Source organism: Lactuca virosa, chromosome 8 (assembly GCF_052849685.1).
Source record: "Lactuca virosa cultivar CGN04683 chromosome 8, Lactuca_virosa_CGN04683_v6, whole genome shotgun sequence".
NCBI classification, from domain to species: Eukaryota; Viridiplantae; Streptophyta; class Magnoliopsida; order Asterales; family Asteraceae; genus Lactuca; species Lactuca virosa.
Window position 1 is genome coordinate 238,615,035 of NC_136433.1, and position 72,089 is coordinate 238,687,123.

Here is a 72,089-nt window from a genome sequence, read left to right on the forward strand (position 1 = left end):
AGAACATACTAGACACTAGAACAGAGAGAACATACTAGACACTAGAACAGAGAGAACATACTATAAAGAGAAACAAAGAGAACATACTATAAAGAGAAACAGGGAGGAACATACTATAAAGAGAAACAGGGAGGAACATACTATACACTATAACAGAGAGAACAGACTATACACTATAACAGAAGAACAAATCTTGATTAACAAAATTATACCAATGATCACTAACTCATTGTTCTAAACAAAAGGTGATAATAAAAGTGGTATACAAGAACAAGATAACATTTAATGTGAGACTATTTCACGGCTTAGCAATTTGTTTGTTGAAGTCGCGTTTTGTAACCAGAGTCTCCTGGAGGGAGAACGTTATTAGTGTGGTTACAACCACATCACATTATAACCTTAATAAATTGGTTTTAAGGTAGTCAGTACTTCAGTAAGTCAATATAAAAGACTACTGTATACTGTCATTTTTCCCATTACTTTCATATTGTGAAATTCTCACTTGAAAGGCAATGCAAGCTATTTTCAAGTAAAGATAGTTATAAACTAAGGAAAACTTACATCATTACAAGCGACAAACAGAATAGTCTAATCAAAGTACAATCAGTAGAAAGGGGCCTATAATGCTAACTTTATGATTCCTTAGTTTATACATCAGGGATACATATTAATCGGATCCGACAAGTAGTAGGATGTGTGCTTTCCGCTTCATTTCTTGTTCCTTGTTTGGTTGTGGGCTTAGAGCAGATTCACCCAGCCTACTATCTATTCGATCTTAGCTATATATATATTTCGTATACACCAAGTAATCATAAGGAGTACCAGGTATGGGTCAGGTCATAGTACACTAATTTAATACACCGGTTTCTAGTACAAAACATACTTTTCAAATAGAACATTTGGTAGACAGAACTAGAAACTTACCAGTAAAAGGTTTAATCCATTTTATTAAACCAGTATAACTTAAAGAACCTTTAGTGGTTAATTCTATAATACCTTAGTTTATACATCAGGATTATACATAATTAATATCTGATAGGTAGTTGGATGTGTGCTTTCCGCCTCATTTCCTGTTCCTTGTTTGGTTGTGGGCTTAGGGCAGATTCACACAATTAACTATCTGTTCGATATTAGATTATATATAGCTAGTATAAACTAAGTCATTATAGAAGGAACTATTGTGGTTACCATTTTTACTAAAAGAAATAAGGGTTTTCATAAAGAAGGTTTTCATCAATTATAAAGGAACTATTACAGTTAACTCCGTGAGTACCAAGTGAATACGCCAGGGTCATATACAACGATGATCTAACAAACAATGGGATGTGTGCCTTCCGCCTCATTTCCTGTTCCTTGTTCGGTTATGGGCTTAGGGCAGATACACACAATCGATTGTTTGTTTACTCTGGGTTTTATATAACTTGTATCCATTTAGTACTCATAGAAAGGATTGTAGAGTCATTTTTACTCATCTTTCTTCAAAGCAGGAAATACAGGATTTTCTGGAGGAACAGGAGAACTTTTCTAAAAGAACATACAACTTACATTACATCACTAAATACTTATGAACTCACCAGCTTAAATGCTGATCTACTCTTTCAAAATAACTTGTATTCTCAGGAAACCAATAGACAGGTACGCGCTCTGGGATTCAGAAGATGGAGCATAATAGCTTCATGTCTTGTTTTGTTATTTACTTTTGTAGTCTATCTTATGTGAACCACATTGATATGTGCATATTTAGCCATGTGTTTAGTGTAGATTTTATTAATTATTAGCTAATTATTTGCATAATATGGACAAAAGGTACTTAATAATGTCTAAATTATATTTTCATTCCAGAAGACATGCTTGGAAGCGAAAAGGAAGAAGGAGAAGCAATCAGAAGCTGGAGAATGAAGAAAGAAGAACAAACCTGGAGCTACTCGGCGAGTCCAGAATCTACTCGGCGAGTTCCAATGAATGTTCGCGAAGTAATGTTCAGAATCCTTGCCGTACACGTATTTTTCAAAGGAACTCGGCGAGTTGGATACCTACTCGCCGAGTTCACCCTGTTTTGAGAGAATTATAAATAGGAGATCTAATTCCGAATTGGGGACTTTCTGGCTTCTCTGGAGAATAACTTGCGACTGAGGAAAACCTTGGAGACCTGAAGAACCCTAATCTTTGATCTTTAGAAGACTCAAGGCGAATTAGGTTAAATTTTCCACTTATTCTTAGAAGTGAATCATGTTTAGATCAACTAAATTCGTTTTTAGCTTCTCTTATACTGTAATCATGAGCTGAATTTTCGTAGTTTCTGTTTAGGAAAGACCAAATTACTCCTATGGTTTGATTCATACTTTGATTGATTGATTATTGGTGATTTTATTAAATTAAGTTTGTTAAAGACCCTTATGCATTAACCATAACTATTTTCTGTTAATTGGAAGACAATTAGGTTGCATGAACATCTCTTAATTGTTAACCTCATATGATTTATGTGAACACGTTACTATATGCCTAGGACTAGTGAATATGAAACTAGGATTAATTAGAGAATGGGTAAATTAATGTGTGATCTTGTTTGAGAAACCAACAAACAAGAGGTTAGTTGAATTACGAATTTGATTAACCAATTACAAATCTTATTTAATCCAAATAATTGAACTAGGGAGTCAATTAGTTTAAACACTTGATCACTGCTTGAATTGATTAATTTCTTAAGGGTTGGTAATAGCGAATGCGAATCTAATCACTATAGTTGGTAACCAATAACAATTAATTTATCACTTTATCAATAAATTAACCATAGGAGTGAATTGGTTAGACCTAAACAGAAACCCTTTTATTAAATTTGGTGAATTTTTATTTGCTTTAGTTGATTAGTTAATTACGTGTTAGGTGGTGTGTTTAAGTTTCTAGTCTTGTAAAACTAGAGAAAACCCTTTACTTTTATTACTTGTTTAGTTAAAATTAGTTATTAGTTTAATTTCCGTTCCCTGAGTTCGACACCCTACTTATTCAACTATACCACTAAAAGACAGGTTCACTGCCTTTATGTGCTAAATCTATAATTTTTAGAGTAGGAATAAAACCAGTGCATTTCACACACATCACACATACTTTGTAAGCACTTTCTTTCTAATGAAATGGTTGTTTGTTACTTTGATTACTATGATGCATATCTTGTGATACTAAACATGACGTCCTCCGCCTCCGAACGTTTCCGCCGTTCCGGTTTGGGGGTGTGACAGATTGGTATCAGAGCATTGTTTATAGTGAACTAAGTATATCAACCGATAAAAGATATACAACTATAAATGCAATGGGGATGAAGTGCTCTGGATAATATTATATTTTAAAAATATAACAATACCTTATAAAAGTATACGTACGTGCTTATACATATATACATACTAGAACAAGTATCACAAGAAGAACAGAATAGAAGTATTTAAAGGTTGAACACTGCGGTCAAACCTGGACAGTTATGTAATCATATATAGGATCAATATATTCATTCGAGATGTGACCGACATGTGTTTGGGAGTGATGTGGTGTTGCAATAGTCTTAAAACTTACCTAACTCTATTCAAGGGATTTCTAGATCAAAACCTAAAGTTAAGATACTATAGGAGTATTTTAGGCACTATAAATAACTTATGTGATAACTTAAAAGACCCTTACGGATAGGTCTATAATTTTGGAATGTATACTTCCAAGGTTTTATATAATTGAGATTTTATAGACTTAGAATTTGTGACCTATGCTTCACTACCTGTTCCTTGTTTGGTTGTGGTTTTGGAGTAGGATCACTTATTCGAAGGTCTATTTAATCTTAAATTATATACAACTTGTATACATTGTGCAATTATAGGAGGACTCTGTAAGGATCACCCCATATTGTTTCACTTAAATCTCATAGATTCTTTAGACACTTCCATTCTCGCACGACAAACCTAGATAGATGTAACCACTTCCTCATAGCAGTTAACAAGAAGAGTCAAGGAGGAACAAGAGCAGGTTCATGAGAAGTTTTCAAGAAAGGATCAGCCGAAGTAACCAAAACGTCCTATGCGTCACTCTAATAAATAATAATCTTGTTTGACTTAATGAGCTAGTGGAGACACTGCTCACATTATGTCTTAGGATTATTTTCTTTTCGTGCAACTGGTAACAGTTAATCAATTCACAGATATTCATTCGAGGATAGCCATTTCTAATTCATAAAGTTTACTTTTGTATAGACTCCTTTTATGAATTGTTTCCAGAACCCTATCAAAGTCAGAACCAGATACAGTCATAACTAGGATAACTTAGTCTTTCAGCTTTTGGCTTATAAACCACTGCTATAGACTTATTTCCATCTCATCTTTGTATTCTTTTTAGCAAGATGCCTCCACGTCGATCAACAAGACGCACTACTCCGATAACTCCAACTCAAACACTACTACCTCCTCCACAATTCGATCCAACAGCTCTTCAAGTTGCAGTGGTTGCGGCTGTTACGGAAGCCCTAGCTCCATTCAACACGACCGGTAATAGCGGGAGTGGATCGGGTGTTAACTACACCCAAGATGGTAGTCACGGACACCCTAGGGAGTGTTCGTATAAGGACTTCATGAACTGCAAACCCAAATCCTTTAATGGAAATGGGTGAGTCATTGCTCTGATGCGATGGTTCGAGAAAACAGATTCGGTCTTTGCAATCTGTTCGTGCCCAGAAGGGAGAAAAGTAAAGTTTGCTGCATGCACCTTCTCCGACAGAGCCCTAACATGGTGGAATAGCCATGTTAAGTCACTGACCCTATCAGTGGCTAACTTAATAGGTTGGGAGAACCTAAACAAGATGATGTTGGAAGAATACTGCCCGAGAGGCGAAGTACAAAAGCTGGAACAAGAACTATCGGAGCGCACTATGGTCGGCTCAGACATAGTGGCCTACACTGACAGGTTTAGCGACCTGGCAGCACTATGCCCCGGGATGGTTACCCTGGAGAGCAAGAAGATAGAAAGGTACATCTAGGGTTTATCTACCCCAATTCAAGGAGATGTACTGTCTTCTAACCCAAACACATTCGATAGTGCCAAACGCCTGGCCCAGCGACTCATTGACCATGGAGTTCGCCATGGCGTGGTGGTCCCCATTTCCGAGCCATCAAGGGGAGAGGGCTATAAACGGAAGTCGGGGAACAATAGGAAGAAGAAGCAAACAACATAGGAAACCCCGCAGGAGCAACAACGGGTACTATATACGCCGCCACAACACCTGCTACTCCAGCATCTGCCAGTCGATATGCTGGAACTCTCCCGAAGTGTGGAAAGTGCAACTATCACCACACCGGAGTATGTCGGGAAATGCAGTGTCTGAACTGCCACAGAAAGGGACACACAGTCCGTTTCTGTAGGGCACCGGCTCAACCAATCTCCCAAGTCCCCAGAGTTGAAGAAAACCAAGCCTGCTATGGCTGTGGTGAGAGTGGACACTATAGGAGGGACTGTCCGATAATAAAGAACTCAGGAGCGGATGGACGAATTCTGATGATCATCGCAGGAGAATCTACCCCGGAGTCGCCAGCGAGCAGCGGTACGCCTTCGAAATAATAATTACTTTAAAAATTAATTTATATTTATATAAGATTAAAACTTGGGAAAAACATTTAAAAGTAATTATAATAACTCACTTATTGGAACAAGTCACAGTATTCAAGAGAACTAAAAGATCCGTTCAGAGAAATTATGATGGCTTAGTATGTACATCAGGGTTGTGCATAGCTAAGATTTTGCAGACTTAGAGTGAGTGATTCCGCCTTAATTCATGTTCCTTGTTTGGTTGTGGATTTGGGGCGGAGTTACTCAGTCGACTGTCTTGTTCATCTTAATCATTCATAACTTGTATATTCCAGGCGATCATAGTGGTACCGAGGAGGATCGTAGTATAAAGTATCGACACTAGTTATCAAAGCACTTTCACTGTATGTACTCGCTCATCGCGGTACGATACGTAGAAGTGTTAACATCAAGAAGAAAACAGAAAGCACTAGAAAGTATACACAGAGTACATTGTCAAGCACACTAGGGGTACATCATCATGTAACAAACGTTTCTTTCAAATCGGCCAAACTTTTGTTCATTAAAGAGTTCGTTGCTATCATTCGTCATGAATTGGCGTGGTCCTCACCATACTAAGTTCATATGTTTCCATCGCCTTGACCGTCAAATTCACGAAACCTTCGTCATTCGTAACGACAGTCCGACCCAAACCTCGGAATCGTCTACCTCATATTCTAAACCCCGAAGTACTCATGCGAAGAGTACTTTGCCCTCTGAAACCTTGCCGCCGTACGTTTAGCATACCTTCCCGAAATACCACTCGTTCAGCAGACCAAGTTCAAGCACAGAGGCTAAGGACGAATACAGCCCACCTATCATGAATAAGTGTATACGTGAGGGTGGTATATGATTATGATTACGCAGATTTAGTATGTGTGTTTCCACCCTATCTCCTGTTCCTTGTTTGGTTGTGGACCTGGGGCGGAGTCGCACATCCGACCATCTTACTAATCTTAATTATATACGACTTGTATACACTAGGTAATGATAGATGGGCCAAGTATGAATTCTATCATGGACAGTAGGGCAAAGTTGCCCAGGTCTACGAGTGAGTATTCTGCCAATCCAAGGAGCACAACCCCAGTAGTACTGCTAAGAAAGCTAATTTCGGGACGAAATTCCATCTAACGAGGGGATGATGTGACAACCCGAAATTTTTTTTGCCTTGTAAGTCCAGCCATTCAATTCAACCGTGTGTCAGACTCGTTTCGGCTATCAATTAGCATTGTTAAGGATCGTTTTAAGGGTTCTAAGCTCAATACATTCAAGGATTGGGTATAGGATTGAGTTGCTTAGGTTCTTCGCGTTGCAATCAAGCCGAACACTCCATCAAAGGGAGTGTACGGCCGTACACCCATGATGGTCGTGAACCCATGCCCATATGTAGGGTATCCCTTCATTTTCTTCATTTCTTACAACTTCCAAGTCTATAAAATCGATTCTCTCTCAAGTATCATCGAGTTCTTCATCCTTGATCTTCAAAAACGTAAGTGATTCTTCCATCTTTGAGTTGTTATCCTTCTTAATCTAGTATCACCCTTTGATTTCATCCATGAAAACATCTTTTTATGTTAGATCTTCAAACATTCATCCATTTCACCAAGAAGGCCAAGAACACACACTTGTTCTTGGTGGCCGTGAACCCTCTTCAAGCTTCCAAATCGTAAGTATCCTTTCCATATGCTTAGTATACGTCAGGAACTCTTGTTTAACACCCTAGAAATGACCATTTTACAAGAACAAAAGGAGTGTCCGGCCGTACACCCTTGCATGATTTACCATGAGTGTATGGCCGTACACTCCATGGCCGTACACCCATTGGTCGTACACTCCATGGTATGGTCGTATACTCCATTTAGTGAATCACATGTGATTCTAACACTTAGTTCAAGTGTTTCCTAGTCCCTAAAGTAGTTTCCTTGCATGTTAGTTGCTTTTAAACACTAATTACATGCCAATATATGCCATTATCTGTCATTTAGGACTCGTTTGTGTCTCGGGACTTCATTCGTGGAACTTTTCATCCTTACACGAATCTGCAATTGAATCACCCACATAAGGTGAGTTCATACCCCTATAATCAATCTTTTAGTTGTTTTAAATGCTTTTAGGGGGGATACAAGTTGAAAACAATGATAATTGTGTAAATGTTTTGTGATAAACATCATTTTAACGGATTGCTTATGTGTTTATAAGTGATCAAAACATTTCAAAAACTCTTTTAAAGTTATGTTACTTTATAGTTTATAAAACTCCGTTTTTAAAGTACAATCATAACTTAGTAGATAAATGAGTCTTTTATTCAAGTCAGTAACAGTTCAAGTAAACATACTAGTAAACTATAATAGGTATAGTTTAGGGGTTCTGTTTACACTAGAACAGATAGAACATACGAGACACTAGAACAGAGAGAACATACTAGACACTAGAACAGAGAGAACATACTAGACACTAGAACAGAGAGAACATACTATAAAGAGAAACAGAGAGAACATACTATAAAGAGAAATAGGGAGGAACATACTATAAAGAGAAACAGGGAGGAACATACTATACACTAGAACAGCGAGAACACACTATACACTATAACAGAAGAACCAATCTTGATTAACAAAATTATACCAATGATCACTAACTCATTGTTCTAAAGAAAAGGTGATAATAAAAGTGGTATACAAGAACAAGATAACATTAATGTGAGACTATTTCACGGCTTAGCAATTTTTTTGTTGAAGTCGCGTTTTGTAACCAGAGTCTCCTGGAGGGAGAACGTTATTAGTATGGTTACAACCACATCACATTATAACCTTAATAAAACGAATTGGTTTTAAGGTAGTCAGTACTTCAGTAAGTCGATCTAAAAGACTACTGTATACTGTCATTTTTCCCATTACTTTCATATTGTGAAATTCTCACTTGAAAGGTAATGCAAGCTATTTTCAAGTAAAGATAGTTATAAACTAGGGAAAACTTACATCATTACAAGCGACAAACAGAATAGTCTAATCAAAGTACAATCAGTAGAAAGGGGCCTATAGTGCTAACTTTATGATTCCTTAGTTTATACATCAGTGATACATATTAATCGGATCCGACAGGTAGTAGGATGTGTGCTTTCCGCTTCATTTCTTGTTCCTTGTTTGGTTGTGGGCTTAGAGCAGATTCACCCAGCCTACTATCTATTCGATCTTAGCTATATATATATTTTGTATACACCAAGTAATCATAAGGAGTACCAGGTATGGGTCAGGTCATATTACACTAATTCAATACACCGTTTTCTAGTACAAAACATACTTTTCAAATAGAACATTTGGTAGACAGAACTAGAAACTTACCGGTAAAAGGTTTAATCCATTTTATTAAACCAGTATAACTTAAAGAACCTTTAGTGGTTAATTCTATAATACCTTAGTTTATACATCTGGATTATACATAATTAATATCTGATAGGTAGTTGGATGTGTGCTTTCCACCTCATTTCCTGTTCCTTATTTGGTTGTGGGCTTAGGGCAAATTCACACAATTAACTATCTGTTCGATATTAGATTATATATAGCTAGTATAAACTAAGTGATTATAGAAGGAACTATTGTGGTTACCATTTTTACTAAAAGAAATAAAGGTCTTCATAAAGAAGGTTTTCATCAATTATAAAGGAACTATTACAGTTAACTCTGTGAGTACCAAGTGAATACGCTACGGTCATATACAACGATGATCTAACAAACAATGGGATGTGTTCCTTCCGCCTCATTTCATGTTCCTTGTTCGGTTGTGGGCTTAGGGCAGATACACACAATCGATTGTTTGTTTACTCGGGGTTTTATATAACTTGTATCCATTTAATACTCATAGAAAGGATTGTAGAGTCATTTTTACTCATCTTTCTTCAAAGCAGGAAATATAGGATTTTCTGGAGGAACAGGCGAACTTTTCTAAAAGAACATACAACTTACATTACATCACTAAATACTTATGAACTCACCAGCTTAAATGTTGATCTACTCTTTCAAAATAACTTGTATTCTCAGAAAACCAGTAGACAGGTACGCTCTCTGGGGTTCAGAAGATGGAGCATAATAGCCTTATGTCTTGTTTTGTTATTTACTTTTGTAGTCTATCTTATGTGAACCACATACTCTGTAAACACTTTCTTTCTAATGAAATGGTTGTTTTTTACTTTGATTACTATGATGCATGTCTTGTGATACTAAACATGATGTCCTCCGCCCCCAAACGTTTCCGCCGTTTCAGTTTGGGGGTGTGACAAATGCCATTGTCAATGAGAAACTTTTCAATGGAGGGTTTGTGAACTTGGGTCCACTGTCACTTTGAATTCTTCTAACAGGAAGTTTAGTCATGACTTCAATTCCTTTATGAAGTTGATGAGCTCGGAATCAATTTCTGACTTTAGTCTTAAGAAGAAAACCCATGTGAACCTTGTGTAGTCATCAACAATCACAATAATGTACTTTTTGTGATGTAAGCTTCCTACGACAGATGGTCCATAGAGATCGATGTGAAGAAGTTCAAGTGGTTCCAAAATATATTTTTCAATCAGAATAGGATTTCCTTTCTTTGATTGTTTCCCACATTCACACACAACGCACAGATGATCGTTTTCAAATTTGAGGAGTGGCAGACCTCGAACCATTTTACCAGACAACCAGATCATTCATGTATCAGAAGTTGAGATGAGCGAGCCTCACATGCCATAGCCAACTTACATTAGGAACGGAATTTGAGAGAAGAAAAAGTTGAGGCTTTCCGATGATCATGTTGATATCTACAGGATACATATTCTGGATGTGATGTGATTTGATAAGACATTCTTTTCGGTCTTCTATCATAACGTAGTTGTGCTTCTTGCAAAACCCAACTCTCCGATTTGCATCAGTAAGTTGAGCCACACTGATCAGATTATGCTTGAGATCGGATACATAAGCCACATTTGAGACAGAAAAATTGTCGTTGGTCAGGATGCCATAACCTCGGATTTGAGAATTTGAATTATTTCCATAAAGCTTCAGATCACGCATAAAATCCTTCTGCCCAGTCATCTGCATGGAACAAGCACTATCAATATACCATATTGTATCTTGTTCCAAAGCATAAAAAGCCTGAAAAATCAGTGAGTTTTAGAGTTTTTAGGCTCCGAGTTAGATTTAAGGACTTTAGCATGGGCTTTGGACTTGGTTTGCGATTTCTGAACAGCTGGTATCTCGGAAGGCTTTTTCCAAGATTCTTTTGGAAAGATATAGAATGTCAGGGTCTTTTCATTTATCCAAAAATCATACTCAACCATTGATTGTTTGGGCACTGCCTTCCTCGAGGAACAGTTTTCCGAGATGTTGCTGGAAGAACTGTGTTCACAGGTGTTTCGGTTGACTTTTCAGAATTTTTCACTTTCCATTCAAACGTTTGTTTTGAACATTTAACAAGTTTCTGAACACCAATATTCTTAGCATCTTTTCCTTTGTTTACTGCATTCGTAGACGCATTTGGTTTCGGAAATTGTTTTGGTTTAAAAATAGTTCCATCCCAGGTAGCAATAAAGACAGAAGAAGATGTTTTCCGAGGAGAGTCGATTTTCTTAGATGAGGTCTCAACAGTAACATTTTTCATACAACTATTGATAAATGTGTTCTGAACATCCAAACTAATAGGAATAGACGACCTCTTAAGAGTCTAAACATGCAAAAAGGTGTTGTGATTCCTAGTAGTTGGATTGACTATTTGAGGCACTTTCTTTTCGGATCTATCAAGGAACCTAGAGCATTGCTTAGACCTAGTTTCTTTTTCAAGTGCTTTCTTGGATTCGGTCTTGGATGAACAATGTATTTCTTATTCAACTATGGTTTCTTCTGAGAGTCAGATGATGACTTGAAAGTTTGTCCAACAGATGGATTATTGAAACGAGGCTTAATTGGCACTAGAGTCGATTTTGAGACTACCTTAGAGTTGGAGACACAGGAATCAGACGAGATGCCATCATCACTCTTAAGTTCTATATCACTATCAAGAGACGCCTAAAACAAATTGGATTGGTCTAAGTCATGTTCATTTGTCTCAGGAATGATTTCCTCAATAACACAATACTTCAGAGGACCGGAGTTCGGAACATAAACTCCATTATGACATGTGTTATGTAAGGACTTCGAAGACTGATTCAGGTCCAGGTATATCAGAGGTGGAAGAGGCGTGGAATCAGGACATTTAACAGTGATAGGCTTGAACTCAGGAATCAATGATTGATATTTTTTCGAATTCTTGTGAAGGTATGACAACGGTGAGACAGGGGTATCTAAATAAGTATGGTTTGGAATGTCTTCCATGAACGCTAGATTTTGAAGTTCCTTCAGAGGACGAGCAATAGGTTTCGGAAACTCACTTCTGAGACCTGGTGCTTTGGACCAAGGGTGACGAAAATTATGCGTCATTATTTCATTGGCTTCAAGAACATCAATTGAATTATGCAAAGCATCAATTTTTGCATTAAGACGGTTATTATCAGTAACCTAGATGTTTCGTTCACTAAGATTAATTTCACATTTTTCATTCAAAATGATACATTCATCCTTAGCCATTACAAGTTATCTCTGTAATGATACAATCTTAAGTTTGCGGTCTTCAAAACATAGTCTAAGTCTAGTCAATTCACTATCCAACTTCTCACTAACTTCTATGGCAGATTCATAAGCTTTAGAGACAACTATCATATCTGAATGGATTTGAGTTAGATAAGGTTTAGAAATATATAAATCAAAATTATTATCAGTAATCATAGATTTTACCTGTTGGATGATGCTTCGGTGTCACACCCCCAAACCGACACGGCAAAAACGTTTGGGGGCGGAGGACGTCAGGTACAGTATCACAACAATTGCATCATAGTAATCAAAGTAACACAACCATTACATTGAATAAGTAAAGTATTTACATTTGTTCGATACATAGTTTGTATAACAAGAAAAATGTATAACCAAAAGTAATAAAGACGTGACTCTAGAAGCTCCGTCTTCTCAAAAACCTGCGGGTATACCTGTTTACCGGTTCCGTGAGAATACAAGTGGTTTTGAAAGTGTATCAACATTTAAGTTGGTGAGTTCATAAGTATGTTTTTGTAATGAAACCCCGTCTTTGAATCTGTGAAAATGTTTGTATGCTTCTCAAGAAAATACAATATTTTCTTTAATGATGTAAAGTAGTCTTAAACCCTAAGACCAAAGTGTGTGTTCGTTACTGTGTTCTGTAGTTGTATACGAAGTGTCAGTTTGTATACCTGGTTACCACCAGTTGTATTGTATAGTATTGTTTTGTAAGAAAACTCTTATATGAAATCCCTGGATACCAGCAGTAATGTAAGGTACTGTATTGTATGAAAACCCTGGCTAACACCAGTATGTATAGTATGTTCTTGTATGAAAACCCTGGTTACCACCAGTATGTATAGTATGTTCTTGTATGAAAACCCTAGTTACCACCAGTATGTATAGTATGCTCTTGTATGAAAACCCTGGTTACCACCAGTATGTATAGTAGTTTTATTGCTTAAAATAAAACCATGTGTTTGCATCCCGGGAATCCCCCAGTGTAGTGTATAGTAGTTCTATTAATTAAAATAAAACTATTTGAAGAATGGAAATCCCGTAAACAAATGGTTAGTTTATACTCTTGTGAGTCTGGTATAATCATCCTTGATGTGACCTAGTGACCTCTATGACGTTCTTCAGGCGTCGGATGTTATGACATTTGTCACCCCAGGCATGCCTGCCTAACTGTAGCTAGCAGTTCAGGTGTGGGATTGTCAGTCCCGTATAGATCTATACACAAATCTCACTCTCTCCCTCCAGGAGACTCTGGTTATACTGTAATAGGATTTAGTTTCGTACCCCCGGAGGGTACAATTAAAGTAGTGCCTCACAACCCTGTATTAACTAGTTTACGTATAGTGTTGTAGTGTTCTCTTGTACATGAAACCGTATGTATGACTTGTAGAGTAAAAATAATTATACTTAAATAATTATTTAGTATCGTACTCTTGTATTCAGAAAATAGTATTGTATACCATACACTATATCTTCCATAGTTTATATGTTCGTTAATGTATAAGGCTCTTGAGTTAGTAAAACTGTGTATTGAATCCAAAACTATACTTATTATAGTTTCGTATGTATGTTCTCGTTGCATGTATTGAATTCTGTAAAAGTTCTATAATGTTCCCAAACTAAATCGACCATAGTTTGACTTCTATGTAAAGTATTGTACTGAAAACTTTGCAATTATGGTTGTATGTTGGAAACTGCCCTTATGCTCAACATGTTACAAAAGGGGATAAAAATATCTTAATATTTTTATAAAATGTAGTGGTTTCTCGGTTTGAATCAATTGCAAAAGTTTTAAATCTATTTGAAAGCGTTTGTATAAAAACACAAAAATCCTTGTGTTTTACTTGTATTCCCCCTCTTGAAAACATTAAAAACATTAAAAATGTAGGGTTATGAACTCATAGTTGTTTGTGCACGTGTTGGACCACGAGACTGGAAAGATGACCCTCGAGTTGTTGTACGCGGAATTAACGGAATCCTAATGATAATTAAACACATAATTGTATTTAAAATTAGCGATACCATTGATTTAACGTGTTAGAAACCACATGTATTTGTGTTAGGCATAGTTACCAAGGGTGTTGGAAATGAAATGAGGGTTTTCGGTTCCAAAGTGTTCTCGGTCGAAAATGGGTTTTCGGCCGAACACGGGTTTGCGGCCAAAAACGGGTTCCCGGTTTTGCTGGTGTTTTCGGTCCTTGAATATATGAAGGCTGTTCTTGGTGTTCTTGGTGTTCTTGGGGAAAATATGAAGATTTGAAGGTTCCCACTGGAATGTATGAGTGTTCTTGGGAGATTATTGGGAGCGTTTTGAGAGAGTTTTCGGGTGACACGAGTGAGAAATGATCAAGTTTCCGGGGAAAAACCTTTATATCGGTTGGGTTTTTGGCCGAAGATGGGTTCACAGCCGAAAACTGGTTTTCGGCCGAAAACGCATGGCTGGACGAGTTTGCTGATTTTCGAGGGAAAAACTTGATTTTTCGAGTGTTTTTGGTTCCGAAAACTTATATAAACTTTATTTATATATTTTAGATTATTTTCTAACCCTCACGAGCGTAACGGAATAAACAAAATTAGAAATTTTATTTAACGGAATTGACTTTTATTGACTAGAAAGTATCGGGTTGTCACATCATCCCCCCGTTAGAGGGAATTTCGTCCTGAAATTCTTTCTATAGAATACAATCGTGGACTAGGAAAAAGATGCAGGTACTTCTGTTGCATCTGGTCTTCTTGCTCCCAAGTGAATTCAGGTCCCCACTGGGCATACCAGTGAACCTTCACTATCAGGATGCGACTTTGCTTCGTTCGTTTGACTTCCCTATCCATGATTTCGACTGGTTCTTCCACGAAGTTAAGACTCTCGTTGATCTCGATTTCATCGAGTGGAATCACAAGAGTCTCATCGGATAGACACTTTTTAAGGTTTGACACGTGGAAGACTGGATGAATGTTGCTAAGCTCTTGGGGTAACCGGAGTTTGTAAGCTACAAGGCCGATCCTTGCGAGGATCTCGAATGGACCTATGTATCTTGGATTCAGCTTTCCATGCTTTTCGAAGCGTTTCATGCCCTTCCAGGGTGAGACCTTCAATAGAACACGGTCACCAACCTGGAATTCCAAGGGTTTTCGTCTTTTGTCTGCGTAGCTCTTTTGTCTATCCCTTGAGGCTTTTAGTCGTTCTCGGATTTGTATGATCTTTTCGGTGGTTTCTCGAATGATTTCTAGGCCAGTGAGAGTGCTATCTGGGACTTGACCTCCAGCTATCTGCGTGTCACCCACCTCAGCCCAGAACAGAGGGGATTTGCGGCCATAGAGGGCTTCGAATGGAGCAGCCTTAATGCTAGTGTGATAGCTGTTGTTGTATGAAAACTCAACTAGTGGTAAATGGGTATCCCATGACTTGCCAAAGTCGATAACGCACGCTCTCAGCATGTCTTCAAGGGTTTGAATGGTTCTCTCACTCTACCCGTCAGTTTGAGGATGATAAGTTGTACTCATGTCCAGCTTAGTTCCAAGAGACTTCTGTAGCGACTACCAGAACCGCGAGGTGAACCTACTATCTCTGTCCGAGATAATAGATATGGGTACACCATGCAGTCGTCCTATCTCTCGGATGTAAGTTCGGGTCAGCTTCTCCATCTTGCTGGTTTCCTTGATTGGCAGAAAGTGGGCAGATTTGGTTAATCTATCGACGATTACCCAAATGGTGTCATGACCACCCGATGTCTTGGGAAACTTGGTTATGAAGTCCATCGTAATCCGTCCCCACTTCCACTCAGGTATTTCTGGTTGTTGAAGTAAACCTGAGGGCTTTTGGTATTCTACCTTGACCTTGGCACAAGTTAGGCACTTGCCCACGTAGGTAGCAATCTCTGCCTTCATGTTTGGCCATCAATAGAGCTTTTTGAGATCCAGATACATTTTATCTGAACCTGGGTGAACACAGTATCGAGTCTTATGCGCTTCATTCATGACTATGTCTCTGTAGCCACCGAACTTTGGGGTCCAGATCCGGTTCATGAAATAACGAACTCCGTCTCCCTTGATCTCGAAGTTCTTCTCCATTCCTCTCAAGGCTTCTCCTGCCACATGTTCTGGTTTTAAAGCTTCTAGTTGAGCCTCTTTAATTTGTGTGGACAGGTGGGAATGGATTGTCATGGTTAGTGCCTTCACCCGACGAACTGAGTACTCCTTTCGGCTAAAGGCATCAGCTACTACATTGGCTTTACCCAGATGATAGCGAATTTTGCACTCGTAATCATTGAGTAGCTCTACCCATCGCTGTTGTCTCATGTTGAGCTCTTTCTGATCAAAGATGTGTTGAAGGCTTTTGTGGTCGGTGAAGATAGTGCACTTGGTGCCATACAGGTAATGTCTCTAGATTTTTAGGGCAAAGACCACTGCTCCCAGTTCAAGATCGTGAGTAGTGTAGTTGACCTCGTGTGCCTTAAGCTGTCTCGAGGCATAAGCAATAACTTTTCCTCGTTGCATAAGCACGCAACCTAGTCCCTGGTTAGATGCATCGCAGTATACAACGAAGTCTTCTGTCCCTTCTGGAAGAGACAGTATGGGTGCGCTGCACAGGGCCTGTTTCAGTGTCTGGAACGCAGTGTCTTGTTTCTCTCCCCAACTAAAAGTCACACCCTTCTGAGTCAGGGTGGTAAGCGGTTTAGCAATTCTGGAGAAATTTTGTATAAACCTATGATAGTATCCAGCAAGACCCAAGAATTGACGAATTTCTGTGGGCGTTCTCGGTGCTGACCAATTCTCTATTGCCTTTATTTTGGAAGGGTCCACATGTATGCCTTCTTCGCTAACCACGTGGCCCAAGAAAGTTACCTTCCTAATCCAAAACTCTCACTTAGAGAATTTCGCGTAAAACTTTTCTGCCCTCAGCGTCTCTAGAACTTGTCTTAAGTGTCGGTTGTGTTCTTCCTTTCTTCGGGAATAGATAAGTATATCGTCTATGAATACTATCACGAACTTGTCTAGGAATGGGCGATACACCCTATTCATCAGGTCCATGAATACGGCAGGTGCGTTGGTTAGACCAAAGGGCATCACTACAAACTCGTAGTGACCATATCGAGTTTGGAAAACTGTATTAGGAACATCACTCTCATGGACTCGTAGCTGATGGTACCTCGATCGCAGAATTATCTTTGAAAAATAGCTCGCTCCCTGAAGTTGATCGAAGAGGTCGTCTATTCTGGGTAGTGGGTAGCGATTTTTGATAGTGAGTTTATTGAGTTCACGGTAGTCTATGCACATCCGGAAAGATCCATCCTTCTTCTTAACGAACAAGACTGGTGCTCCCCAGGGTGAGAAGCTTGGTCTAATGAATCCCTTGTTGAGCAGTTCGTTAAGTTGGTTGGATAATTCCTGCATCTCCGCTGGAACTAGACGATACGGGGATTTAGCTACGGGGGTAGCTCCGGAAATTAAGTCGATTCGGAACTCAACTTGGTATTTGGGAGGAACTCCTGGAAGATCCTCGGGGAAGATATCGGGAAAGTTGCAGACTTCGGGGATGCTCTCGAGGTCTTTAACTTCTTGCTTTTCATTGACTACATGCGCCAGGAATGCGTGACACTCCTTTCGCAAGTATTTTTGGGCTTTGATGCACGAAATGATATGAAGGTTCGTGCTGAGTTTGTCGCCATAGATAACGAGGGCTTCACCAGATGGCAGATTGAGACGAATGGCTTTTTCGTAACAAAGAATATCATCACGATTGGGGCTCAACCAATCCATGCGGATGATGACATCGAAGCTTTTTATGGAGATCGACATAAGGTCGATTGGAAAGGAATAATTGTTTAGGGTGAGGGTGCATCCTATGAATACGTCGTTAGTACTCTCTTTCTTTCCGTTAGCCATCTCGACGGTGAATGTTTCGGTTAAAGGTTGGAATTTGTGTTTGAGTAAGTGTTTAAATGCATGACTGACAAAACTCCTCTCCGCACCACTATCAAAGAGAATGCATGCATAAGAGTTGTCAAGGAGGAACGTACCCGTAACTACGGTGGGATCAGCAACTGCCTCCTCCTGACCCATTGCTAGCACTTTCCCCGTGTTTCCAGCAGTCGTTGCTTTCGGGAAATTCCTCTTGTAATGCCCGGTTTCTCCACACCCATAGCAGGCTTGGCATATTCCATCCCCAGGAGCCTGATTGGTTGGTTGGACTTATGCTTTGCAAAAACAAGTTGTGTGCCCCTTTTTGCCACAGTTGGTGCATTGCATGTTACGGCAAGGTCCGTGATGATGGAAGCTACATTTGTTGCACCTTGGAAGGGTTCCAGCATATCTACTGGCAGGTTCTTGAGCAGTGGGAACAGCAACAGGGATGGTAGCAGCGTGAACTGCCATTGTCTGTTGCTTCTTGGAGGGCTCTTGCGATGACTGGCCCTTCCTCTTGTTCCAAAACTTCTTTTTCCCACTACCTTCTTTCTGTGGTTCGGGAGTAGCTGTTGTGGGGTTGTGGCTATCCCCGTGATCCACTAAGGCCTATGCCAGACGCTTGACACTGTCAAATGTGAGGGGCTTAGCAGCTAAGACATTCCCCTGAGTTGGGGGTGTCAATCCCCATATGTATCTTTCAACTTTCTTGCTCTCCAGGGTGACCAACCCGGGACACAGAAGAGCCAGGTCACTGAACCTAGCAGTATAAGCAGCAACGTCTGAACCCTTCATCTTCAGATTCTAGAGCTCTTGTTCTAGTTTCTGCATCTCACCACGCGGGTAGTATTTAACAAGCATTAACTCCTTCAAATCCTCCCAAATCATAGCATTGGCTACCGGAAGAGTCAGGGATTTGACTTGGCTGTTCCACCAAGTGAGGGCTCTGTCTGTGAAAGTGCATGTTGCAAACTTCACCTTGCTTGTCTCGGCGCATGCACAGATTTCAAAGATTGATTCAATCTTTTCGAACCAGTGAGTTAGTGCAATGACACCTCCGGTGTCGTCGAAGGACTTGGGTTTTGAGTTAGTGAAGTCTTTGTAGGAGCACTCCCTCGAGTGACCCTGGCTACCACCGAGGTTAAGGGGATTGGTACCACTACCTGATCCGCTAGTGCCACTAGAATTGATTGCAACATGGCGGCAGCCATAGCGGCTGTAACTGCTGCTTGGAACACAGCAGGATCGCACTGAGGGGGTGGCGGCGGTGGATTTTGTTGGAGGATTGTTGTTCTTTCGGTTGGACTTCTTCTTTGGAGGCATCTTTCTCTAGAATAATTCAAGAGAAAAAGAAGATAAGTCCTCTATAGTGGTCAGGAGTCAGGTGATATTGAACAGTGTATATCTTATCCTGACAGTTATAGTGTTCTATCAAGCGATTTACAGTGGAAGTCTACTTAATGCAAGTAAACAATCGCCATGAAATTATAGAAACACTTGGAATGAAATCTATTCATTGTGTCTGGCTCTAGTATCGTAGTACTACCAAATACTCCTATAGTATTTTAGTTTGTATGCTTTGTTCTATTGTTCCCTGTAGTATGGGGTTGGGTAAGTTTTAGACTTGCTACAACACTACTGTCACTCCCAAACACATGTTGGTCGTATCTTAAATAAATATAGTTGATCAGGCTATATTTATCCAAGATATGATTACATAACTGCCCAAGTTTGACCGCAGTGTCCAACATCTAAATACTTTTGTTTTGTTCTTCTTGTGATATTGTTTCTGGTATGTATGTATACTTGTATACTTCTTATAAAATACTTATATTTTAAATATATACTTTTAGTCCAGAGCGCTTCGGCCCCATACTGTTTATAGTTGTATATCTTGTAAGGTTTGATATACTTAGTTCACTATAAACAATGCTCTGATACCAATCTGTCACACCCCCAAACCGAGACGACGGAAACATTCAGGGGCGGAGGACGTCATGTACAGTATCACAACAATTGCATCATAGTAATCAAAGTAAACACAACCATTACATTGAATAAGTAAAGTATTTACATCTGTTCGATACATAGTTTGTATAACAACAAAAATGTATAACCAAAAGTAATAAAGACGTGACTCTAGAAGCTCCGTCTTCTCAAAAACCTGCGGGTGTACCTGTCTACCGGTTCCCTGAGAATACAAGTGGTTTTGAAAGTATATCAACATTTAAGTTGGTGAGTTCATACCCCTACATTTTTAATGTTTTTAATGTTTTCCAGGGGGAGAATACAAGTAAAACACAAGGATTTTTGTGTTTTTATACAAAACGCTTTCAAATAGATTTAAAACTTTTGCAATTGATTCTAACCGAGAAACCACTACATTTTATAAAAAATATTCATATATTTTTATCCCCTTTTTTAACATGCTGAGCATAAGGGCAGTTTCCAACATACAACCATAATTGCAAAGTTTTCAGTACAATATTTTACATACAAATTAAACTATGGTCGATTTAGTTTGGGAACATTGCAGAACTTTTACAGAATTCAATACATGCAACGAGAACATACATACAAAACTATAATAGGTATAGTTTGGGATTCAATACGCAGTTTTACTAACTCAAGAGCCTTATACATTAACGAACATATAAACTATGGAAGATATAGTGTATGGTATACAATACTATTTTTCGAATACAAGAGTACGATACTAAATAATTATTTAAGTATAATTATTTTTAATCTACAAGTCATACATACGGTTTCATGTACAAGAGAACACTACAACACTACACGTAAACTAGTTAATACAAGGTTGTGAGGCACTACTTCAATTGTACCCTCCGGGGGTACGGAACTAAATCCTATTACAGTATAACCAGAGTCTCCTGGAGGGAGAGAGTGAGATTTGTGTATAGATCTATACGGGACTGACAATCCCACACCTGAACTGCTAGCTACATTTAGGCAGGCATGCCTGGGGTGACAAATGTTATAACATCCGACGCCTGAAGAACGTCGTAGAGGTCACTAGGTCACATCAAGCATGGTTATACCAAACTCACAACAGTATAAACTAACCATTTGTTTATGGGATTTCCATTCTTCAAATAGTTTTATATTAATTAATACAACTACTATACACTACACTGGGGGATTCCCGGGATGCAAACACATGGTTTTATTTTAAGTAATAAAACTACTATACATACTGGTAGTAACCAGGGTTTTCATACAAGAGCATACTATACATACTGGTGATAACCAGGGTTTTCATACAAGAACATACTATACATACTGGTGGTAACCAGGGTTTTCATACAAGAACACACTATATATACGGGTGTTAGCCAGGGTTTTCATACAATACAGTACCTTACATTACTGCTGGTATCCAGGGATTTCATATAAGAGTTTTCTTACAAAACAATACTATACAATACAGCTGGTGGTAACCAGGTATACAAACTGACACTTCGTATACAACTACAGAACACAGTAACAAACACACACTTTGGTCTTAGGGTTTAAGACTACTTTACATCATTAAAGAAAATATTGGATTTTCTTGAGAAGCATACAAACGTTTTCACAGATTCAAAGACAGGTTTTCATTACAAAAACATACTTATGAACTCACCAACTTAAATGTTGATACACTTTCAAAACCACTTGTATTCTCAGGGAACCGGTAGACAGGTACACCCACAGGTTTTTGAGAAGACGAAGCTTCTAGAGTCACGTCTTTATTACTTTTGGTTATACATTTTTGTTGTTATACAAACTATGTATCGGACAGATGTAAATACTTTACTTATTCAATGTAATGGTTGTGTTTACTTTGATTACTATGATGCAATTGTTGTGATACTGTACATGACGTCCTCCGCCCCCGAACGTTTCCGCTGTCTCGATTTGGGGGTGTGACATTCGGCCAGGTGGATCATTTGTAGCCATGGCAAAAGTTTGGCTCAGCATCATCATCATCAGCTTCCGAACCAGATGACCAATAACCCTCTTCACACTCAATTGATTGTCTAGCCATAAGACACAAGTTCCCTGTCAACTTTTCATCACCTTCATCCCCAGATGAGCAATACCCATCAACATTTCTTGAAGCCGTAGTGACAAATGCCTTTTCACTTTCTACAAGTTCTTATGTTGGACGAGCATAATAGGCAGAATCTTTCACTTTTGGTTTTTGAGGAATTTCAGCCAAACAGTCCTTAGCATAGTGGTTTCTGAGACCACATTTATCACATGTAACCTTATGTTTCCTGTGGTTCCAAGGAGCGATTCGGAATATTGGGTCGGTATGCAGGTGAATTTTCGGTGGGTTTAGGGTAGGGTCAAGAATTGCTTTGATGAGTATCTTGAAATCGGTTTTGAGAAGGTTTTTGATTGGGATTCCAAGTACATATGTACTTCATAGATAGAAGTGAAAACTCTTGCTAGAAACGAAGTTTAGAATTAGCAGAATCTAGATCAAAGTTTTCTTCAAATAGATAGTTCATAACTGGAGAGGTTGGTGCAACATGAGGTGTAGGTTGAATGGATGGAATAGGTGGGGTGACTCCAGAAAAATCCAAAATAGATGGGTTTAGAATCAGTGGATTGATTGAATTGACTAAAGCGAGAGGACCTCCCGAAAGTTCTCTCAATGTTTGAGCAACGTTAGATTCATGACCTTGCAGTTCGTCAAACAACTGATAAATCTTCAGTTTCTTCAGAGACCCATTACTCTGAAGACATGACTTGACATTTCTCCATCCTTTTCCTAGGTTGTTGATGAACTTGAGATTCTACTCGAGTGGATTTCAGACTACTCCATGTGTCCTCATGTTGTTCACCATAATTCTATACTGATTTGATGCAGAGGCTACAGATTCACCAGGAGTTGTAGTGAAGATGTTGAATTCGTTTACAATGGATGTCAAACGCTTATCCTTCATGTTCTTTGAACCTTCAAAAAAAAATCTTGTAGTGTATCCCAGATCTCTTTAGCATATTTGCACAACTTAATGTGCTTAAAGAGAGATGGGGGTACACCGAAAACCATTTCAAAGAAGGCGATTTGATCTGCATGAAGCTTTTCGATATCTGATGCGGTCAGTGGTTCTTTTCGAGTCTCCTCTTGACCCATGAGGGTGGAACAGAATCTCTGACCACTTGTCTTACTGGAACATGAGGACCTTCTTTCACTAATCTCCATATCTCTTCACCTTTTTCTTTACCAAGTAAAAATCTCTCCATTCTAACTTTCTAGTGATCATACTCTTCAACAACTAGCAATGGGGCCCGCATTGGAATACCCATGTTATTTGCTAGTTGCATTGAATACATTTGTTGAGATTGATTAGAAGTAGCCATTGAAGTTAAGATATTAGAGTTGAAGTAGTATATAGAAGAACTTTTATCCTGAACATAGAAATGATTGAGATACCAAGGTAATCTACAACCAACTATAATTTGTTCTTATGGATTCAAAAGAAAACCACTTAGGCTCTGATACCAATTGTGAAAGAAAAGATCTGCGCAGACAAGGTTTGAAAACTCAAACCTTGGATTAACTTACTGTTAATGTCTGTTAATAATAAGGATCCATTCAAGTCTGGTAAACCGGTCTTGTCACCGAATAAGAAGTTTAACAAAGTGTTCAAAATGGAGAAATAATAAGTATGAAGAGTGTAAAGAGATTCAAGAACAATAAGAATGTTAGAGAGAATGATTGACTGGGTGATTCTTGATATTCATGATAAAGGTGAATGTTGCACTCATGCATGCATAACACAAGGTTACAACTCCTTAAATAGACAAGGAGTGACTACAAGAAAATATGAAAAAGTGCATGGACTAAAAGACATCTAAAGATCAACAGACTGACAGAACAATATATGTTGATCTTGTCCCATGTACTATACCATCAAACAATAAGAATAGAACAAAATAGTACTTAGAACAATAAATGCATATTATAGACTTGGAAACATTCTATCTCTAAGATGCATCTCGGACATGTCTTCTGCTTCGGACTGGTCTTCATTTCGGAACTCATCATCTCAGATTTCCTTCACTTCGAATGGCATGAAGTCACTTTTCATGTTCTAACAGAAAGCAGCGACTTCAAATTCAAATAAACATGAAAATAAGAAACATGCAATAGTACACATATCAAGTGCAAGTAACAACACCACCAGCCTCGATCATATGTGTCTCCCATTTGAGCCATCAAAATAGAGACAATTCATACTAAGGACAAAATGGACTCTTCAAAGCCTCCAGTCGACCAGCCATCAAAGCTTAATTCCACCTCTAGCTCCATGGAACTCCAAACTCGAAAGTCCACTTGGTTTTCGATATTCACATCATTATAAATTTCAATTATAATTTACAAAATCCTAATTAAATTTGACATTTAAAAGAAAGACTTACAAATTACAAATCGAAAAATAATGAAAGCTCACAAAAAACAAAAGTACAACAACACATGCATACATAGGTCAAGTCGAGGCGTGATGTGTCGGATCCATACAACTAAAATAAACAATTATTCGAACTTGGATTGCAATTTTTAGATTAAATTGATAATCATAAAACTGAAAGCAAGTAGACTAACTATTATTTCAATGATTTCACATGCAAGAAATCATTAAAACATTAAATTCCAATTCATTGACTTTTAATTATTAAACGATTCAAGCAACAAAGGGCGATAACCATTTTTGTAAGATTATATAATTTGCATGGATTAATAGATCTGAATCAAATGCTTAATAGAATTAAAAACATTCAGATTTGTTAAATGAAAACGGTTCTACTGAAAGAGGGATGACCAGAAGAGGACACGTCACAACCAACATCGAATAAGTTTTCTGAATCACGTCAGACCACGCCGCAACCAGAAGAGAACGCGTGTTGATCAACGTCGAAAAAGTTTCCACAACGCGATGGGTCGCACCATGACAACAGAAGGTCGCGCTGTGACTAGACGACTAGATTTGAAATAAAACCCTAATCGTATTTTCATTGGAAAACAGATTTTAAAACAATTTAAACTTTTCAAAAAACTCATTTAATCAGTGTATAACCATGCAAACATAATAATACAAATTGGAAAGTGCAATTAACGTTAATTAGTGGCTCTGATATTACTATTGGGTTATGAGGATCACAAAAAAGCCACATAGGCGCAAACAACAGAAGCAATATAACTTAAAACAATAACTCATAACACAATAGAAGGTCCTTGTTCAAACCAATTAAAGCAACGTTAATAACTAAATAGAAAGTATAAAAACTTACTTCCGCAGACTTTGTTTTCTTATTTGTTCTCCCCAGCCGATATGATGGATGAGAACCTAATGTAGGATTTTTCTTCTATGATCACACCCAAGAAGTAGTATACCGATCTAATCACCTCTATAATCAAACTGATCTAAGCACCTCCATGTATAAAAGACAAGCCAATATATCTTTACACATACGTACACATACACTCAGTTACTCTCTAGCTCTCAGTCATACTTCATAACGATCAGCTTTCATTCGTAATTTTCTTATTGATTACTACTAAAGTTTCTAAAGGAGTGTGACATTGGTCAACTCCTAGGGATGTCAACGAGGGCAAACAGGACGGGGGTTGCATCCCCCATCCCCATCCCTAAAATTTCTCTGTTCTCCTGCCCCCAAAATCTTGGATTACCCCCACCCCGCCCCCGTTCCCCCGCCCCCGATTGATTTTGGCCTATATTTTTATTGGGCTAAAAAGTTGTTTTTCGGGATTAAAGAAGCTATTTTTGGGTCAAAAATAGTTATTTGTAACATAATTTTACACGTTAAACAAAAATGTTATAACATCTCTAAAACGTTATACTAACAACTTAAAAACATGATTTTTGTTGACATTTGGAAGGTCAAAATCATTGTTATTATTTATTATTTTTATATAATATATATATATATATATATATATATATATATATATATATATATACATACATAATATATATTAACGGGAACCCCATGGGGGTTCGGGACGGGACCGCCCACCCCCGTCCCAGCCCCCGAAATTAAAACGGGGGTTAACCTTGGCCCCGTCCCCGCGCCCGCCACCGATATTTTTTTAAAAAAATATCCTCCATACGGGATGGGGGCCCCATGGGTTCGGGGTCCCACGAGACTTTTTGACATCCTCATCAACTCCTGAGGTTTTATGTTGGAGATTCTAAATGATTAAAGGTTTTCCTCATATATCTAGTGTTCTAGCATAGTTGGTTACATTATTATTTATTTATTTTCTACATTAATATATACCATCAAATGTTTTTACATTTATACACATCTTTAGTTCATTGTATTCATATTTAACGTTTTTTCAGTATCCTCACATGCTTTTACGTATTGAACATATTAAGAATATTGATATGGCCTTATTTAACTATATAATTTAAGCATATATTCTAATATACTTGAATAAAATGTTATATTTTCTGATATATGATACTTAATATGCGTTGAAATGTTAAATTGTAGGTAAAATCATAGTTTGGATGCAAAAGGAAGAGAATGGAGCTGAAACGAACGAAAAACAACAAGAATTGGGAAGCTGACTGAAAAGCGCTCAGCTCCCTTCCCATAGGAACGCCACACCTGGTAAAAATTTCCGAACAATACACGTGTCGATTTACGAGTTCGTGTCTAAAACGGAAACCTAATACCACTTCGTGGAAAAGTCATTACCACGGCGTGGTACGCTGAAAACTATAAATAGATCTGAAAGTTAATCCTAAATATAGATCTTACAACCTACTTCGATTTCTGCGACAATACAACTCAGAGTTGTCGTTTTGATGGTCTAGAAGGTGGTTGGAGGGTCGTTAAACTGATATGGAGCGAAGATATGAAGGATTCGAGTGTTGATTCATGATGGAAATCATTTGTTTTGTTGTTCTGTCATGATTAGTAACCCAATTATTTTCCTAATATTTTCACTTTCTGATTTAGGGTTCTAAACCCTTTTGCTTTGTGTTTAAATTATATGAATCATTGAGATTATGGATTAATTTTCTATTTGGATTATTTATTCTTGTTTAATTTTTTTATCAAGTTTGATTGAAGATCCATACGTATTAAAGATCGCTACTTTATTGCCTATTGTTGAATTAATAGAGTTTAGATGGCCAGTTTAACTGTGTTAATTTGAATCATAGTTGTCTATCATCATTGGTAATTATGACTAGTGTTTGATCATAACCTAGGGTTAGGTTAATAAAGTTATGAACTTTAATGTGTGTGCATGTGTTAGATTATTATTATATGCATGGTTTAATTCTGATGACAATTAGGATTAATAAATATCAAATCTTTCTTAATATGAACTGAACACTTATTTTTTAGAATATTGGTTCACTTGATCACTGAAATTAATAATTTGTTAAAATCAAAGGGTTAGTAGTCTGATCATTATGCTAGTCATATTAGGAATCGGTAAACAATGAATAAACAACCATTACACTTAGTAATTAACCATGATTTTGAGATGTAATCCAATCTAAATCAAACTACCTGAAGTGAATCATTTCCAATTAGTTTATCTAGTAGTTAGTTGTTGATTGCTTGAGATTATATAATCAAAATCCCATTTTTATTGTTTTTTATTTAATGTAACCTATAATAAAAAATATAATGTTAATGCACTACCGTTACCCTTGAGTTCAACACCTTTGCTTATCAAACTATATTATACTCGATCAAGTTCACTACTTGTAAGGTGTTGGTTTAGATGTGATAGACTAGGAATTATAAGTGTAAAACTAGTGCATTAAAATACAAATCAAATATCTTTGACAAATTCAAAATATTTACAACATTAACATTATTTTTGTCCCTTCTTTTAAACGTACATATCTCTGCATCTTAGATTTATTCAATATTTTGAACATTCTTTTCACCTAAGACCTTTATAACAAGTATCGGCATTTTACTTTTACTCTCAAGATCTTGATCGCATTCAAGATCTTTGGCACCTTTTAACATCATTGTAGGTTTACAATCGATTTCCTTACGATATTTATTCAAACATCACACCACACTTACTAATTTGGTTGCAAAGTTATTAACTTGATTTTTGACCAAAAGAGAAAGATTTGAAAGCCACAAATATACAAACTATAAACTTGTTAGATATTAGACTTATATGAGACCACAAGTTTGACTAAACTAACCATTTTTATAATTTTATTAAATTATATGCAATTATAATTACATTCAATTTATTATAATTATTTGAATATATATATATATATATATATATATATATATATATATATATATATATATATATATATATATATATATGGTTCTTTTGGTTTACCAAATATCACAACTTTAATCCATGCTAATTTTTCTTAGATGAAAATGATCCATGTGATTTCTAAAACTTGCATAGTTGGTCCCTAAGCCATATGAAATGACTTGTTTTTGCTTTTTAATTTCTTTTATCTTTTTTTAAACTAAATTTAATTAAAAATAAAATAAAATAAATACACGCCTACTCCTATCTCTCCTCCTCATGGTACTTACTTTCCTTTTTCTTTTCTCTCATACTCCCTTTTCCTTTACCGATAACCATCACTTCCTTCAGCCTTGTTGAGTCAAGAAACAAAATAACAAACTGTAATGCTGAATTTGACATTCAGACAAAATACAAGTGAGCTTTTCATTGAATTGAGAAAATGATTATAGGGCTTGATTTTGATTCTCACAAGAACATTTCAAAAAGTAACTATACTTCTCATGGTACCAACTATACCAGATGATATTAATTCTCTCTTAAACACTTAAATGTCAAACAAACACTTGTGGGATCAACTTTCAAGAAATGAATATTAGTAGATGGAATCACACCAAAAATCGATTACCCGATGAAATAAAACACAAACATGTCAAAATCAATTACCAAAAAGAGAACATAAGTTTAAACTAAAAGAGAACAAAATTCAATTGGTAGATAAATTCAAACACAAACCCACAAAAGCATTTACCAAAAATCGATTATTATATGATTATGTGTTGAATAACATTTGTATAAACTACAAAAATATATTACTAGATGAAATCAAACTAAAACCCAAAAAAATCAATTACCAGAAACCGATTATCAAATGATTGTGTGTTGAAGAAGATCCGTTTAAACTAAAGCACACCAAAATCGATTACCAAAATTCAGCATTGAGGAGTTGATGGTTTGACGCCAATCAACATCGAGGTGGTTAGCTTTTGCTGAAATATGCTTAAAGATAGCTAGTGGGTCAAAACCAAAATAATCAGCATCGAGGATGTCATCTTTTGGTGGAAACTATCATTGCAATCTCTCTTTCTCACTCCGTAGTTGTCACCATCGCCACCCAATCAAAATATCGCTACTTGTTACTAGGATTACATTTCAACAGATTGAACAATATGGTCTAGATTGAAGAAGCGGTGAGATTGATCACATAAGATATGTAAGTCAGTTAGGGCATGGATTTTGCGCCCTATGGATACCATTTCAACAAAGTCGTCGATGTAAATCAACGGGATATATATATATATATATATATATATATATATATATATATATATATATATATATAAGAAAGAAAAAGAGATGTTTGATGTGTTCTACCGATAAAGAAGGTAAATGAGAGGGGGGTATAAAAGATATTTTGTTTGACTTTATTTTTTATAAAATAAGCTAAAAGTAATATATATATATATATATATATATATATATATATATATATATATATATATATATATATATAAAGGGTAAAAAGGGGACCAACAATGTAATTTTTAGAAACAAAAGAGACCATATTTGTAAAAAAAAGTTAACATAGAGTGAAATTATAACATTTAATAAACTATATGGATTATTTATGTAACTTTATCAAATTAATTTGAAGTGAACTGACACCTCAAACAAACCTTTCAAAATCGCATCAGCTTTAAATATACCTATAAATATCTTTATTTCTTTCCTTTCTTTAAAGGAATTATTAGACAATAACATCATTCATTGAATTTTAGACAACAATGACAAATAAACCAAAAACGGCACATATTCTATTTACAGTTCACCAACCAATTGAGTATTTAATATAATATTTAATAAAATAAATGATAATGGAATTTATGTGCCGATCAAATCTCAAGTCGTCAAATAAGCATAATAATTTAGCACTTGCTACATATAATAAGAAACTTAGATATGAATCTTTTCATATTAGTCTATTACTACCTATTTTTGTGGGATACATCATTAAGCTTTAATAATTAATATCATTAATTTGAAAATAAAAGTAATATGGTAATAGGTATTGTTATTTTGACATCGTTTATTTGTATTAAATTTGCTTCAAAGCTATTAATCTTTGTCACACACAAATGGCAATCACATTCCTAGCAGGACCATCCATCTAACTACAAACATCTTTAACGCTAAAGACCCCATACACCCTACCACCTTTCACCAATTGGTTAACACTAGCACCGGTGACCACCGCTAGCTATGTATCACTATAACCATCACAGTTAATTAAAATGTTGTTGAGCATCGTGACGATGACAACACTGTCAACCAACAAGTGCAATTGAAGGCAAAATGAATGGACCAATAGAGTCGGGTCAAGAACCGTACCACTCTAGTCAAACCAGCGTACTGGTCCGGCCAAGAGTGTCGACCAGGTGAGACGTGCAATATGTTGCAAAACTGGTTTTAATGAATTTTCAAAAATGGTTTTTTCCCATTTTGAGCACGAATTTCAAACCTTAAACATTATTAAAATGGAAAAATGATTATGTGTTTGTGTTCTTCTCCATGATATATTTGTTTCAATATATCACACGTCACACTCCTTTAGAAACTTTTGTGCGTGAATACGAATGCACCACTCTTCGACCGGAAAAGTTCAATGACATTTTGCAATTACTTTTTCTTTTTGTAACCGAATATGTATTAATTATAAACTTGTATTAAAGGCCATTAATCATATATTTTGATTTTGATTAATTGATTAATCATAAACTTGCAAGGCTTTTTCGCCTTGTAAGTCTTATAACATAAAGACTCTCTCTTCTGCGCAGAAAGAGAAGGGAGAGGGGGTGTGAACCAGATTGGCTTGAGTTCACTGAACTTGTGTATGCGGATATGAATGCAACTTCGGTCGACCAAAAAAGTTTAATGACCTTTTACAATTATTTTTTCTTTTTGCAACTATAGTTATAAACTTGTATTAAAGGTCGTTAATCATAGATTTGGGTTTTGATTTCTTGATTAATCATAGACTAACAAGGTTTCTTAGTCTTGTAAGTCTTATGACACAAAGACTCTATCTTGTGAGCGCACATGGATGCAAATGTGAACCTACCTTGAGTTCATGGAACATGTGTGCGCGGGTATGAATGCACCATTGGTTGACCATAAAAATTTAAGGACCTTTTGCAATTTTTTTATAATTAAATATGTATCAGTTATAAAGTCATATTAAAGGCTATTAATCATATATTTCAGTTTTGATTTCTTGATTAATTATGCTCTTTAATTTTAACAGTTACGTTTTACTGCTTAACATATAGTTACATTTTGTGGTATATATACAACACTTGTGTGACTGATTGGGAAACAACAAATGAACCAATATTTTCTTCCTCTCATCCGATTTTATTTCTGCTTCGTCCTCTTGCTACAACTAAGGTATATTCCCGCCTAGCATCAATTCAGACGATCTTGAAGAATCGTTTTGCATTGTTGTATCGTGGAAGTTTTAAGGAAACTGTGTTGAAGACATACCTCATATTCATAATCATAGACCGCAAATTTGTAATCAAACTTCAACGATAAATCCTGTGATGTTCATCTGGGATGATATTACTAATAGCAATGTTAATGTAATCGAACATATTAGATATAATGGCAACATTCTTAACGTCCCTAAAACATCCCTTTATACTCATTAAAATAAGGATCACGACTCAACACTTTGTTTCATGCCCTAACCGCAGGCTAGGAGCATGGCTTGTTGGTTTCCATCGATGTCAAATGTTATGGACATTGTGTGTAATTAGTTCCCTTCCAAAGGGGTGTTTTCTTTGAAGATCATCAATCTTAACGATATGTATGAAATTGTAACTTCAAGTAAACAAGTGTTGTATTAAAAATGTATCTCACCATAAATCTCAAAACACCAAACAAAACCTACAAAATGGTGTTTGACATCTTTCTTAATATGTTAGTAGTTTTGTGATTGGGTTCTTTCACGATCATAATAGTAAAGAGGGAGGGTGATAAAACTTTTCTTCGTGGATTCGATTGGATGAACTTATTTTTAGTTGTAGATCTCTATTAGTGGTGTAAAAATCTAATCCATAAGCAATACGTGTGTAGGAAGAAAATGCTACTACAAAAACCAATGTGTAATATATGTTCGGAATATGTGTCTAGCTAATGTTAAGACAATTTTAAATATAATCTATGTCGAAAATAGTAAGTTCAAAATGCACATTCTGAAAAGTAGACTCATAATAAGAGATTTCATACAATTTTATGTCATATCTTGCCGGTCACCAAAAAAAAAATAAGTGGACTCTATGGTTATCTGGGCAAAAGAGGAAAGAATTAACCACATCCTTTAATACTATATACTAAGACTAAGATTTGGTCGATACGATCATCTTTGTAAATATCCAAAAGTTATATAACTAAAAAAACGACTACTACATAAATAAGAAACAAATGTGTGTTCGTTAGATCATTGGCAAAATCATTATAATTTCAAGTCGATTTGCCAAAATATTTTCTATTCTTACACCTTTCCATCATTCAAATTCTCTACGAGATGTGCACAAAAAATGGTTTGAAAAAAACGAAATTCTCATCCGACGGATTTATGAAAAAAATAATTTTATAAAAACTAATGCAATTTAAAATTGAACTGCCAGTTTACCGGTTTGAGATTTGAGATTTTTCTCTAGAACAGTAGAACAATATAAATTTTATTAAAACTAGCAAGATGCTAGTAAAATAAACACACTACAAGAGGAAATATCCTCTATTAAACAAACAAAATAAATATTGAAACAATCTTGTTAAATTAGACAACTTTCCTTGGTTTTTCCGCTGCAAAAGTTTATAAGTTCCAAAAGATCCAAAATAAAACCCAAGTAGTTGTATGTACAACGTAGGGATGAACATTTGATGTGCAAAGGGATCGGAAAAAATCGAAACCGAAACCATGGTATACAATCCGGTTCTCGGTTCTCCATTTCCCTCTAAATCGGTTCCCAATTCTTCGGTTCTTAGTTCGGTTCGGGCCAGGTTTGAAACCGAACACATCTTTAAAGAACACACTTACTTGTATAACCAAACTGGAACCGGTTGGAATTGGAACTGGGGTATTGTGTCCGGTTCTTGGTTCTTCATTTCCTGATTCTTTAGTTCTCGCTCTGGTTCCTAACCTATGTTCATCCCTAGTACAACTACATCCAAACACTTCCTTTCCTGATCCTGCTTTCAACCGATTTTGCAGCGGTCCTATATGCTTGAACTTTTTTGCCCCTAAACTGGTTTTGCCTCAACTTGGTTTTACTCTGCATTACTTTTGCATCAAACTAGTTTTCTTACCGTAGGAAAAACCCTAACCGGTTTTAAAACCAATCCGGTTCGATTTGAAAAAAGGGTATGTCCACCTCTCATGCTAACCAATGCCAAAGTACAAGAAGGACCATTAATATAAAAGTAGTTGTCAAATGACAAAATGTGTAAATGATCGACTAACCCATGTAGATGATTGAATATCCCAGGGACTATTTTTGTCACATTGCCATTTTGTGTACCATCAAGATTGCTGACGCCAACACTTTAAGTGTCGTTCAGCCAGCGGAGCAAAAAGAACTGTACTTAAGTTAAGTCACTCAAATTTTCAGAAAGCTCCCTCAACTTATAACCATTTGACCATTCTAGTCCCTGAATAGTGAATTCATCTTCTAGTCGACTGATCGAGACGTTTTTCAACATGAAGTAGACAAGTCTTGGACTCTCACCCAAACAACGGTATCTCTCCTCTCTCTCTCTCTCTTTCTCTCTCTCGAAGTTTTCTTTCTACATTCAAATGAAGCAAGTATTTGTTTGATTAGTAATTAGGGGTATTCTTTCTTCTTTCCTACTATTTCCCCACTATACATATAATTGATAACAATTCAATCATTAATTTTTGATTCCCTTTTCTTGTTTCCTTTTAATCTGAATCAAATGCACACAACCCAGTGAGCTCAACTTCACTCATATCACTTCTCAAGTGAGATAAAACGATTCATCTAATCACCATAGATTTGCACCGTTTGTTATTCATATCATAAATCGCCGGTAATTGAAACAAATCTCAGATTCATCGTCTTCAAACAGACATGAATCTTGGATTTACGTTTTTGCGAATCCTTTCAATTCTCATATCTATCCCCTAAATTATCTCTTTTTTCTTATTTAAACGTGAGTAGACATCACATATAGCGTTATCTCAAGATGGGTTTATCGCAATTTGATCGCTTGATCTGTTATTTTGTGTCTATCTACTTGTGTGTCTCTGTTTGTGTTTTCTTTTGTCGATTTACTGAATTGGGGTTTTGATACTTTCATCGTACAGCGTAGTAGAGAAGAAGTTGGGAAGATGAGCGGAGCTGTGCTAGTGGCTGTTGCCGCCGCCGTTGGTAACTTGCTTCAGGGATGGGATAACGCCACTATCGCCGGTAAGTTACTAAAAAAACCAGATCTTCATCGATCCATTGCTCCAAATCTCAAAATTCTTCTTAAAAAAAGTATAATTTAACAAACAATCGGTGTTGTTTTGCGATTTAGGGGCTGTGTTGTACATAAAGAAAGAGTTCAAATTGGAAAGCGAACCAACAATCGAAGGTCTAATCGTGGCCACATCCTTGATCGGAGCCACCTTGGTGACAACTTTCTCCGGTTCAGTAGCAGATTCATATGGCCGACGACCGATGCTCATCATCTCTTCTATCCTATACTTCGTTAGCGGTTTAGTCATGCTTTGGTCACCCAACGTTTACATCCTTCTATTAGCTAGACTACTAGATGGTTTGGGGATCGGATTGGCTGTCACTCTTGTCCCTGTTTATATCTCCGAAACAGCTCCGCCGGAAATCAGAGGCTCACTCAATACTCTGCCGCAGTTTACAGGTTCCGGCGGGATGTTCCTTTCTTACTGTATGGTGTTCGGAATGTCATTAATGGAATCACCCAACTGGCGATTGATGCTCGGCGTTCTTTCAATCCCTTCTCTAGTTTACTTCGTCCTCACCATCTTTTTCTTGCCGGAATCTCCCCGGTGGCTCGTGAGCAAAGGTCGAATGCAGGAAGCGAAGCAGGTTTTACAGAGGCTACGTGGCAAAGAAGACGTCTCAGGTTAAACAATTTCAACAATTCTCTCTCTTTCGTAATGAAACATCACATCTGTAAACTTTCTGATTTTTATTTTTTTTCCGATTTGACAGGTGAGATGGCGTTACTAGTGGAAGGTCTTGGAGTCGGCGGTGAAACCTCCATCGAAGAATACATAATCGGACCTGCAAATGATCTTGAACACGAACAAGACGAAGCTGCTAAAATCAAATTATATGGTCACGACGCTGGGGTTTCATGGATCGCTCGACCTGTTACAGGTCAAAGTATGCTCGGAATTGCATCTCGTCAAGGAAGCACTATAAACCCTAGTGGTGTCCCACTTATGGACCCACTTGTCACCCTCTTTGGAAGTGTCCATGAAAAGCTTCCAGATGCGCATGGTAGCAAAGGGAGCATGTTGTTCCCACATTTCGGGAGCATGTTTAGTGTCACTGGAAACCAACCTAAACATGAAGATTGGGATGAAGAAAGTGTCGGTAGAGATGGTGGTGATGATTCCGGTTCCGATGTCGGAGGCGGGAATAACGATTCCGATGATAATCTCCACTCCCCGTTGATTTCCCGACAAACTACAAGTTTAGAAAAGGACATGATTCAACCGGCTTCACATGGAAGCATTCTAAGTGTTAGAAACAGTAGTGTCATCGGAAACACCACCGGAGAATTGAGCAGTACCGGAATTGGCGGCGGGTGGCAGCTGGCGTGGCAGTGGACGGAAAGAGAAGGGCAAGATGGTAAAAAGGAAGGCGGGTTTAAGAGGATTTATTTGCATCAAGAAGGCGGGACCGGGATCGGAGGGTCGCAACGTGGGTCGTTGATTTCGGTTGCTGGCGGTGATATGGCGGCGGATGCTGGTGATGTTTTTCAGGCGGCGGCTTTGGTTAGTCAACCCGCTCTTTATTCTAAGGATCTTGTGGACCAGCACCAGGTGGGACCCGCTATGGTGCACCCATCTGAAGCGGCTATGAAAGGAACGAGTTGGAAGGATCTTTTTGAGCCCGGGGTTAAACATGCTTTGTTTGTTGGTGTTGGGCTTCAGATACTTCAACAGGTAAATATAAATTGGAATTTGGAAACTTTTGTGTTTGATTTTTGTTTATTGAATTTTTAAATTTTAATTTTTTTGTTATTTGCAGTTTTCGGGCATCAATGGAGTTCTTTACTACACGCCTCAGATTCTTGAGGAAGCCGGTGTTGGTGTTCTTTTATCAAATTTGGGAATTAGTTCGACTTCATCGTCTCTTCTTATTAGTTGCATTACAACTTTGTTGATGCTTCCTTGTATTGCTGTGGCAATGAGGCTCATGGATATTTCTGGAAGAAGGTAATTAATTACTTTCTTGAAATTTGTATTAAAAGGCATTCACGCCTTTTACACAAACAAAAGTTCCAAACAAAAGTTGTGAAGCAAGTCTCTGTCCCACCTTTTTGGGTTTGACAAAAAGTTGAAAATTTTGTCCCGTTCACATCAATCTAATCTAACATCAAACACAGTACACAATAGTCTTATTCTATTCTGTCCGGTTTTGTCATCAATCTAATCTAACATCAATCACAGTACACAATAGTCTTTTTCTATTCTGTCTAGTCTTGTCCTGTGTAACAAACACAATAGTCTTTTTCTATTCTGTCTAGTCTTGTCCTGTGTAACAAACAAACAGGATCTCAAGGGACAATGTCATTTTTTTTATTTTACGATGGGTTGAATGCAAGAAATAGCAACATACATTCATTAATACGTTTATTATAACATCCTCCTTTGATTTTTTTTTTTGATTACAACATAGTACTTTGAAAAATCACAATTATAGCAATGTCATCCCAATACAAAGCAATTGTCTTAATAAGAATTATTTCAAAGTACAATGCTCTAATAAAAGAAAGTGAAAGTAAAGATGCTATGAATTATGATACCTAAATAAATGAAACAATGTTGGTATTTCTTGCATTTATCCCTTTTACATATAATCAAGTAGAGCTAGTTTATGTTTATCAACAAGTTGTTCCATGTTCTAATATCTTTCAAACTATGTTATTGCAATTTGCAGGACTCTTTTATTGACTACAATCCCGGTGTTAATCTTAACCCTCGTAATCTTGGTGGTGGGAAGTGTAATCGACTTTGGAAGTGTAGTAAACGCCGCCATTTCAACCGCTAGTGTGGTGGTGTACTTTTGTACTTTCGTGATGGGCTTTGGCCCAATTCCCAACATCTTATGTGCGGAAATATTCCCAACAAGAGTCCGTGGACTTTGCATTGCCATTTGTGCCCTTACATTTTGGATATGTGACATCATCGTGACATACTCACTCCCGGTTCTTCTCACTTCCATTGGTCTCTCGGGTGTTTTTGGATTGTACGCGATTGTGTGTGTGATCGCGTGGGTGTTTGTGTTCTTGAAGGTTCCGGAAACAAAAGGAATGCCACTTGAAGTTATTACCGAGTTCTTTGCGGTTGGTGCAAAACAGGTTGCGGCTGCAAAGGGTAACTGATTTCGGTGACGGTTTTGGTGCGCGCGCGTGTGTTTTGGTTTGGTTTAAATTTTGTTGTGATTGAAATGGAAAAATTCAAATTTTTAGTTGTTTGTTGTAATAGCTTTGTATCAATTGTCTTTTAACATTTGTATTTTTTTCCTTTTTAAATTAATGCACGAAGTTTAGGCCGGAAAATCTTTTTGTTTCATCAACCTTTACCCCTTTATATAAATCTTTAAATCTTTTTGTTTCATCAACCTTTACCCCTTTATATAAATCTTAAAGTAGAATTGTGGTTTATGGTTATAGGCGAAAGATTATATAGGTAATGTATGGGCAATGACATAAAAGTAAGTTCAGCAGAAATGTCTTTTTACGTATTTTAAGTTCATTAAAGTTGGAGGTTTGCAACTTTTTTTTTTCAATTTTACCTTTTTGCATATTTATGGTTCATTAAAGCCATTACGTTTGGTAGAATTGTTTGGTTTTACCGGGTAAACCTGCAAAAAGCGTAAAATTGAAAAAAAAATTGCAAACTCCATCTTTAATGAAACAAAAATACGCAAAAAGTTAAATCCACACATTTACGCCAAACTTAAGGACTTTTATATCATTTGGCATTTGCCGATAATGTATTTTATTTTTTATCCATAATAACAATTCATTTACGTCTTTTTACCCATTATAACAATGCACATCATTTTTTTAGTGAAGATAGCAACATACTTACATTTTGCTACTCATATTGGCAATGTACTTTATTTGTTACATATTGGTATTAAAAAGATATGTAAATATGTTGTTATTATGTGTAAAAGATGAAAGTATGTTGCTATTATAGTTTAATGTATTTGCTATTATCAGTTAAAAAAATATAAGTATGTTGTTATTATGGGTAAAAAATAAATGTACATTGCAATCTATGTGCTTTAATTTATATGTGTGGTATAGGATATTGCTTTCATTTTTTTTTTTAAATTATAGTTTTTTTCCATTTTTTTTTGTTTCTCTTAAGCATTGTACTTTAAAACTTTTTCTTATTAAGACACTATACTTTCAAAAAGTATATCAAATTATAGCATTGCAATTTTAACCTTTTCCTTGTTAAGACAATATAAATTGAAAAGTACCCAAATATTAACACAAAAAATGTTTTGTATTTGGATGACATTGATATAATTGTATTTATGGTGATAACTAAAAACTATACGATTCACTAAAAGTGTTTTTTATATCAGAAATCAAGACATGGATTGTTTAGATGTATAGTGCCAAGAAATGCAAGATGATGCTTTTATTTATGGGCTACACGTAAGAAATAGTGATGTATTTTTCATTTATTTGTGTATTATAACATTTTTTTTTCACTTCGTTCTACGATAGTAATGTACTTTCATTTTTCTTTTCTTTTAAAGCATTATACTTTAAGAAATAAATCCGATTATAATATTGTACTTTTTTCTTGTTAGGAAATTATACTTTGTGCTATTGAATTTTAGCAATGAAGATGCTATACATTTGGAATTTTGTATGACATTGCTATAACTGGATTTATTGTTAGTGCTCACGAAATTGAAAGATGATTTTATTTGAGGGCTAAACACCAAAAGATGATTATGTACTTTCATATATTTGTGCATTATATCATCTTCCATTTAATTCTTTCTATTATCATGTAATATTTTCAATTTTTTCTTACCAAAACATTGTTGTTTGAAAAACACAACTAATTATAGCATATACATTATAAAAGGAAAATGTTGCAATAGTGAAAATTCTTTGCTAATTTCGTAGGCAAACTTATCCAATCGTCACACAATCATCCAAGAAATCAAAAAAAATACAAACTTTTCAACATTCAAGATTAGCTTCTGAGCCATAGACCAAAGTTCATAAAAATAGCCAATTTTTATTTCATCAACAAACTCAGAAAGCTTACCCATTATCATCATTCATTGATTTCATCTTCATAATTATCTGGAAATGCTACTAACAAGTCTAGCACCAACTCTGTCCAATTGCTTCACCATAGCCACAGCTTTCAAATTCCCTTCCGCCATGAAAGCTTCCACCATCTTCTCCCCAATCTCCCTCCCTTTTTCCTCGTTATCTGTAACAGCCACCGCAGTTGGCCCTGCTCCACTGATCGTACACCCATAAGCCCCTGCCTCAAGTGCAGCCTTCTTCACAGCATCCATTCCCGGAATCAATGGCGCCCTCCTCGGTTCCACTATCTTATCAGAAGACAACGCCTTTCCAAAACCCTTCAAATCCCCCTGCAACACCGCCGCCACCAAGGCACCTGCTTGACTACTGTTCCATACATGGTGCGACATTGTTATCTCTTTTGGTAACGCCGCCCTCATCTTCTTCGTCGGCGCTTCGAATTCCGGATTCACCAAGACGAAGTAGAGGTTTTTGTCGACCGGAAACTGCAACGGAATCAGCTCTAAAGGATCGTAGCTCCGAACGAGAACGAAACCACCCATGATTGCCGGCGCAATGTTATCAGCGTGGTATCCGGATACTTTAGCTTCCGATTCAAGCCCTGCGAGGACTAAATCCAATGCAGGCAACTTTCCACCAAAAATCTCATTAACGGCGATTGCCGCGGCGGCGGCACTAGCGGCGCTGGAACCGAGACCGCTTCCGAGGGGGAGACCCTTTTCTAGAGATAGAGAGAGGCCGACGGATCGGATGTTGAGCATCTTCATGACAGAAATGGCAGCAATACCAGCGCAATTCCAGATAGGGTTTTTGCTGAGCTTATTGGCGGAGTTGCCGGTTCCGGTGATTTCGGTGATTGAGACCTCGCCAGGGTGAACTTGGGGGTCGATTTTGAGGGTGACATAGTCTCCGATCCCATCGACTGCGCAACCGAGAAAGTCAAACCCAGGGCCGAGGTTGGCTACGGTGGCGGGGGCGAAGGACTTGACGGCGGTGTAAACGGGTTCGGGTTCGAGATTTGTAGTGACGGATAGATTGCAGCGGAAAGACGATGGGAGATGAAGTTGGGATTTGTTTGAAAGATTAGTAGTGAATGGGAAAGAAGAAGGGATGGTGAATGAAGGTTGATGGTGATGACAAATCGCCATTTTTAGTTGCAGAGAGCGTGGTGGTTGGTGAGGAGGAGCCGCCGATGTGTATTGACCTTTGGGGGTTAACAGTGGTTTCGTTGGGTGCTGAAATGCACCCTATTTGTTGTTTATTTGTTGTTGTAATTTGACAAATTGAAACGCATTGTGTTTGGGATTGTTTTTAAAAATAATTTAGTTTTTTTTTGTGACCAAAATTAATAAATTAATAAATAAATGAGTTATTTTTTAAAAAGTATTTTGTTTAGTTTTTACTTAATGACTAAAAATAAGTTGGAGAATTTTCGTCAAATACCATGAAAATCTTGATTTTGTATAATGACCACAAGATCTATAGAGGGTGCTCTACAGATCCGTTAAATCTTCTGAAGATCTACGCACACCTCTACGAAAATGAGGTGGCAGCAATAAGGCAAAAATTTCAGGGTTTTAAGGATCCACATAGGCGTCTCTGCGGATCCTCTATTTGTTCTACGGATCGCTTAAAGGTTATGAGGAATTGGTAGTTGTAGTCGTTTATGAGGAATTGGTAGCCGTCTCTGTGGAATTGGTGTACACCTCTGCGGATATAGTTATTTCTCTGCGGAAATGGTAGTTGTAGACGTTTTTAAGCAATAATTGACCATTATATATGTTTTTTTCCAGTTTTTATGACTTTTAGTGAGCAGAAACGAAAGTTTTTCATTTTTATGAAGACTTTAATCATTATAAGTCATTTTTTTGTTGTCTTTGTGGAGAGTGTTTTATATAAAATGAGTTTTATTATTCTGTGTACGGGAGGGTTGTGGCAGTTAGTTAATGGAAATGAGGTTTAAGTTAGAAATAATGTGAAAAACTATGGTTTAAATATTCCTCCTAACTTTGACTATCATATGTTATTACAAATGGTTAGAAATAAGGTCGGTGTGTTTAATAGTCATGTATCTTTGTCTTTTAAACACCCGGAGTGTGGGTATGTCATGGAGCTTGCAGATGAATCAGATGTAGATCACTTGAAACATGTAATGTTTGAAACAAACCAAAAAGTGCATTTGTATTTATCGATGGTAGGTGAAGAAGTTGAAGAACAGCCAATGGTGAAAAGCCAGTTTATTGGAGCAATAAGTAGTAGATGTCGTGGAGATAGACAATCTGGTGGAAACCGGTCCAGGGGACGAGGAAATGACGCGGGAATGGGTTATGAAAAGAAAGCTTCAGTTGGTGATAAGTTTGTATCAGATAACGATAACTTTTTATCACATAATGATAATGAACCAAATTTGCGCATGACATAATTAGAACAGCAAAATTTATTTGAGTTTGGAGAAGTACCTGATTTTGATGATCAGTTATCTGATGAAAAATCAAATGAAGGTTGGTCGGGAGATTGCTTTTAATCCCTGGTATTGTATTCCTCCTATTCCTGATTGTCCAGAACCTATTCTTGAACCTGGACCATTTCACAGTTTAGGTCCGAATGATAAAATATTTGTGAATCAAACCTATAACACCAAAAAAGACCTAACAACTTCTGTTAAATTTAAAGCGGTTAAAGAAAAGTTTCAAATTAAGGTTCAAAAATCAAGCAAATCTCGATACGAGGTTGTTTGTTTGCAAGAAAACTGTCATTGGCGTTTATATGCAGCTGTCATTAAAGGAACTAAAATGTTTGAAATTAAGACTTTTAATGGGGAGCACACATGTTCTTCATTACTTATACACCCAAATCATAAGCAAGCAACTAGTGAAGTTGTGGGAAGCATAATACATGACATTATGGGTCAAGGTAGTTTGAGAGTTTGGAAACCTAAATATATTATTAGAGATATGAATGCGTTGCTGGATATTAATTTGAATTATTCACAAGCGTGGCATGCTAGAGAATTTGCTATGGGATTGATGACGGGGACCCCCGAAGAAAGTTTCTCCAAACTTCCAGTTTATTTTCACAACTTGAAGAAACATAATCCTGGGACTGTGGCGTACAAACAAACTGATTTGGAGGATCGCTTCGAGTATTGTTTTTTTGCTATTGGATGCGCGGTAAATACATAAATTAAATTTTAAACTTTGTAAATATATAGTGTTTATAAACAAAATAAATTTTTTAATATATTCATGCTTTTTACATAATTGTTGCAGATACGTGCTTTCAGAGGGTTTTGTAGAAAATTTATTATTATGGATGGTGCCCATTTAAAGGGAAAGTACAAAGGCACCATATTGCATGCAGTTGACATGGATGGCAACAATCAGATATTGCGTAGTTATGGAATTTGCCCAAAAGAGACAACAGATTCTTGGACATGGTTCCTTGAAAAACTACATGAATGCATTGGTGATTTGGAAGGTCTAACATTGGTAACGGATATGGCTACATCAATTGCTATAAGTATTCAAAATGTTTTTTCAAATGCTCAACATGGCTTGTGTGGTTTTCATATAATAGGAAACATAGTGCACACCTTTGGAAAAAATAAAAAAACAGCAATTTTGTTTTGGAAGCTTGTAAGAGCTTACAAGACCATTGAGTTTGAACAATATTGGGGGAGACTTTGTACTCTTAAACCATATGTAGCGGCGTACCTTAGTCAAATTCCACGTGATAAATGAACTAGATCCCATTGCCCTACCATGAGGTACGATTATTTGACCTCAAACAGTGCAGAGTCCATAAATGTTGTATCAAAACATGCAAGGAAGTTGCCTATATTACCACTTCATGAGTTCTTATGCGCGCTTATGCAGAAAGGGTTTTACCAACATCGGGTGGCTGCAGGTATGACTAAAATTTTGTCAAATTGAACGATAAATGTCATATATAATGATATATCATTTTTTTTAACATAAAAAGTACAACAATACTTACGAAGTGGGCCGAAGCTATGATTTAAAAAAATAAAGACGGGATAACAGGATGGTCGGTATCTAGTGTTGACAATACAACATATCAAGTTCATGACTTCAAAAGTGGTGGCATAGTTTACTTGAGGCAAAAGACTTGTTCTTGCAATTATTGGAAACTAACCAGTTTGCCTTGTGGTCATGTGATTATGGTTTTAACGCACTAGAAAAATGAAAATTGTGGGCATGTGGCTATAGATTCTTATAAAATTGAAACCTATCGAAGAACGTACGAGGAGGCCGTCTACCCCCTACCAGAACATGGTGATTGGGAGGTTCCTAATGACCTTAGGGTTGTTATCCCTCCAGTAATGTAAATACGTCAAGCGGGTAGACTGAAAAACACCAACCATATCCCCTCACAAGGTGAGGAACTGAAAATAAGAAGATGTAGTAGATGCCATAGTACAACACATAATACAAAGACGTGTAAGGAAATTGTCCGAACGAAGCAAAATAAAAGTAGAAAACGTAGTGGGGCTTCAGGAAGTGGGACAAAAGCGAGAGAAGACGAAGGGACGCAAGTGACAGAAAACCAGTGGAAGCAGGAGGCAAAAATCCAAGGGACGCACGAGACAGAAAACCTAGGGACGCAAGCAACAGAAAACCAAGGGATGCAAGACTCACAAAACCAATGGATGAAATACGAAGACGGAACATACTTTCCGTGGTTCGATTTGAATGAATGAAGTTTATTTTAAAATCTGTTTATTATGAAGTTTGTATAAAAAAAATTAGTATTCCAATAAACTTTTGCATTACTATTTCATCAACTCCGCAGCAAAGTATTGTTAATTCCGCAGTACTGTTTCATCTACTCTGTATCAAATAGTGTTCGTTCCACGGTAGTAATATTTTATTATATTAAAATTACGGTTTCATCAGTAAGGATTTTACTATAGAATGACTTTAGAATGCGTATAATTTCATCTGCTTTGTACCCTTTCTTTGATTCATTTTTCTGAAAAATTACCCCTCATAATTTCACTCACAATGGGTTCCAGACCATGGAGAGCTAAGGAGAACATACGTCTAACTCGTGCATATATTACTGTGTACGAGAGCATCAGTGTGAATGATCCAAGTTTTTGGACCCGTTTAACTTATACCTTCAACGTTGATCCTCAAACCGTTGCAGGAAACTATCGTAACACCGTTGATATCACAGCAAAATGGTATGAAGTAAAAACATAAATTTTGTTATTCAACGATCTTTATAACAAAATTGATGACGCACGGATGAATGAAGATGAGGAAGTGATCTTGGAGGCGGCGAAAGAGGAATACAAATCCGCTAGCGATGGGTCGGAATTCGAGTATAAAGCCCCTTGGAATCTTATAAAAGATCTCCCGTATTTTTAATTTGTATTGCGTTTGTAGTAAGTTATTTGTATGTACTTGGTTTTTATTTGGATATTTAGATGTATTTGGTTATTTTAAGGTTATTTATATGTACTGCTTTGTATTAGGTTATTTTTATGTATTGTTAATTTGTATTACATTGTTTTCATCGTCTGCGTAATAAACTACAAACACTACAAATACAAATACGTTGAGTTGTTTTCTACTTTATTCCAGCGAACAAAAACTACAAACACTACAAATACATGGAAACAAAAAACACAAACCTTACAAATAATAAGATAAAGCAGTAGCAAACATTACGCATAAAACATTACCGGCTACATGAAATACTGGTTTTTTTAAGCACATTCCAAACGTCCTCATATTCGAACTCACTTCCATCACGCTCCATTATGTAATGCTCTTTAACAACTTGTAAAAATTCTTCATCGTCTGCGTAATAATATGGCCTATTTTTAACATAATTATACCATCGATTTAACCATGTGATTTTTTTTCTTTAATTCCATCCAATTACTAACAATATCTTCTTTAAGCCGGTGTTGTCCTTCTCCCATCTCATGGTTGAACAAACCTATTATGCGGGTCCATTCATCACCCACAAGGCAATGAGGGGGAGCTATTGGTGTTACACACTCGTAAATGTTCATCCAACATCGTGTTAGGACCATCACCTCTATTGTCGTCCATGGACGTGGAGCATCGGACGATGTCGCTGCATTTGAAGAAGTTGGTATATTGAAGGTCATTTCAGAATAAAGGTGTAAGTTTATTGAAGAATAAATGATTACTTAAATAAGAAAAACGATTGTTAGTTGGCTCTGCGGAATGAGAAACAGCTTTGAGGACTGACAACATCTCTGCGGAATGAGAAATAGCTCTGCGGACTGACAACAAGCTCTGCAGACTGACAAACAGCTCTGCGGACTGACAAACAGCCAAGCGGAATCACAAACAGCTTTGCGAATTGACAAACAACTCTGCGGATTCCCAAATAGTTATGTAGACTGACAAACAGCTTTGTGGATTCCCAAACAGCTCTGCGGATTCGTAAATAGTTTTGCAGAATAATTAATACGGATTCCGTTTAAATTGGACAACCATTTTAATTTTTAGAAGTTGTGGAAAGTTGTGAAAATGAGTTCATTCAATGAGGTGTTAAAAAAAAGTTTCTCCAACATACCTATTTTCTTTCATAATCTGCAAAGAACCAATCCTAACACCTTCACATGCATTAAGAAAGATTCGTACGATCGTTTCCAATTTTGTTTTGTGGCATTGGGATGCGTGGTATGTAATCCTTTACACTAAATTTTTTGTTATTTGAAGTTGTTAAATGGCTAATATTCTTATCTTTTCTTGCAGATTCGTACGTTTCTCAAGTCTATGATACCAATCATATTCGTTGGTCACGTACCTCTAATTAAAACTTACATAACATCCATGTACATTGTGGTTGCGTTAGATGGAAAGCATGAACCCCTTCTCATAGCATTTGCTTTAGGAACCATAAACTGTGACGAGTCATGGGTATTGTTCATAAGGAAGCTGAAAGAATGTTTAGGTTACAATACGGAAGTTGGTTTCAAAAGCCATATGTCTGACTCCATAGACTTTGTAGTTCGTAGAGTCTACCCTGATTCATATCATGGCTATTGTTGTAAAAATATAGCTGAGAAAATACGGGCTTCCACCGGAAACAATACAGTTGTGGAGCAGTTGTTCTGGAAGACATGCAAAACATATAATGTGTCTAATTTTTATGCAAGTTTGAATAGCTTACAAAATGAGGTGAATGGGAATGATCTTCACTGGCTTGACAATACTACCATTGCAAAATGGGTACGGGCTTCTTCCCCTAAAGTACGTTTCAATGTGAAATTCATTGACATTCCCGATGTCGTCAGTTGGATAAAAACAAACAGACATGAGTTACCAATAACAACAATCATTCAAAAGGTCCATGACTCCATGCAATGAGTGTATGTTCAACGTGTTGCATTCGGAGGTAATAATGAAATGTTATTATACATTATCTCATCATAATTTTTGTTTGATGATTCAGTTAATTTCACAGGGGAATTTCATGGTTTTCTGACCCCTTATGCACTTAAGGTGCTTCAAAAAAGATTTATCCACTCCGATGGTTGTAGGTGTAACGCCCCGATTCTCAGGTATTGTTTAAATAAGAATTTAATCGGTTTCAAGGCCTACTCGACGAGTTGGTTGCCCTACTCGTCGAGTAGCAGCGGGTTGGTTCGCGTATTTAGTGACCTACTCGCCGAGTCCATGAAGGGACTCGACGAGTAGGAGCTGGCAGAGGAAACCCTAAATCCCAGGGTTTTGCACCCTATTTAAGGAAGCATAAGCCTCCTTTGGCCTCTTTGTAGTCCTTTGAGAACTCAGAAAACCCTAATTCGTGTGGTGTTTCATTCTTATGTGTGTAAAGCTTTGGAGAGGAGATCTTTTGAGAAGAAGAGCTTAGGGAACAAAAGGCTAGGAGCAAGGAAGTGTGGGAAATCAGAAATCTACCTTAGATAGCATCAATTGGAGGTATCAAGTCGTCACCTTTTCTCCTTTTTCTTTCTAGACCTCTTTTGGTTGAGATCTAGGGTTTTTATGGGTTGGTTGAGATGGTAATGTGGGATATGAGCTAGATCTGAAGTTGTAACTTCAGATCTGTACCCTTCTTGAGTTCTAGAGTCATAAAGCTCCGAATTTGGTCATGTATGAAGTCTCTTTGAGTATGAAACCCCCCATTGTGAGCTTGGATTTGACATTAAGAGCCCTTGTAGCTATGCATGCACGTAAAGTTTGCAACTTTACGTGAAAAGCATGCCTTAGAAGCTTGGATCTGTAGTTTGGAGCCGCTGCATGGCTCAAATGGGTTTGTATGGCAAAAAGGACTGAAGGGACTCGGCGAGTCGCATGGTCGGCTCGACGAGTCGCATGAAGATAGGCATGAACTCGACGAGTTGGAAGAACAACTCGGCGAGTCCGATGAAGATTGTCATAGACTCGACGTGTGTATGAACAACTCGGCGAGTCGGATGAGGTTGCCCCAAATTATGTATGCGCAGGAAACTGTCGAGTTGCAAGAAGGAAGCTCGACGAGTGGCCTTAAGGTCTCGATCGTAAACCAAAGGAACTCGACGAGTCACTCAGGTGACTCGGCGAGTGGGTTAGTACTTCAAGGAACTCGGCGAGTAGCCGGGGGTACTCGGCGAGTCAAGGTCAACATGGACTGTTGACCTTGACTGATGACTTTGACTTTGACCAGGGTTTGATTAGTTGGCTTATGGGGTACCTTGAAGGGTTAGGAACTTATGAGTATGATTATACTATGGTAATAGGTGGTGGAGTTTGTGGCAGTGATCCGAGGGTTGAAGTTTATCTACCGAGTCGACATCTGCAAGGTGAGTTATCCTCACTATATCGATAGGGTCTAAGGCACCAAGGCCGACCCTTTAGTTGTTATCGTTATGGTATGCTACATGTGGATATGATCTGTTATATCAGAATCAGGATAGACAGTATGTTATGCTCTTATGATCCGTAGGGATTGATATGTTAGTGACCTGCTAGGTCAGTGCTCTAGTTATGAGAGATTGCTATGTTTGGTAATCAGTGAGATATATATGTTCGATGTTTGTATATGCCAGTAAATGTTAGTTATGCGCACATGGTTATTTGCTTGTTGCTTGGGTTGAGGCGGTCCTGATTTGTGCTGAAGGCCAACATACCCTATGAGCGGTCCGAGAAGACTGTAGGCCCACGTGGCGGTCCAGTCATGCCGAAGGCTTGGTATAGATTCAGTTGGACTGTAGGCCCTGTAGGGCGGTCCAGTCAGGCCGATGACCCAGTATGCATGTTGATTGATTGATTATTACAGATATGGTATTATCAGTGTGGTATTGGTATTTTGGGGGTAGCTCACTAAGCCCTCGGGCTTACAGTTTTCAGTTTATTGTTTCAGGTACTTCAAGAGTTCATGGCAAGGCGAAGGCGTGACCGTACCGCTCCTCATCCTTATGATCTGGCTTTTGGGACACTCTGATTGAATAATGAGTTGAAAACATTTTTGTAAACAATACTATTGGGTTTTATTTATGCTTGAAAAGTTTAAATTTGGTGTAAAATTTTTGGATGTTACAAGTTGGTATCAGAGCCTTGGTTTGAGTGAATTGGGGGAAACACACGTGTGAACCCAGTCTCAAATCAAGGAAATTTTCGGAATAAATTCTAAAATGGTTTTCAAAATAAAGGATGGAGGATGCAGAGGGTACGATCAGCCGGAGTCTGTAAGTAAACCCCAAAATACCATACAGTTATTATGATATGTTAGAACAACATGCTAGTGCTAGGCTAGGGATCTTCAGGAATCGCATGATAGACTTGTCTGATTATATGATGCCTACTAGCCTAGGGTCTCTTGTATATGGAATTGACATCATTACTGTAGTCGTTAGTGTAGGCGTCACGGCTGTGCGTAATCAAGATCTTATAGCCTGAGAATGTTTGATTCAGTCTACGGATAGGATTGGATATTCGAAAGTCTATTGGGTCCAGTGTTATGTGCGACTAGCCTGCACTAGGGTAGTGTTTGTTTTTTGTCTGCAGATCTACGTGGCCTCTTCTGTCTGCGCCGCGCAAACCACGCGCAGACATTAGCCTTCGTAGACTGTTTGTTTTTTTGAAGACTGCAGACCTAAAAATGTCTGCGCGCCCTCTTCTTGGCGCAGATGTGGACCAGAGTCTTCTAACATCTTCAGACATCTTCTAGCCTAAAAAAACATATATATCTTTATTTTTTTTAAGTTTTTTTTAATTTATATTTTTTCCAACTTTATTAATGATAAACAATTTGAAACAAAATTACAAAACTTAAAAAAAACGTTCGACGATACCAAACATGATATTTTTGACAAATTTATAAATAAAGATTTATTACAATAATAGTCGTTGAAGTTGTTTATATAAATATGAAAAAAAATCATAATATATTCTTATATTTTTTTGCCAAATTTTATAAAACATTATTTAATACAGTATCGTCGATTTTTCGAGAAAATATTTATGGTTTGTTTTTAATGGATTTAATTGAAAAAATCGAAGTTTATTTCCATCTATTTATGTATCAAATTCTTTGATCACTAATTATAATGTTTAGTTATAACTTTGCAACCAAAGTTGTCGGTTTTTATCAAATATATACGTTAATTCATACTATTTTTATTTTTATTTTTATTTTTTATACAATAATAGATAAAAGTTGATTTATATTCGTTAATTATTTATAACAAAGTTATAAAAATATTAAAAAACCACTTTGAAGTTTAAAAAAATCAGTTTATTTTAGTAGCCCGCAGATGTTAAAAAAAAACAAACTGTCTTCTTTTTTCAGACTGCAGACATTTGGTCCACCTCTTCTACTGCAGAGGTCTACAGATGTGGTCCGCAGACTGCAGACATTTTGCCTCAGAAAAAACAAACAGCACCTAACACTGCAGGGGTTGATGAAAGTTTCATGGATGTGTGGGTTGTGAGGAGCTGTGAGATCAGTTGTGGGATAGGCGATGTTTCCCTAGGAGTAAGGGTTGAGCGCATATTATGTTGATGATAGTGTTAGGGTGTTGTGGTGATACTTGAGACAAATATGGGTAGGTGTGGAAGGTAGTATGGGCCCGTACTACTGAAAGCACAGGACCCATACGCGTAGTAAGGAAGTCACAACCCCTAGGGTTTGTGGGTTTTGGCCTCCCGATATTATGTTATTTATCTGATGACTTGAGTATATATTGGAGTATGGTGGTGACGAGACGTGTTACTACTGGATCCGGGTCAGGATCAGGATCAGGATCAGGATCAGGATCGAGAGACGGAGGGTCGGAGGTGCCGATAGCACCTGAGCCCGTGGTACAGATAGGGACAGAGGAGTTGGATGCCAGGATCCGGGAGATTATGCACGACGAGATTGATGCAGCGTTTTGAGCGCAGCTGCCAGAGATGTTTGGGTCGATTAAGACCGCGATGGTTGAGTACTTTGATGAGCGATATGCAGCTCTAGCAGAGACAGCTGTCGTTGCAGCCACATCGGCTGTAACTACGACAGGGGTTGGAGGAGGAGCCGGCAGGGCTTTCCAGTACCGGGACTTCGATAACACGAAGCCCCTGACGTTTGATGGTACTCAGGATGCGATTAGGGCTATGAGGTGGTTATCTGAAGTGGAGGGATGTGTCTTCACGTGTTCATGCCCTGCTGACTAGAAGGTCAGGTGTGCCCTGAACCTGCTGAGGCTTGGGGCAAAGGACTGGTGGAGATTGATGACAGGGTCGTACACGGATGATCAGCGAGCTGCTGTTACTTGGGAGCAGTTCCGGGATATTTTCCGCACCCGCTGCGTTCCACGCATTGAGCGGGAGCGGCTTGCTCAGGAGTTTTTGACATTGAGACAGGATGGGGAGTCAGTGATGGAGATCACTCGTATGTTCACGGAGAGGGCTATGTTTTGCCCGGAGTTTGCTTCAGAGCAGTCTCAGATGACTCGTTATCTGAGTATGCTCAAGACTGATATTCGATAGTTTGTTGCTACGCAACGTTGTGAGACTCTTTTGGATCTTTAGGAAGCCGCGAGGCGGTGCGAGTTGGAGATAGAGCTGCAGTTGAAGGAGCAGCGTCAGGTTCCGGCACAGTCTCAGCCGGCACCTAAGCGGTCCAAGACTGATGATACTCGGACCGGGGGTCAGCAGAGCCGCACTTGTGGAAAGTGTGGCAGGGGTCATTCTTGGATTTGTCGAGCAGGAGGTGGTTGCCACAAATGTGGCAAGGAGGGGCACTATGCCAGGGACTGTCGCCAGTCCGCCCTTCCAGCAGATATGAGGATTTGTTATCATTGTCATCAGGTTGGTCACGTGAAGACCAACTGCCTGCAACTCGCCGCCAAGCCGGCGCAGGGATCCGCACCGGCTACTTTGAGGATTGGAGATGGGAGGCCAGTCAAGGCGGAGCCTCCGAAGGCTCAGGGGCGCGCCTTCCAGCTCACGGCCGAGGAGGCCAAGGCAGAACCGGATGTGGTTGCTGGTATGTTTCTATTTTCTGTTTCAGTCATTTTATCTATGTTGTGCTTATCGTTGGTACCTGTGTTTAGGTACGTTTTTAGTAAACTCTTTGCCTGCATTGGTTTTATTTGACTCGGGGGCGAGTCGGTCGTTTATATCTCAGACTTTCAGTAGAGAGTTCAGTGTGTCGGTAGATGAGCTTGAGTGTCCGTTGCGAGTTTCGATCGCCAACGAGCACGTGATTTCTGCTTCTTCGGTTTACCGGGGATGCGAGCTGGAGATTTTTGGGGTATCATTCCTGATAGATTTGATTCCTATTCCCATGGGGGAAGTATGTGTGATCGTAGGGATGGATTGGCTTAGCCGGTTTGGCATCATGATCGACTGTGAGGGACAGCGAGTAGTAGTTCGAACCCCAAGTGGGGGAGAACTGGTGGTATATGGTGAGGGCACCAGAGTAGGATCAGGGTTTTGTTCGGCCGCCAGGGCTCGGCAGTATATTCAGCACGGATGTGCAGGTTATTTAGCGTGTGTGGTGGACACGCGGGTCAGGGATCAGACTTTAGTTTCAGAGGTCCCGGTGGTGAGAGAGTTTGCTGACGTGTTTCCAGAGGAGTTACCTGGAGTGCCTCCGGAGAGGCAGGTGGAGTTCAGGATTGATCTGGTGCCGGGTGCGACCCCTATCGCTAAGGCGCCGTACCGACTGACACCGCCAGAGATGCAGGAGTTGTCATCTCAGTTGCAGGAGCTGCTGGGTAAGCAGTTTATTCGTCCGAGTAGTTCCCCATGGGGAGCACCGATCCTCTTCATCAGGAAGAAGGACGGTTCGCACAGGATGTGCATCGACTACAAGGAGTTGAACAAGCTAACGGTGAAGAACCGTTATCCACTCCCAAGGATAGATGATCTTTTCGATCAGCTGCAGGGTGCATCTTGGTTTTCCAAGATCGACTTGAGATCCGGGTATCACCAGGTCAAGGTGAGGGAGGAAGACGTGGAGAAGACCGTGTTTCGGACTCGTTATGGTCATTACGAGTTCGTGGTGATGCCGTTTGGGCTCACCAACGCGCCGACAGTATTCATGGATTTGATGAATCGGGTCTGCAGACCGATGCTCGATCGCTCGGTCATTGTGTTCATAGATGATATCTTGGTGTATTCCAAGACCCGAGAGCAGCACGAGGATCACCTCAGGGAGCTGCTGGAGGTTCTGCGACGAGAACGGCTATATGCCAAGTTCTCGAAGTGTGAGTTTTGGTTACGAGAGGTCCAGTTCCTTGGACATCTCGTTAACCAGGAGGGGATTTTGGTCGACCCGGCCAAAGTCGAGGCGGTTATGCAGTGGGAGATTCCGAAATCTCCCTCCGACATCAGGAGTTTCTTGGGTTTAGCAGGGTACTACCGGAGATTCATTCGAGATTTCTCCAAGATTGCAGTACTCCTCACTCGTCTAACGAGGAAAGGGGTGGATTTCCGGTGGGGCCCTGAGCAGCAGAGGGCGTTTGAGACCCTCCGACAATGTTTATGTGAGGCGCCAATGTTGACGCTGTTGGATTAATGTCTAAGTCCATAACTATAATTGGTAAGACTTGACCCGACCCGACATGGTCCATTTGGGTTGCATGGCATCATGCATTTGGATAGACTATAATGAGAGAAATAACACTTAAGGTTGGTTAATATATTATAAGTTCTAATATATTAATAAGGTTATTTAATTAGTATTGATTAAGAATTAATTTGGAATTAATTAAGTGATCAAAAGGAGACTAATTAAATATATGGGTTGATTGTGTAAATCATTCATTCTTATATATGTGAGCTTGTGATCCAAGATTCCTTATATTGGACTAAGTCCATGGGGTGACCCATGGATACTCCATGGAGGTTAAAATACATGGAGCATAAGGAATGGGTAAAGTTATGAGTTACATGGTGTAACCCTAATAGCCACCATATAAAAGAATCCCATGGCTCAAGAAATCGTGCACTAATGTGTGAGTGTGAGGGCTAGACGATTTCAAGGAGTGTTCAAGTTTCTCTCAAGTTATTCCAAGTGTATTTGGTGTTGTGTGAACCATTTGAGGTGTCACACTTGTGGCACTAGGCACTCAAGCTTCATGAAGACATTCTACATCAAAGAGGTATGTATTCTATCTTGTTATATTTATTATTTTGTATGCTAGATTAGGATAATACCTTGGATGTTCATAATTGTATGTATAATAGAGAAAACATAGATCCAAGGTATTTAGGGTTGCATGTACACTTAGGAGTGTTAGAATGCTCATAACCCAACAGTGGTATCAGAGCCTAGGCTTGTTTTCTTGTTATACTTGCAAAAGTAGCTGAAAAATCGAGTTGGATGCATATATTCGATTGTTTTGGCTGGAATTGGACTAGGAACATTACCCTAAGATGTTTTTGGACTTATAAACTTGTTTTTGATGTGGTAATGTTCATGCTAATCCAATTTCTAAGATAATTGTCATAATTTCAAGATTTGTATTAGTTTGTATGTTCATGCTAATTTCTTGAAGATTGATGATTTGAATTATCTTGTTCTTATGAGGTTCTTAGATTAATAGAAAAGTTGTGTGAAATAGTTGTTTTCAATCCATTTTAATCTAAGAGTTGATTCCAAAGTGTGTTTTTGTAACTTGTCCTTAAGTTATATGAAAAGTCACATTTAAGAATCATAAAACTCATAAAAGTTGGCAAAGGTTACAAAATGAAGAGTCTAGTTCTAATTAAATGGTTTTATGACTCCATAACTTGTCCTCAAGTTATGGAGGTTCAAGAGTCTCTTCATTAAATTAAAAAAAAGTGTAACCTTAATTAGTTCCATAAGTTACAATAAAAAAAATGTTATTTTTTTTTATTAATTAGTTTAAAGTCTTCCATAACTTGTCCTCAAGTTATGGAACTTGAAGAGTTTTTTTTTTTAATTAAAACTACTTTAAACTCATAAGTTATGGAATTAATTAGTTTTGAATTGTTTCAAAACTTGCCCTCAAGTTTTGGAATTTGAAAAAGTTTTCACTTATGAATACTTTAATTCCAAGTTAGCCCTTAGAATTTTAAAAGTTAAAATTCAACCCTTATACTTTATAATATTATAAGTTAATAATATTTATATATATGTATAAGAGTAAAGTCAGTCTTACCGTTAGTAGGCCTCATTCACGAAGCCGGTCTATAAGGAGGGTATAAGGTTACTGCCTATAAAATGGCAGTTTAATGGGTGTCCACTCTCACCCACCGCTTCCTTGACTGGTGGAGGGTCGTTAGCCGAACGGGTAGGACAAGGACTATAATTCTCCTTTCATTAAAAGTATTAATGATAAATACTAAGTAACTAAACTCTTATTAATACCCAATCTTAGTTACTTAGGAAAATGTGAATTTGGTGCTAACCCATGAAATTACACTTTGCACTTTGCTTAAGTCGTTAGTGGAGCGTGTGTGGTTAACCGGCACACTAACCTGGACTTAACAAGGTAGGCAAAGGGTAACTTAATATTTATCATAGTATCGGTGGAGCGTGTGTGGTTAACCGACACACTGATTAAGGGGTAAATATTAAGGGTACCAAGTATATTTGCATGGTTATTCACACCTTGTTTTGTGATCCTCGGCATCCCAGTCACAAAACCTGAAGGGCACACTCGAGATTGAAACATGCCTTTGAACAGTTCAATGAATCTCAAAGATCTAGGACTTTCAAATCCAATTAAAACCTAATAAATTATTTCGTTTTTCATGGTGGAAATTGGTGAATCGTCATTCACCTACCTTCAAATATTTTATAGCTTGGATTACGGCATCTCTCTTCTAAGTTATAAAATAGTTTGTTGGGTCCTAGCCTTAATATTTCATATTGGGTGTCATATTAAGGACTTTAAATCAACTATCTTAAATATCTCCCAAAAAGATGTCTGGTCTAGACATTTATGATCTTCCCAAATCTCTTGAAACAAGCTTTCCTAAATGAAGATGATGTCCCATGGATATCATACTTCTTTCACCTCCTCCAATTATTCTCCCTAACCCACAAGTTCCTAAAAAGTTTAAGGTCACTCAAGCCCTATTGGCAAGGCAAGGTCTAGGTGTGATCACATCTTGGAGATGTAGTCACATATTGACAAGCCGGGAGAGTTGGGTGTCAAAGTCTTGAGAAAGTTGGTGGCTCAACTACTTTCTAAGTCACATAGTGAGTTCTTTTGGGAATCCTATGAAACAGACTAAGACAAGACCCTTAATGATCTTATCTATTTGCTAAGATCAACTTCCTAAAACGTTATGGACATTGACAATGATGACATTGGATATCCAGTAAAGCTCTCTCTTCCCAATGGAAAGGGATCGGCCATAGTCAAATCGGTTGACCCAATGGTAAAGAGAGAGGCGAAGTCTGAGATAGTCCCATTATCAAGGGTCCATAGGTAACTATTGCCAAAGGAAGGGGCATTGGTTACGAAGCTGCCAAATTTACCTAAGGATGTTAAAGTCAATAAGTTTGGCTCTACTTCAGGTAAAGTCCATTGTCTAACTCTATTAAGTATATGCTGATTCTGATCGCGAAGATGGATTTCAATCGCATGGTTTGGTGATCAGAATTTTGGGCTATTACTTAAGAGTTATGATATTTATATTGCTTAGGAATAGATAACAACAAGGTTTTCATATGGATTGTAAGGATAAGTTTTTCCGCAAAGTTTTAAAATAAAAGAAAAAGGTTTTGATTTTATTTATTTTAAGTATCCTTACAATGGCATTTGTGAAAAGTTGTTGCTTATAAGATTCCATTGATAGCAATATTGGAAAAATGGATTTGATTCTTTCGGTTGTGGTAGTGTCTAATATTACCAAATAAGGAAAGATTATCATCACCCAAGGTTCAATTGGACCGAAACTTGGAATCATGGAAGTTGTATACTATGATGAATGAGAACTTTCAGCTTGGAAAATTAAGACTAATTCCTTATGTGAATAAGGAAAGGACTAAGGGATCGAGTACACATTCTTGTGCACTGGTCAAGTCCACCACAAAAGATCAAGAAGACTATTCGTCATGATTTACTTAAGTTCAGTAAATATGGTTATACTTATTGTTGGATAAGGTGTCTAAGTCCATAACTATTTCTGGTATGTACTTGACCCGACCCGGCATGGTCCATTTGGGTTGCATGGCACCATGCAATTGGATAGACTAAATGAGAGAAATAACACTTGTGGATTATTAATATATTATAAGTTCTAATATATTAATAATATTATTTAATTAGTTTGATCAAGAATTAATTTAGAATTAATTAAGTGATCAAAAGATAACTAATTAAATATATGGGTTGATTATGTAAATTATGCATAACTTGTATAGTGGGCTAAGAGGCTCCATGGATTATCAAGTTGGGTTAAACTCATAGGATGCTCCATGGGAGTTACAAACCCATGGGTCATGGAAATGAAGAGTCATGACACATTAGGGTTTACATGGTGTAACCCTAGATGTGTCAACACGATATAAAGAACCCATGCTTCACCAAAATCGGTTGCACACAAGAATCAAGAGGGCTAGAGCCGATTTTGCAAGTGTAATATTCTCTCAAAAGTTTACTCCAAAAGCATTTGGTGTTGTGTGAAGCATTTGAGGCATCACACTTGGGGTGCTAGGCTCACAAGGTTTCAAGGATCATAAGCAACAACAAGGTAAGTTATTCTATCTTTCATGCAAGTTAAAATTTGTTCCCCATGTATGCTAGATAGGAATATAACCTTGGACTTCAACTTTGCATGATAATTAGACAAACATAGATCCAAGGTTATTAGGGTTGCATGTACACTTAGGAAGTTTTAGAATGCTCAAAACCCATCAGTGGTATCAGAGCCAGGTTTGTTTGTTGTTTTTTTTGTGCAAACTGCTTAAAAAAAATCGTTTTTCTGTTTTCTGCTCGTATGAAAGTTTGCACATTTGTTGCTGGAAATGGACTAGAAACATTACCCTAAACTGTTTTGATGTTTTAAAACTTGTTTTAGATGGTGTAATGTTTATGCTAATGCATTTACAATGGCAATTATCAAAATTACAAGTTTTTTTTAAGTGTAATTTTTTGATTCTTGAAAGTGTTCATATTCATGTTCTTGAACTTATGAAGATTAGATGATCATAGGAATTGTTTGTAACCTTCATGGTAGTTTAATTCATGATCATAATGTGTTTTAATGGAGTCCATAACTTGTTCTCAAGTTATGGAAAACCAAAAGTCTCACTTTTATTAAAGCCATTAAAAGAACACAAGAGTTATAAAAATGAAGAGTCTTCATTTTTATTACTCAATTAATTCATAAGTTATAAGAAATGAAAAGTTTTTGAAGTTTACAAAACTTGCCCTCAAGTTTTGGAACAAGTAAAGTCTTGATTAAAACTTTAGTTCCAACCCTTAGAATTTTAAAAGTTAAAATTCAACCCTTATACTTTATAATATTATAAGTTACTAATATATATATGTATAAGATCAAGTCGTCTTACCGCTAGTACGCCTCATTCACGAAGCCGATCTATAAGGGGGGTATAAGGTTGTTGCCTATAAAATGACAATTTAATGGGTGTCCACTCTCACCCAACGCTTCCTTGATCGGTGGAGGGTCGTTAGCCGAACGGGTAGGACAAGGACTTATAAATTCTCATTAAAAGTATGATGAATATTATAAAGTAACTAAATGCTTTTATTAAATTCCCAATTTTAGTTACTTTAGGAAAAATGTGAATAAGGTGCTAATCCATGAAATTACACTTTACACTTTGTTTAAGTCGTTGGTGGAGCGTGTGTGGTTAACCGGCACACTAACTTGGACTTAACAAGGTAGGTAAAGGGTGACTTAAGTTTTATCATAGTATCGGTGGAGCGTGTGTGGTTTACCGGCACATCGATTGAGTGATAAACTTTAAGGGTACCAAGTGATTTGCATGGTTACTTCACACCTCGTTTTGTGATCCTCGGTATCCCAGTCACAAAACTTGGAGGGCACACTCGAGATTGAAACATGCCTTTGAAAAAAAAATTCATTGAATCTCAAAAGAATCTAGGAATTTCTAAGAACCAATTAAAAACCTAATATCTATATGTCGTTTTTCATGGTGGAAATTGGTGAATCGTCATTCACCTACCTTTCAAATATGTTATAGCTTAGATTACGGCATACCTCTTCTAAGTTATAATATATTGTGATTGGATCCTAGCCTTAATATTACATTTGGGTATTTTATTAAGGACTCTCTTAATATCTAAACTCATCTTGTTCTCTTCTTTCAGATGTCTTCAAACAATGCTGCTTCTGGCTCTAATCCTAATGGCTCCTTTACCCTTATGAACTTGTGTGGGAAAGTCATTTTTGATGGATCCAACTTCAATGAATGGATCAGAAACATCAGGATGATTACCCGCTACGAGGACAAAGAATATGTCCTTGACAAGGAGCTTAAGGAGATTGATGAGACCACTGCAACTCCCCAGGAGATCGCTGACTTCCGGGCACATGAAAGGGATGCTACAAAAGTGGCATGCATCATGTTGGCCACCATGACAACGGAACTCCAAAAGTCCTATGAGGACTTCTACCCTTTTGAAATGCACCAAGATCTGATGGAAAGATACCATCAAAGTGCACGACAAGAGAGGTATGAAATCATATGCTCTATCATAACAACCATGATAAAGGACGGGGAATCCGTCACGAGCCAGATGCAGAAAATGCAAAGGTATGTGGATCGGTTGCTGAAGCTTAATGTGAACTTCCCTGAGGAGCTTGCAATAGATATCATTTTGCACTCCTTACCATCGTGCTATGATCAATTCCGCATGACATATCACATGAATAAGGAAGAGGTCACACTCAGCAAACTTCAGGGACTCCTCAAGACCGCAGAAACAGGTCTTAAGGGTAAGTCGGTTGTTAACACTCCTACTCCAAACTCCGCCCCGGTTTTGGCAATTGGGAAAGGTCGATGGAAGAAGAGGAAGAGCTCTTCGAAGGGTACCAAGGCTAGGACCCTTGATGGCTCTTCTTCAAGTGGAACCAAGAAAGGTTTCGTCACTCCTTCTGACCCTAAAGAGGCTGAATGCTTCTATTGCCATGAAAAGTCACATTGGAAGCGGAACTGCCCAAAGTACCAGCAAGATGTGAAGGATGGGAAAGTTAAACCCAACCATGCAGGTATTTACACTATCTTATCTAATAACTCACCCCATTCTAACTCTTGGGTCCTTGATACCGATTGTGGTATTCATATATGTTTTGATTTGCAGGGACTAAGAAGAAGTGACAATGTGGAGCATGGAAGAATAAACTTAATCATGGGGAATAGGAAAGCTTTACCTGTCACCAAGATTGGATTTTATACTTTATCGCTAAGTAGTGGGTTTAGTTTAGATTTGAATAAATGTTGTTATTCGCCAGAAATGGCAAGAAATATTATTTCCTTTCATGCATTGTATAAACAAGGTTTCACCTTTTCATTTGATAATGAAGTTGGTTCGATTAATGCTTTCTTTAATAATGTTCTTTATTTTAAAGCATTACCTTGTGATGGTGTGTATGAAACTGTATATGTGGTTGATAACTTAGGAAATAATGTACTGTGTATTGATTCTGTTAATAATAATAACTTGGATAAAGCATCATTATGGCATTGTCGTCTTGGACATATAAGCAAGAAACGCATAGGCCAACTCCAAAAGGATGGAGTCTTGGAGTCATTTGACCTAAAGTCAGATGATAGTTGCGAATCATGCTTACTTGGAAAAATGACAAAGTCACCCTTCACAGGTTCTTGTGAGAGGGGTGAAGGTTTGTTGGATCTTATACACACGGATGTGTGTGGACCCTTCAAACATGCCACAAGGGATGCTAATCGTTATTATTTGACTTTTACTGATGATTACAGTAGATATGGATATGTCTACTTAATCAAGCATAAGTCAGAGACTTTTGAAAGGTTTAAAGAATTTAAACAGGAAGTCGAGAATCAATTGGGCAGGAACATTAAGATGCTTCGATCCGATCGAGGTGGTGAGTATCTTAGTTCAGAGTTCCTCGACTATCTTAGGGAATGTGGGATTGTCTTACAATTGACACCTCCCAGGACACCACAGTTAAACGGTGTAGCTGAGAGGCGTAATCGAACCTTGTTGGATATGGTTCGTTCCATGATGAGTCGAGCTTCTCTACCAATCTCATTTTGGGGGTATGCCTTAGAGAATGCCGCCCATATCCTTAATCTAGTCCCTACAAAGAAAGTTGCCAAAACTCCTCATGAGATGTGGACTGGTAAAGTACCCAAACTAGACCACATCAAGATTTGGGGTTGCGAGGCTTTCGTGAGACGTGAGACTCATGATAAGCTCGAACCTCGAAGCGAGAGGTGTATTTTCATCGGCTACCCACAACAATCCTTTGGTTACCTCTTCTACAGACCTAGTGAAAATGTGGTCTTTGTAGCTAGGAGGGCTGTCTTTCGAGAGAGAGAGTTCATAAGCCAAGGAGACAGTGGGAGGCAAGTTGACCTTGAAGAAATTCAAGAGTCAAGTGGTGAAGGAACTTCAAACCCTAACACTCAACTTGAGGAGGAAACTCCTGTTGAGCCAATTGACAAGTCTGTACCTCTAAGGCGTTCCACAAGGGTTAGGAATGCACCTGAGCATTACTATGGATTCCATATTACTGCAGAAGGTGATACACTTATCAGTGATGAGACACTGATAAGTCTGGATGAACCTAACAGTTACGCGGAAGCCATGGCAGGCCCTGAGTCAGCCAAGTGGAAAGAGGCAATGGACAGCGAGATACAGTCCATGTATGACAATCAAGTTTGGAACTTGGTTGAGAATGTACCAGGTCGTAAGACTGTAGGGTCTAAATGGATCTTCAAGAAGAAGACCGACATGGATGGTAATGTACACACTTATAAGGCACGACTGGTTGCAAAGGGTTTCTCACAAACTCCGGGAGTTGATTATGATGAGACCTTTTCTCCAGTGGCCAAGATTAAGTCTATTAGGGTTCTGTTAGCCATAGCCGCATTTCATGACTATGAAATATGGCAAATGGATGTCAAAACCGCTTTCCTTAATGGAAAGTTGGCTGAGGATGTTTACATGAGCCAGCCAGAGGGTTTTGTCAATACAGAGTACCCTAATAGAGTGTGTAAGCTTGAGAAATCCATTTATGGGTTAAAGCAAGCACCTCGCAGATGGAATCTTTGCTTTGATGAGAAAGTCAAAGAATTTGGCTTTTCTAGGAGTGAAGATGAATCTTGTGTATATGTCAAGGCTAGTGGGAGTATAGTTAGTTTTTTGGTATTGTATGTGGATGACATACTACTCATAGGAAATGACATCCCAACTCTGCAGGAAGTTAAGTCCTGGCTTGGGAAGTGTTTCTCTATGAAGGACCTAGGAGAAGCTGCCTATATTCTAGGGATAAGGATCTTGAGAGACCGGAGTAAAAGACTAATTGGACTTAGTCAGAGTACCTACTTGGATAAGGTGCTGAAGAGATTCGGCATGCAGGACTCCAAGAAAGGAGAGTTACCCATCCAGAGTAACGCTAGATTGAGTAAGACACAAAGCCCTAGTACTGAGGCTGAGATAGCAGAAATGAGTCGAATACCTTATGCTTCGGCTGTAGGATCGATCATGTATGCTATGACGTGTACTCGACCTGATGTAGCCTTTGCTTTGAGCATGGTTAGCAGGTATCAGGGGAACCCTGGCAAGGCACACTGGACTGCGGTAAAGAATATCCTCAAGTACCTACGGAGGACTAAGGACTGGGTCCTTACCCTCGGTGGGAGTGAAGACTTGAGAGTTGTAGGGTATAGTGATGCTAGCGTTCAGACTGATAGGGATAATTTCCGCTCTCAGTCAGGCTGGGTCTTTACCCTAAACGGAGGAGCAATTTCTTGGAAGAGTTCCAAGCAAGAGACAGTGGCTGATTCAACTTGCGAATCAGAATATATAGCAGCTAGCGAGGCAGCAAAGGAGGCGATATGGCTGAAGAACTTCATTGGAGACCTTGGAGTTGTACCAGCTATTAAAGAGCCAATGGAAATTTTCTGTGATAGTGAAAGTGCTGTTGCCTTAGCCAAGGAACCAAGGGATCACGGGAGATCCAGACACATCGACAAAAAATACCATTTCATCAGACATCGAATAGAAGAAGGACTCCTCGTGGCAAAGAGGGTATCATCGGATGAGAACCCAGCAGATCCCCTCACGAAGGGACTGACTCGGGTTAAGCATCTCCAGCATGCTCGGAGCATAGGGCTGAAGGATGATATTAGATTTAGTAGTTAGATAACCTCGAAATTTGTAAAGTGTAATTGACATTAGATGATTAATAAAAGGTGTTTTATTTATGAGTAAAGTGTTGCTATCTCTTGTCGATCGTTTACTATATTTCTTTTGCATGTTTTGACTTCAAAAATAATTATGTTTGGTATATCATATTATTCGAACCTCCACAGTCGGTCATATGTCGGAAGTAGGTATGAATCAAGACTGTCATGATTGATTGCAGAGGTCTAAGGTGTTGGACATGGCTACAACAATCATGAGTGCTCATAAGTTCTGAGCATTGGACTCAACCCACGCTCACTGGAATCACTTCATGGAATTTATCTCGAGTGATCGTGAGACGGTAATATCATATGAGTCTTCAAACCTAGAGATATGATTTGTTACTTATGAGTTGGTTATGCATTGATTGTACGAAAACGCATTGGTAACTCGATGTTATAAAACGTGCTCTTGTGTATAATTCAATGGGTGGTAGAACAAACATATGAGTCGAAGTTTATCTGTTCCTTCTTGGATTAGAAGCTGATATCTAGGCCCCTCGATGATTTTGTTTTGACCTATGTACCGGGCCCGGTCAGAACTAAGTTGATGTATTCAATTAAGTTCTTTGTCAAACAAATCGGAAATCGGGAAACAAACTGCTGGACAATAAGTAAGACATTGTTCCATGTATTTGTCCGGCTAATATCTCGAACAGAGGATTATATGATCACTTATCTTAAATGGCGTATCATCATCTTCTCAGTTCCGAGAGACCTTGAAAGAGCTACGATTGCCGTTCGGTTCCTGAAGTATTACAATTATAGTTATTAGACTTATCCAAGTGGGAGACTGTTGGATAAGGTGTCTAAGTCCATAACTATTTTTGGTATGTACTTGACCCGACCCAGCATGGTCCATTTGGGTTGCATGGCACCATGCAATTGGATAGACTAAATGAGAGAAATAACACTTGTGGATTATTAATATATTATAAGTTCTAATATATTAATAATATTATTTAATTAGTTTGATCAAGAATTAATTTAGAATTAATTAAGTGATCAAAAGATAACTAATTAAATATATGGGTTGATTATGTAAATTATGCATAACTTGTATAGTGGGCTAAGAGGCTCCATGGATTATCAAGTTGGGTTAAACTCATAGGATGCTCCATGGGAGTTACAAACCCATGGGTCATGGAAATGAAGAGTCATGACACATTAGGGTTTACATGGTGTAACCCTAGATGTGTCAACACTATATAAAGAACCCATGCTTCACCAAAATCGGTTGCACACAAGAATCAAGAGGGCTAGAGCCGATTTTGCAAGTGTAATATTCTCTCAAAAGTTTACTCCAAAAGCATTTGGTGTTGTGTGAAGCATTTGAGGCATCACACTTGGGGTGCTAGGCTCACAAGGTTTCAAGGATCATAAGCAACAACAAGGTAAGTTATTCTATCTTTCATGCAAGTTAAAATTTGTTCCCCATGTATGCTAGATAGGAATATAACCTTGGAATTCAACTTTGAATGATAATTAGACAAACATAGATCCAAGGTTATTAGGGTTGCATGTACACTTAGGAAGTGTTAGAATGCTCAAAACCCATCACTTATAAGTTTAAGTATAAGTCTGTAGCATTGGAGAAGTTTCAATGTGAGACAGAACGAATAAGAAGAATCAAAGTATGGCAGAAAGATAAAAGTTTCTCAAATCTGAAAAGATGGGAGAGTACTTTAGTATCATGTTTATGATCATCTTAATGATTAAGATACCATATCACAATTGGTCCTCTAAAGTCATCTTAGTGCATTCTTATGACTAAGAAGAGGAGTCATGAATTGTTGGAATGGTTAAATCAAAAAGATGAGTCATACTTCGTTCCAAAACAATTCTTAGAGTCATACTCCAAGATTGTAACTTGAATGACATATCTTAAAGAGGGTTTGTTAACACTAGTCAAATGTAAGAGTAAAAGGTTATCTACTCTTGTACATTTGAAATTGGTAAGTTGTGATGTTTTGGATAAAATAGAGACCAACTTAGGCCAATTGTGTAAAGTGTTAGTCTTGATAAAGAATCTGCACTATCTCTTGAATATTTGACAAGGGAGTCTTATATGTCAAGAGGACAGTGGGAGTCTTAAAGCTCTTGAAAGTTTCAAGACTTAATCAAGAATAAAACCTAAAGTCCTTCACTAGCACACGACTTGAGGTTTATAACCTATCGTGTTGAAATTTTTGTGCCTATTCAAGTTGGCTTTGCATAGGAGTTCTGAGAGTTCTCAATTGGTTGCACAACTACTTGGAAGCAATGGCAGGCACCTGAGCTGCCAAATGGCAAGAATTTAAGATTGCACAAGTTAAATCAATATGAGTTTGGATTTGTCACTAACCTTGTCTTGTGATTATGGTTTTGACAAATTCACATGGATAAGAACACATACACTATTAAATCTAAGTGTCATAAGGTTTCTCTCCGATTCATGAAAATGATGGTGAGGAAACACTTTCACTAAGTAGATTTTAGCTAGATAGCAATTGTGATATTTGCATTCTCAAAGTCGTTAGTGGAGCGTGTGTGGTTTACCGGCACACTAACATGGACTTGTGAGAAGTGGCAAAGGTCTAAACAATTGAGACTATGATTACGGCATCCCTTTTCATAGTTCTAAAATTGTTTAGACACACATGTGAGCTATCTAAGAGAGGTGTATGATTTTGATAAAGTTTTATCAAAACAATCTAGTATCAGAAATCTGAACTTTGGTAAGAAAGTCAGCTGATTTCTGAGTACATGTCAAAGCTAGTGGGAGCATAAGTGTTATGCTAATAATCATCATGTTAGTGGGAGCATGATAATTATGACAAAGGTTGCAAGTTAGCAATGTTAATTATAGAAAACAAAAGTTTCAATTCGTGAGGTTGCAGGGGTTGAAAAAGTTGTTTTGCTATAATTAAGGGAGAGGAAATTATACTTCATTTCAATTCTAAAAGCTTAGATTGAGATTTTAATTGTATTTAATCAAGGATATATATATATATATATATATATATATATATATATATATATATGAATTTCATGTTGGAATGGCTCAACATAAGGAAATTCTATATATGGGTCCATTATTTGCGTTCTAAAATTCGATTGTGATTACGGCATCCCTTTTCATAATCTGAATTTTGAGAACTTGGCAAATTGAAATGGAAATATTATAGCAAAAGACTGGTTTAGTCTTTATGTGAGACATCATGAATCGTGTCCCATATGCTTCGGATATAGGATCGATTACATGTGCTATATTCATCCTTTCTAAAATTTTCCAAATGCCTGGGGCATTATGAAGGGAAAAGGTCTAGAATTGGATATGACTAATATGATTAAGCAATTGTCGAGGACAATCTAAGGTTTACCAAAGATTGGTTGCTCAAGGACAGTTGGAAGTATAATGTTAATTCTGCAAGGACCATATTGACATAATCTGTAAGGAGGCAACTCTTGTTCAGAAGTGATAGTCAAAATGGAATATGGAAATGTTTCAAAGTTAGAAATTATTCAATCTGTGTAAGATTAGGAAACTTAATGAAAGAAGGATGTTTCCAAGGAGCTGATCTCCTTTGGAATGCTCTGTAATGATTGTTGTCAAGTCTTTCTAACTTTGTGCATAATCATTAAGAGGATCAATGCATATAAGTTTAGAATCTAACAGATTTCAGTAAATGGCATGAATTTGGAATTCTTGCATTTGCAGTAAGGATTTGGGACTGTGAAAAGAGGATCATTGGAGTGATGTTCAATTGATCTATTTTACAAAGTAAATATCATAGACAAACATAGTATGCATACTTGGTGTATGGCATGACTAGTGTTTAGAAAACATAGTGTACATGCTTGGAGCATGGGACAACTATTGTTTTAAATTCAAGTATAAAGTTGATAAAACCGAAACAATGAATAATGAGTAATCAGTATGGTGATAAATAAAAGTGTTTATTTATATTCATAGGGTTTGATACCATATTTGATTCATTTATTCTTGTGTTTCACTTTGCATGTTTTGACTTCCAGAATAACTAAGTCGCTCTTCCTGAATGATTAAATTATTCAAACCATCCACAGTCGGTCATATGTTGGAAGTAGATATGAATCAAGACTGTCATGGGTTGGTTTGTAGAGGTCCAAGTTGGTGGACAAAGTGGTGCTACAACACTCATGAGTGCTCATAAGTTCTGAGTATTGGATTCAACCCGCGCTCATTTGAATCACTTCATGGATTTTATCACGAGTGATCATGAGACGATAATATCTTATATTCTTCAAACCTAGAGATATGAGTTGTTACTATGAGTTGGTTATACATTGATTGCACGAAAACGCATTGGTAACTCGATGTTATAAAACGTGCCTTTGTGTATGATTCAACAAGTAGTAGAACAAGCCATATGAGTCGAAGTTTATCCATTCCTTTTACCTTCGGGATAAAAGCGATATCTGTGGGCCCCTCGATGATTTAAAGATGATACATGTGAGTGCTTGGCCAAGCCAGGACTGATTTGATTTGTTCAATCAGTCAGTCATCATGAATCGGAAATCGGGAAACAACAAATGGACAGAGAGAATGATTGATAATCCATGTATCAGTCCATATGATATCTAGAATGGAGGAATATATAATCCCTTATCTAATGGACAAGTCATTGACAAAGGTCAGAGTTCATCGACAAGGTCAGAGTTCGACAGAAGCTTTTGAGAGCTACGATTGCTGATCGGTTCCTGAAGTCATACGCAATAATAGTTTTAGACTTATCCAAGTGGGAGACTGTTGGATTAATGTCTAAGTCCATAACTATAATTGGTAAGACTTGACCCGACCCGGCATGGTCCATTTGGGTTGCATGGCATCATGCATTTGGATAGACTATAATGAGAGAAATAACACTTAAGGTTGGTTAATATATTATAAGTTCTAATATATTAATAAGGTTATTTAATTAGTATTGATCAAGAATTAATTTGGAATTAATTAAGTGATCAAAAGGAGACTAATTAAATATATGGGTTGATTGTGTAAATCATTCATTCTTATATATGTGGGCTTGTGATCCAAGATTCCTTATGTTGGACTAAGTCCATGGGGTGACCCATGGATACTCCATGGAGGTTAAAATCCATGGAGCATAAGGAATGGGTAAAGTTATGAGTTACATGGTGTAACCCTAATAGCCACCATATAAAAGAATCCCATGGCTCAAGAAATCGTGCACTAATGTGTGAGTGTGAGGGCTAGACGATTTCAAGGAGTGTTCAAGTTTCTCTCAAGTTATTCCAAGTGTATTTGGTGTTGTGTGAACCATTTGAGGTGTCACACTTGGGGCACTAGGCACTCAAGCTTCATGAAGACATTCTACATCAAAGAGGTATGTATTCTATCTTGTTATATTTATTATTTTGTATGCTAGATTAGGATAATACCTTGGATGTTCATAATTGTATGTATAATAGAGAAAACATAGATCCAAGGTATTTAGGGTTGCATGTACACTTAGGAGTGTTAGAATGCTCATAACCCAACAGACGCTCCCCGAGGGAGTCGAGGATTTCGTAGTATTTTGTGATGCGTCCATCACAGGTCTGGGGTGGTCCTCATGCAAAGGGGACGAGTGATAGCATATGCATCGCGGCAGCTGAAGCCGCATGAGACGAGATACCCTACGCACGATCTTGAGTTGGGAGCGGTGGTATTCGCTCTCAAGATTTGGAGGCATTACCTGTACGGGGTCCGATGTACTATATGCACGGATCACAAGAGTTTGAGGCACATCATGGATCAGCCGAACCTGAATATGAGGTCGCGCAGGTGGCTGTATGTAGTCAAGGACTATGATTGTGAGATCCTTTACCATCCTGGTAAAGCGAATGTGGTTGCGGACGCTTTGAGCCGCAAGTCAGCTGGGTCTTCTACCCCGACAAGGTGTATGAGGATAGCGGTGGATTCCCTGCTTGTGAGCTTGATTAGGGATGCTCAGGTCAAGGGCATGAGACCAGAGAACTGGAAGATGGAGCGGATTAAGGGCGAGAATGCCCGGTTTGTTCAGGATAGCCGCGGATTATTGACCCGACACGGTCGGGTTTGGGTTCCGATGTCTGGAGGGGTCCGACAGACAGTGACGGAGGAGGCTCATAAGTCTCACTTTTCTATACACCTGGGGGCCACCAAGATGTACCGAGATTTGAGTTTGAGCTACTGGTGGCCATGCATGAAGCGAGAAATCACTTGGTACATCGATAGGTGCTTGACTTGTAGGATGGTCAAGGCCGAGCATCAGAGGCCGCATGGTAAACTGCAGCCCCTGGAGATTCCCATGTGGAAATGGGAACAGATCACGATGGACTTTATTACCAAGTTGCCGAGAACGGTGAAGGGGCTTGATGCTATATGGGTCATCGTGGATCGATTGACCAAGAGTGCCCATTTCTTGGCCATACGGGAGAGTTCGTCGGCCGAGAGATTGGTCGAGATGTACGTCAGCGAGATTGTCTCTCGCCATGGGGTTCCAGTCTCCATTGTCTCCGATCGGGATGTCAGGTTTACTTCCCGTTTTTGGCAGAAGTTCCACGAGGAACTGGGTACGCGGCTGTACTTTAGTACAACATTCCATCCGCAGACCGACGGTCAGAGCGAGCGGACCATTCAGACCCTCGAGGATATGTTGAGAGCGTGTGTTATTGATTTCGGTGGGAGCTAGGATTCTCACCTACCGCTGGCAGAGTTCGCCTACAACAACAACTATCATCCCAGTATTGGCGTCGCGCCTTTTGAGCTGTTGTATGGTCGGAGATGTAGAACCCCGGTCTGTTGGGGTGAAGTTGGACACAGAGTGATGGGTCGGACGGAGGTAGTCTTGCAGACTACCGAAAAGATCCAGCAGATCAGACAGCGGCTGCAGACCGCTCAGAGTCGGCAAAATAGTTACGCTGATAGACGCCGATCGGATTTAGAGTTTCAGGTTGGTGACATGGTACTTCTGAAGGTCTCGCCCTGGAAGGGTGTGATCCGCTTCAGGAAGAGGGGAAAATTGGGTCCCCGTTATATTGGGCCATTCAGGATTATTGCCAGGGTTGGCAGAGTGGCTTATAGGCTAGAGCTACCTGAGGAGCTCAGCCGAATTCATAGCACGTTCCATGTTTCGCAATTGCAGAATTGTATTATGGATCAGGATGCAGTAGTATCGCTGGATGATATTCAGGTCGATGAGCGTCTGATTACGTGGAGAGGCCTGTAGCCATCTTGGAAAGGAAGAAGAAGATTTTGCGGAACAAAGAAATACCTTTGGTAAAAGTGCAGTGGGAGCATCAGAGAGGATCCGAGTGGACGTGGGAGCCGGAGGCGGAAATGCGAGAGCATTACCCGGCGTTGTTTATTCCAGCAGACTTCGAGGGCGAAGTCTAGTTCAAGTGGGGGAGAATTGTAACGCCCCGATTCTCAGGTATTGTTTAAATAAGAATTTAATCGGTTTCAAGGCCTACTTGACGAGTTGGTTGCCCTACTCGTCGAGTAGCAGCGGGTTGGTTCGCGTTTTTAGTGACCTACTCGCCGAGTCCATGAAGGGACTCGACGAGTAGGAGCTGGCAGAGGAAACCCTAAATCCCGGGGTTTTGCACCCTATTTAAGGAAGCAAAAGCCTCCTTTAGCCTCTTTGCAGTCCTTTGAGAGCTCAAAAAACCCTAATTCGTGTGGTGTTTCATTCTTGTGTGTCTAAAGCTTTGGAGAGGAGATCTTTTGAGAAGAAGAGCTTGGGGAACAAAAGGCTAGGAGCAAGGAAGTGTGGGAAATCAGAAATCTACCTCAGATAGCATCAATTGGAGGTATCAAGTCGTCACCTTTTCTCCTTTTTCTTTCTAGACCTCTTTTGGTTGAGATCTAGGGTTTTTATGGGTTGGTTGAGATGGTAATGTGGGATATGAGCTAGATCTGAAGTTGTAACTTCAGATCTGTACCCTTCTTGAGTTCTAGAGTCATAAAGCTCCGAATTTGGTCATGTATGAAGTCTCTTTGAGTATGAAACCCCCTATTGTGAGCTTCGATTTGACATTAAGAGCCCTTGTAGCTATGCATGCACATAAAGTTTGCAACTTTACGTGAAAAGCATGCCTTAGAAGCTTGGATCTGTAGTTTGGAGCCGCTGCATGGCTCAAATGAGTCTGTATGGCAAAAAGGACTGAAGGGACTCGGCGAGTCGCATGGTCGGCTCGGCGAGTCACATGAAGATAGGCATGAACTCGGCGAGTTGGAA

The 72,089-nt window shown here is 38.2% G+C and overlaps 3 protein-coding genes across 7 annotated transcripts; 2 read left to right on the top strand and 1 right to left on the bottom strand.

Annotated features, from left to right (window-relative positions):
* Nucleotides 1-34,097: 34,097 nt before the first annotated feature.
* Nucleotides 34,098-38,241, top strand: LOC145133275 (monosaccharide-sensing protein 2-like). Of its 5 annotated transcripts, none has more exons than XM_079068214.1 (6): nt 34,098-34,203; nt 34,793-34,895; nt 35,005-35,571; nt 35,661-36,622; nt 36,708-36,895; nt 37,620-38,241. In XM_079068214.1, the coding sequence occupies exons 2-6, from the start codon at nt 34,817-34,819 to the stop codon at nt 38,062-38,064; spliced, it is 2,241 nt and encodes a 746-aa protein (XP_078924340.1). In that variant the 5' UTR covers nt 34,098-34,203; nt 34,793-34,816; the 3' UTR covers nt 38,065-38,241. The 5 variants fall into 5 exon arrangements, with proteins under 5 accessions (XP_078924340.1, XP_078924339.1, XP_078924341.1 ...); XM_079068213.1 differs by having other exon boundaries at nt 34,199-34,295; XM_079068215.1 differs by lacking the exon at nt 34,098-34,203 and adding an exon at nt 34,302-34,447.
* A 1,563-nt stretch (nt 38,242-39,804) lies between these two features.
* Nucleotides 39,805-41,262, bottom strand: LOC145132846 (homoserine kinase-like). Its single transcript, XM_079067785.1, has one exon. It carries the CDS (start codon nt 41,139-41,141, stop codon nt 40,020-40,022), a length of 1,122 nt encoding a protein of 373 aa, XP_078923911.1. The 5' UTR covers nt 41,142-41,262; the 3' UTR covers nt 39,805-40,019.
* A 1,226-nt stretch (nt 41,263-42,488) lies between these two features.
* Nucleotides 42,489-43,733, top strand: LOC145131353 (uncharacterized). The gene is made up of 2 exons (XM_079066052.1): nt 42,489-43,163; nt 43,263-43,733. Exons 1-2 carry the CDS (start codon nt 42,489-42,491, stop codon nt 43,731-43,733), a joined length of 1,146 nt encoding a protein of 381 aa, XP_078922178.1.
* The last annotated feature ends 28,356 nt before the right edge of the window (nt 43,734-72,089 follow it).

Excerpts from the sequence above, each read along its gene's own strand:
- LOC145131353 (XM_079066052.1), top strand. The coding sequence starts at position 42,489 with ATGAAGGTTGGTCGGGAGATTGCTTTTAATCCCTGGTATTGTATTCCT. Across the intron at positions 43,164-43,262 it reads TTTTTGCTATTGGATGCGCG|ATACGTGCTTTCAGAGGGTT; the intron begins GTAAATACATAA and ends TAATTGTTGCAG.
- LOC145133275 (XM_079068214.1), top strand. The coding sequence starts at position 34,817 with ATGAGCGGAGCTGTGCTAGTGGCTGTTGCCGCCGCCGTTGGTAACTTG. Across the intron at positions 35,572-35,660 it reads TGGCAAAGAAGACGTCTCAG|GTGAGATGGCGTTACTAGTG; the intron begins GTTAAACAATTT and ends CCGATTTGACAG. Across the intron at positions 36,623-36,707 it reads GGCTTCAGATACTTCAACAG|TTTTCGGGCATCAATGGAGT; the intron begins GTAAATATAAAT and ends TGTTATTTGCAG.
- LOC145132846 (XM_079067785.1), bottom strand. The coding sequence starts at position 41,141 with ATGGCGATTTGTCATCACCATCAACCTTCATTCACCATCCCTTCTTCT.